This window comes from Centroberyx affinis, unplaced genomic scaffold, assembly GCF_046629955.1.
Source record: "Centroberyx affinis isolate AG114_WGS23_722 - 3 ecotype Tasmania unplaced genomic scaffold, CSIRO-AGI_Caff_v1 ptg002137l_1, whole genome shotgun sequence".
NCBI classification, from domain to species: domain Eukaryota; kingdom Metazoa; phylum Chordata; class Actinopteri; order Beryciformes; family Berycidae; genus Centroberyx; species Centroberyx affinis.
In genome coordinates this window covers 2,048-74,136 of record NW_027280458.1, presented here as the reverse complement: position 1 = coordinate 74,136, position 72,089 = coordinate 2,048, and the positions used below count along the sequence as shown (strand labels likewise).

The window sequence follows — 72,089 nt, the reverse complement described above, 5'->3', positions numbered from 1 at the left end:
TAATAGACCAAGCATTCTTTAAAGCTGTGGTTCTCAGCTGGTGCTACCACGGGCATGTGGGGAGGAAAAAAACAAAAAACTTCATTTTGAAGTGTAATGGATATCCGGTACAGTGCTTTTAGTTTAAACTACTTTTCCCACTGCAGCGTATATGCAACACTAGCTTCATAGATGGAGAGGAAACTACAGATAAAATGTGTTTTACTCTGATTACTCAAAACTCCAGTTTGCAAAGGGCTGGTCAGTTATGAGGTTTCCCATCCACCTGACGTTCCCGATTATTACCGCTGCCAGCCTGCAGAATGACCATGGCTTCTTGCGGTGGCAACTTCCCCAAACTTTGCCCATCTGCTCAGGGAAGAACTGGATCTTATAAGTTAGCGAGCTGAACTGAGCTGATTATAGTTTTTTTTCCCACTCTGTAGGGGGACTGTGGGCGGCAGATGTGGTTTTCATTTCATTATATCAGTGGTAATGTTGACATAAAATTAAGCGTTCTTTAATAACCATGTAGAACAGATAGCAAAGTTTTTATTTTCCCGAGTGTTGTAGTTGTGTTCTTCGCATCAGCTTGTGCTCACGCGTAAAAAGCTTTCCAGAAATGTGAGCCCAATGATCGAGTTTCTCCAGCAGAAATCTATCTTGTGTTAACCAGATATTGGCATGATCAATGGCATTTCCAAATTCTGATCTGAACATGTGAGGAACAACCAGATTACGTGGTGCCCCACTGGTTTGGTGCATGTTGGAGGAATGCAATTAGTGCAAGAAGGGGGTATGTACTGTATATATGGTCTATGGTGGCGCTACAAGAAAGGTCATAAGGTCACCAGTGTTGACAGGTTTCATTCTCTGGGTAGCAGGAATGTGCTTTCCAAATTACACGGCTATGCACCCAGAAGATATCAATTTTAAATTTCGAAAAATTTGGTGTGAGGATGGGATGGTGCTATAAGAAATGGGGCCATCAAAATCAACAGGGATCATTCTCTGGGTAGCATGAATGTGCTCACCACGTCATAACAATTGGCTCAGTAGATTTCAAGATATGCTGCGTTGGAGTTGAACGGATGGACGGACAGACAGAAATCACCATCCTTAGGTCCTTCCCAGTAGGAACACATTGGAACATTGAGGACCAAGTACATGATAGACAATAGATAGCTTTTGGATGAAAAATGTTTTACATAACAAGACCATTTTTTCCTCTTACCTGGATGAGTTCCAACATCTGGGACTTGATTCTTTGACCGACGGCTCCTCCCTTTGCATTGAAAAGTGACAACATCTTTGGAGTGTGTTTGTCCAACTGTGACATAAATGTCGGCTCAAGTGATATGCCATTGATTCTCCGAAACTCTTCATTGATCTGTAAGCAGAAGTATGTCATCTTGGTTACATATTAAAAGGGATTTTATTCCTCTTTAAAAAACATACTGAGGGTTTTAAGCACAAATGGGTTTTAGCCTATATATCAAATGAAAATTCTTGATGAGCTCTGTCAAGTGGTAAAGGGACATATTCACCATATTTGTATTTTTAAGTAAAGTATAAAAAAGGCATGAATGAAAACCTTCAATAAAGTTTGGTGCCTTTTGTGGACATGAAAAACTCATACAACATAGGCTAAGATTTTCACAAACAGCATTGAGGGGGATGATCACATGACAGTGTGGGAAAAATTCAAACAGGAGACTACTATCACTGCAGAGAAGATGTTAAAGCTATACTATGCAGGATTTGTTGGTTGGTGTATGTAAACACACAGCATTCAAAGTTGGCCCCTCCTCCCCGACTCAATGAGCGAGCGCGAGAGAGAGAGATAGCAGCGGTGGTCGTGCGAGCTAGAGAGTGAATGAAGAAAGGGAGCAGTGAAACAGAAATAAAACGTTATTTTCTGATTGTTTCACAGCGGTTACGTTCTAAAGCACAAATAAACACACCCACACCTCTGCACAACCCTGCGAGAAGGTGCCGCATTGCTGTTTTTTGTGTGAATGCAGAGCTTCGTCCTGTCCGTTGTGGCCTCTCTGCTCTGCAAGTGTGTGTGTCTGTCAAACAGATACACCAACAGCAGAGGTGCACTACACAGCAGCATTCTGCATACAGCAGAGGAGAGACGGAGTAGCAGGGGAAACACTGAAGCACATACAGTAAAAACACAGCGATGTAACCTGTCGCTACGCTACGAGTCCCAACCTAACACCCTGCGCGCTGTTATTGGCTGGGAGCTACACACCCACTGCCCAAAGGTTGCAGCCCAGAAACGTCCCATACATAGCAAAATAATAAAACAAGACTAGGTCACAACCTAGTATATGGCTGGACCGTGTATGAGTGTGCCACATGCCACGGCCGACCAATGGTGTAACTAACTCCGCTGTAGACTGCTAATACAGATTAATAGTCCATACATCCATACTGATCGTTCCAGCGCATCCCGTCTCTCTCTCCACCGCTGTCGTCTCCACCGCGCCCACGGCCCGCATCGATCCTGCCAATCCAAGCGCCAGGCACTCTGTTACCCGTCGGTGCCGAAAACGCTGTTCGCCGGACACCGGGGGCGCATCGTCGTCGGGACCCCGGCCGAAATTTTGGCCGGATCATCGGGAACAAATCGGCGCCCAGCTAGTGGCACTGGCCGGAACCGTGGCCCCGGGAAACTTCGGGAAGGTCGGCAATAAGCCCTCGGCGTGATGAAACCTCCATGCTTGTTTGTGTGTCTCTCTCCCCCGACAGAACAGAGGATTTCAGGTGGACTGAGCTCGCGCATATGCATCGACATAAACGGTGATATGATATAATTGTATAGATTCTACTTTAGCTTCAGCTTGCATGCATGATATTGGTCAGCCTGCTTACTGTGTGGGAGAATCGGGCTCCTGATCTCAGCGGAGAAACTGGACGGCGGAGAAAACGAAACTTAAATTTCTGGCTCTGTGACGCTATGATGTGCCACGTGCCACGGCCGACCAATAGTGTAACTTTATCACTCAGTCACTCAGTCACTCAGTCAGTCACTCAGTGACAGACATTTGCGTTTGTAGGGCTGGCCCCGCTGTTGCGGTCCAGCCAAAAATACAGGCAGAGGGCAGGGTCTCTGCAGATAAATACACCGCCACACACTTCTAGTGGGTCATAAGTGATGATTGAGAGGGATTACTTTTGTTCGAGTCAATACATTGTTTTTTTAGGAAAATCCTGCATAGTATACCTTTAATGAGCATAATCGGGGGCGGCATGGCTCAGGGGGTAAAGCGGGTCGTCTAGTAACCAAAAGGTTCCTGGCTCGATCCCCGGCTCCTCCAGAGAACGTGTCGAAGCATTCTTCAACAAGACACTGAACCTCTAACCGCTCCTGATGAGCAGGTTAAAACCTTTGAATGGCAGCCTCTTTCATCAGTGTATGAATGTGTGTATGAATGGGAGGCATATGTTGTAAAGCACTTTAGATGTTGGTAGACTAGAAAAGCGCTACAGAAATGCAGTCCCTTCACCATTTACCATAATCGAGCAATGTGAAATTCCAACACCTGAACATGATACAGCGTAAAAAAGCAGAATCTGATGAGGAAAGGTTTGTGAAGTAAAATTTGAAAAACATATTATTGACTAAATGCATATTGCACTAACTGATTACTAAATTCTTCAGCCATACCTGTACATGACCAAGGATTTGATTTTAGCTCCTTAGCTTTGCCGATTTTAGCTTACCTGTGATGGTTCAAAGAGGGCAGGCCATCTCTCTAGGAGATCTGCAACACTTGGGGCTTGACCTACAATCTCCTGTCTTCTGAAACTAAAGGTTCTTGACATCATCTCATTTATAACTCTGCCATTATTCTTTTTCTTGGTCTCAGAGATCAACTCCAGCCTGACACTCTCAAGGGACTCTTCTGTTTCCCCTACAGGATGAGGGGGAAGGTAGTTCACCTCGGCTTTCCTTGCTTTTTTTTACATTCTTAGCTGGTTTCTTGTCTTCAGAAGATTTGTGCTTTAGAGAGTTAACCAAGAGTTCTGGAATCCCATGCATTCGAAGTTTGCTTCGGTAATTTCCTATTTTATACTTCAGGCTCTGTTGCCATCCATAGAGACCATTGAAAGAGCCTGGTTCCTTCAAACATGGGTGCTGTTTTATGAGAGCCTCTGCAACTGCACACCGCTGTGCATCATTTGGGTAGGGAGTGTAAGGAAAGATGAGCTCAGCTAAACACTCCAGAATGTTGGACTTAACACCAGGGTAAAACTTGTCTTTGCACAAAAGGGAACCATCTCTGAGGTAATTTTCATGGCCTTTTTGAAGTGCTACTTCAGTGTTATATGAAAACTTTGGAACAGGAAACTCAGTAGGCCACGGCTTGTGCATTCCAGGGGTACGGGGACTGAGTCCTACTACAGTGTCATCACATTCTGCAGAGGTGGAGTCATTGGATGTTGATGGTTGAGACACAATGTCATCTTCTGGCACTGATTCAGAGACAGAGCAATCTGCTGTCGAGAGCTCGGGAAAGTCAACATTAATAAAAATTATAGCAGGTGGTGGTATGTACACTATCTTCAGTGTGTCCTTATCTTTCAGGTCATCAGTTGAACTTAATGTAATGAAGTCACTGAAATCCGGGTCTTCGTGCTGGATGCTTATGTCCCCCGAGATCCCAAATGCTTGCTTTACTGCTGCTTCCAACTCGTGCACTGTACGTGGTATTCCAGGAAGACAAAGTTTCTTTATTTCATGATCCAGGATGACTCGAAACTTCACAGCTGCATCCATATTGATGATGTAGCCTTAAAAAGATGAATGAACTTGAATTATTACACCAAACATTACCTACTATTCCAGACAGATATGGTGCTTCAGCATCACCATACGCCTTCCTCCAACCTTGTAGTCTGATAATGGACATACGTCAGTGAGATCCTTCCCACAAAAACTACAAGCTCTGTATTCTCCAGCTCAAATCCTCGAAAGTGCTCATCATACCACGAAATTAATACTTTAGCAATAAAATGGACCTTGTCTCTGAGAATTACTATCTGAAGAACTTCAACAAAGTCTGGGAGTCCTGCAGTAGACCCATAGGCCAAAATCACGCCTTTTGAGTATGTAGTTCCATAAAGTGACACAGTGGTGGAAAGATGTACACTAGTCTGACCTGGAGACACTCTTCTTATTGCTTCTTGTACATTTGTATGCAAAACAGCTACAGGCACTAGGGATACTCTGGCAGTACTTAAAGTGGGAGCTGTTGTAGTTGCGTGCAAATGGTGTGCAATTGTCAACTGATGCTTAGTTGCAAGGGAAAATGTTATATTTCTGAAATTTCCTGTATGCCTCACAATTTGTTTGAAATAAAGATGTTTTGCCTCGAATCGCATCGTCCAAAATTCAATGAGAGGTCCAAACACTTTCATGAGGGCTGGATAGTGCTCTAGGAAGTGGTGTTTGGGAATCAACTTCACCTGAGGAAACACTGCCAGTAATCTGAGTCGGTGCTCAGAAATCTTTGTGTCAAGATATGACATACAATGCTTCAGTTTGGGTTGGAGCTACCACAAGTTCAACTATGTCTTTAAGACACATAATTACATTCCATGCTGGATCATTCAATGGTATCTTGTGTCCTATCATTAGTGGGAGCAGCCTGATGAGGGTCCAATTTTCATGGGCATTTCCTCCAATACTTCTTCGAGTGGAGAATGTAATGGGAATGGCCTGTGGACAGTCTGTCTTATCTGCCCACTTGTAGGGAAATTATTTGATTGTGTTGTTAAGCTCTTCAAGTTTGACATATCTTTTGGCTATGAAATCACTAATGCACAGTGCTAATTCCATGGGAATAATCCCCTCAAAAACGTTGTGCAAAATATCAGGCGGATAGCCTTCAACCGAGTGAAAATGGCTCAATTTCTCTGTCAACGGGCAAGGCCTTTTCACACCAAAGCAATGGGTTAATGCAGGGTTTTCCTGTACAGTCTGAACATGAACAGAATAATCCTCCTTTGTCCGGATGGGAAAAGCACCTGATCTCACTTCCTTTTCTTGAAATTCAGAGTGCTCTCCTAGACAGAACCTACAAATGTATGGTCCTGAGAAATTTTCAACAAGGCCAGCAATTGAATGTGCTCCAAGATTGTCAGCCACTACACAATAAACAGTCCCTTTGACAGTTTTCCCAAGGACAGGAATCAAAATACCATCTTGTTCCAGTGTAGCAATGTCATCTAACAGTGGCTTGAGAACCTCTGCGTAGCCAAATCTTTTAATATCATCAGCTTTGCACAAAAGTGCAAGATGCACTGAAGTGAGAGTGGACCGAAAACAGGACGGGATATCTACCAATATCCAGTATAGAGAGGTTATCTTATGTTTCTTTTGGGATGTTCCTAAGGGATTACATACCTCAAAATCATCTACATATAGGAATATAGAGATTCTACTCTCTTCAGAATAAAAATCACTCTCTCTATAAATGGCACCATCATGGAATGATCTGTACTGTGTAGGAATACTTGTGCATCCATCATCTGTGAGGAACTTTTCCCTGATATCATCGTTGCTCAAAATTTGTTTCAAGGATTCAAGAATCGGAACATATTGAAAACTCTTCTTTTCATTTGGATTGAGAATATATTCAACTGGCCCCACAACATTAAACCTTTGTATGAAATACTGTCTTCTCTTGAAAGCTGATGACAGAGGACCAGCCTCATCAAAAGCCGTGCTTATAGGGCTGGAGTTGTTTAATTCCTCAACTAAGGATGTGACAATGGTGTTATCAATGGCACAATTATTCTTCTTTAAGTGTGATTCAACAATGTCTCTGATAATTGGTATGGATGCTGATGACACAAACTGCAGCTCATCTACTAATTCATCAATACACCTGTTTGTAACATTATGCACACTTTCCAATTTAAGCAGGAAAGAAGCTATATGGTCTACAATTAAGTGCCTGTCGTCCTTTTCCAAAGAATGTGCATCTGAGCTGGTTCCTTCTCCACTATCATCATCAACATTCTCATCCTGAGCGGCTTCAGAGTTATCAAGTTCAAAAGTTGGTTCCACATTTTACTTTTCCAAAAGAACAGTTCCTTTAAAATCACTTGCAGTATGAGGTGTGTGCTTTCTGTTTTTGTGTGCTTTAAATGTTCCATAAATATTGGTTTGAAAATTGCATCCTTCAAACACACAGTCAACAGTCTCATTACTTTTAAGGTGACGGCCAACATGTTCAAAATATTCTCTCCCTGTTGGAAACCCTTGTGTCCTACACACCAGGCATGTAAAAGACAGGATAGCCTCAGGTCTTCGTGTCTGACTTTCCACATGGCATTGAGATAAATGCGTGTGCAGACTACTCCAGGTTTTGAAAGAGCATGGACATTCCAAGTATATACAGGTTAATGAATGACTATGGCCAAAGGTTCCATGATGTAGTCTGTAATGTTTCAAAATGTCACTTCTGGTAGGTAAAACCTCACTGCATCTTTTGCATGGCGAACTCATTTTTACCTATACCAACATAAATTAGAGAGAAAATGGAAGGCAAATTAATAGACATTTCATATTGATTACATCTTACGCCAATCTCCATCAAACACACTACCCGTTCAACAAATATGATAATCCTACTCTATCAGTTGCTTATCAGTTATCAACTGATTGATTAGGGCTGGGCAATATATCAATATTATATCAATATCGTGATATGAGACTAGACTAGTCTTAGAATTTGGATATCGTAATATCGTGATATGGCATAAGTGTTGTCTTTTCCTGGTTTTAAAGGCTGCATTACAGTAAAGTGATGTAATTTTCTGAACTTACCAGACTTTTCTAGCAGTTCTATTATTTGCCTTTACCTGCTTAGTCATTATATTCACATTACTGATGATTATTTATCAAAAATCTCATTGTGTAAATATTTTGTGAAAGCACCAATAGTCATCCCTACAATATTGTCGCAATATCGATAGAGGTATTTGGTCAAAAATATTGTGATATTTGATTTTGTCCATATCGCCCAGCCCTACTTACAACTGAACATTTAGCCCACTTCGTAGAAAATACCGAGATATATATTGTGTATCACCATTCAGCCTGAATATACCGAGATATGATTTTTGGTCCATATCGCCCAGCCCTATGATTGATTATCAACTCTCATATAACCCACAGTTATGAGAGTTGTATTTAATGCGTTTTAAAGGCAGACTTTGCAGCTTCAAATGGGAAGGCACACCACTTTGTTTACTAATGTTACGGATGAGACTGATAAAAGCATAAAACCCCTCAGGTTCATGCCAAGACTAATAACCCATAGAATTAATTTAACACTTTTAAATGCCTTGAATCTAATGTTTTGATGTCAAAAGCTCACAAAAAATAAAAACAATGGAGCGATAAGCTCTTATAATTTGGGTTATGATGGGGTAAAAGACTTGTCCTGAACTCCTGAGGCATTTCTAAGTTCTATTCTTTTGAGAATTTAGTGGCATTCATCATTCTTTACCAGATCATAACAAGGTGGGGGCCCTCCCCTTTGAAACTGCACAGTCTGCCTTTAAGATGAAGTTTAAAATGTATTTTTTCACTAATCAATTTTTTTCTTATTCAAATAAGCACTGTAGGTTACGCAACTACCTGATTTTATTAACAGTTTGCTTTAGGTTAGGTAGCAATAAATCTACTATAATGATCACATCTGCCTTCTAGTAGTGGTTGGTACACATAAAAACTATTAGTCTTTAGAATTAAAATGTAACCTTATGGAGCCCAGACTATTTTTTGCTATTTTACCCATGTTTTACTTATTTGGGAATATATATATAGCTGTAATTGCTCTATTGGCAAATTAGGTACTAGTGCCCACTTGGATACCAAGAGCTTAATCAATCTCAAGTTCCTCTTACCTGTATCTGTAGTTTGATGAATCCAGACTGAAAAAAAGCATGAAAAAAGCATGTTAGAATATGGTTAAAAAGTTTCTGCAGGCATCAGTGGTAAATGTAATGACTTACTTAAGTAATAACTTTAATAGTTTCAATCCCACAACACTCGACATCAGACAGTCAGCTACAGCTAATTTACAGTAAATTGACATTAGCTAGTTTTATCATTAACTAGCGTTAGCGTTAGCGTCTTTTGTCTAGGGGTTTTATCTAACCGTCTATGGTTCTAATTTCGTGTACGGCCACACACCAAGTTTCCTGCTTGGAGGCAAAACAAGGGAAGCGAGATGGCAGACATAATGAAGAGCGCAAGTGCATAAAACTCACTCTGACTGAAACGTGATAACTTAGCTAATAAGGCATAGTTTAGCTAGCATGTCTGTAGCCTGTCTGTATTGAATCTCACTTAAATCGGCTTGGCTTAGCCTAAATTAAATGTTACGGGCTTCGCTTCGGGTTTCTGTTTTCAGTGTAACGTTAGGTTGCGTTAAGTACGGTGACAGAACCGTGGTCGATTTCCGGCCGTTGCTTACAGGATCACGTTGGTTAGCACCGGGCTGCTAACTTAGCTTGCCATGTGTGCAGGGCAGCTAGCTACAGATTTGCTTAGATAACGTTAGCTGCTGAACGGGACCTCTCAAGTCATCGGTTTAGCACGACTTTACATCACCAATAATTCGGCTAAAATTGCTCAACTTACCGCTTTATCCAGGATACTTAATATACTGCAGCGGCGAACAGAATAGGCTGTAGTGCCAACCCGCAGATATCTGCCCAGGTAAAGTGACCTGTCCCGCCCAGACCAGCCACGTTGCAGCACAAAGCATCAGGGGAAAAGTGATAATTTCAACTTTTTTTTATTACGTTACATGAACACAGCAACCACATCGACATATCTACTCTAATAAATTGTGTATGTCAATTCACTTTTATAATATTTCATGTACACAACAATCACATAGACATAACTACTCAAATAAATTGTGATAGTTTTATTTAAAATATATTGTTGTATATATACTGACACATTTTAAGTAAATGGAAAGTATATTGATACTTTTTAGGATAAAACAAATAAAATAAACTAGATCACAACTATTTAAAGTATATTAAACCTACATGATGGATGTAGCACTTATTACAGTGTACCCCCTCAATGTGCCCCACCCCCCACAACTGGTCGTTATAGCGACGCCGCGACGCCGCATGAAACGTGACACACACAGCAACAATGGAGGATATCGAAGGGATGGTGTTCTTGATTTTCGGTATCACAGCAAGGAAACAGATTTTATTTCAGAAGAGGCTTAAGGCAGCGAGACAACAGACTGCTCTCTGGTTGCTCGAGGTGACGCAAGAGGGTAAGCTAACCTGGTAGCTAACGTTAGCAGTAGCCCGTGTCGCAATGACGATTCTCTCTGACCAATCAGTAGTCTGCAGTTATTTCACGTCACCTTTTGGTATTGCCTCAGCTCGCTTGGAACCTCGACGGAGGTGCCATGAAAAAAAGTACCAGGTACTAGGTAGTATGGGACCTGGTACCTGGTATTGCCCAGTGGAAAACCAAAAAAGGCGAGTCGAGTCGAGCCGGTACCATGCGGTGGAAAAGCGGCATAAGTATCGAAGGAAATCTCTTTCAGTGCAAATGAAAGAGATCCCCCCCCGCATCAGACATGTTTTTTGTTTTTGTCTGTGAATCTGGTGCCGCTCGTTATGAACCATTCTCAGTAACTTCAATACTCTGTGTGTGTCAGGTTCAAGCAATCCAAAGAGACAAAGTCAAAGCTTAAAGACCTCAGAGCAAGGTTTAGTTTTTTACAACAGAATGTTGAATAATGGAGGACTTTGCAGTACAGTAGAGGAACTATTTTCATTCCCCACGAGGCTCAGAACTATTTTCAGGTATTCCCACTCAGTATTCAGTTCTACCTCTTTATCTGTTGTTCCACTGCACTGCCAGACTCCCAGTGGCGATTTTACCGGGGTGCAAGGGGTGCAATTGCACCCCCTAGTGGTCAGATGAAAACATTGACATTTCTACATCTAAACTATTTTAAAAAATCAAATAAAAAAATGTTTGTTTTTTCTGCCGTACTTATCTATATTTCATTGTATTCAACATTATTTAATGCAAATTTCTAGATCATGTATCTGGATAAAGTAAAGCTGCACAATGACCTCTCAACTCTTCAACACATGACCCACGCTACGTACAACAACGGTCACCTTCCGTTTGTCTTGCGTTAGCTCGGCTAGTTCAAGAATGTCGAAAAGGGGAAACAAAACAATTGATCAGTTTTTCTCTAAGAAAAACAAGACGGACACAAATGAAAATGACTGCGTCAACACCGAGAGCCAAGACCATGGCATTGCCACAGAAGCAGCAGCAGCCGCCGGCAATAATAATGAAGAGAAGACAAATAGTACGCCTACCACAGCATCGGCGACTAGCGCAGCTGGAGAAGGCGCTTCAACATCTGACATCTGGGCCGTATCAGCCTGTCGTTGATTTCCCGACCAAGTCCATGAACGACAAGTTGCCAGCACGTAAGTTCCGTAAGGAATGGTACACGGAGTTCGCCTTTCTGGAATACAGTGTTCGAGACGATCGGGCTTTCTGTTTCCCTTGCCGGGCATTTGGTCTGGAGCATTACGAGCCTGCGTTTAGGACCAAGGGGTTTCAGGCATGGCACAAAGCAACTGCAACATTTCGAGACCATAGTAAACGATCTACCCACTTGATGCTACCACGAAATGGAAGGGATTTATGCAGTCTCTAGAGAAGGGCAGCGTAGCAGGACAACTAGACAGCCAGAGGCAGAGTATTTTGTTCTGTGCTCGTCAGGGGATCCCTTTGCGTGTACACGATGAGAGCAAGGACTCTACTAACCAGGGAAATCTGAGAGAACTCATGAAACTTCGTGCTAAAGATAATGAGCAAATCTTTGCCAAAAGAGAGAAATTCTACACATATGTGAATAATGAATCGCAAAATGAGATTCTTGATATAATGGTTCGACAGGTTTTGGAGGCAATAGTACAAGAAGTGAAGGATGCATGTATCTTTTCAGTTATTGCAGACGAAAGCATGGATCTATCCAGGCACGAGCAAGTTGCTCTAATTGTTTGTTATGAATCTCACGCCTTCACAGTCAACGAGCGATTCATAGGCTTTTATCGAACTAACCAAACCGATGGTGGATCACTGGCGGCCTTGATTAAGGATACCTTAGAGACTTTGGGCCTGGATCTGTCATCTCTCAGAGGCCAATGCTATGACGGGGCAGCAAGCATGAGAGGTCCATACAAGGGGGTCGCTTCACGGACTCTAAACGAGACAGCTGCCAAAGAGTTTGCAGGTGGAGTGAGAACCCTCAAGTCTCTCAGTGACACACGTTGGACTTGTCGGGTGGAAGCTATCAAGGCTGTGCTTGAAAACTTTGAGGAGATCATAGCTGCGCTGTCAGAAATAGCCAGGTACCGAAGTTGGTGTCGAGGTACATCATCTGTTGATGATGAGTATGCAAGATTTCAGCTTCATTTATTGTCTAGCTTGTGATTACAGATACGCTGTCCAAAATGCTACAAAGGAAAAACTTCAACTTTGACACAGCGCAGCACATGGTCAAAGCCACAGTGAAGACTATACAAGAGATGAGAGGAGATGCTTTTGCACAAAAAATATTTGCATGTCAGCCAGATATGTGACAAGAACGGGTTTGCCAGTCCCACTGTGCCACACAAAGGCATACCTGCAAGACTGGGTGGCGGTGCCAAGACAACGTTTGAGAGGGCAGAGGACTATTACAGGTGTGTGATACTGTACAGAACACTTGACACGCTCACACAACAGCTCCATGATCGATTCTCTGAGAATGACATGTGTTGGGCCACGCCATAAGGTGAAACAAAAGAAAACTAATTAAGACAATAGGGCCAGCATCTGCGGCCTAACAAGAAAACCAAAAGCCTAAACTCTAGCCCACCCGCTGGGCTTGATCTCAGACAAAGTAAAAAGCAGCGCCAAAAATTCCAACTGGCCCTGAAGTTCACACCTAGGTGTGAACTGGCTGGAATTCAAACTCCGGTCTCTCATTGGACGAGACTCGGGCGAGCCCCGGGATCCCCCATGACGTCAAGGATGATATAAATTCCAGGAGCTACCTTTCCACATCGCCCCTTCTTGCGACTCTGTTGCTATACAAGGTGGTACACGTTCAAACTGTTCTTTTGTTTAAGCCGAGGCACAGTCTTCAACTCGCTGGACGAGCCCAGACTGTTTAGTGTTTGCCATAACACTATTTGGATCCAGAAGGTTTAGATTAGTTGTTTGTGTATCCAGCAATCTAACTCTTTGCGCGCATCTGTATGAGTAACCAGTGCGCGCAGCCGACCTGCAGAAGTGGACTGGAAGAGACTACAGCGGAGGACACTCCTTCCCTCCAAGAAGACAACGCAAGAGCACATTTCTTCCATCAAGTCAACTCCTGGCTAAAATCCTTCACTGCCTACGAAGAAAGCCAGCTGACCGTTGCTCTGTGCGAGGAGAAATAACGGTCTCGCCGCGCCGACCCGCCTGGAGAACCCCACCGGCTCGACCTGACGAAAACACACACCAAATCACTCAAGAGTGATTTTCCCAAGTAAGAGGCTTTGGTTCTGGGCAGAGACTAGTATAGGTGTGTTATTTAAGCTTTACTGATCAGAAGCTACTGTTGTGCGTATTGGGAAGCACATTGGACCGCCGTGTCCATATTATCCTGCTGTGAAACCTATCATTAAGCTTGCTGCTTGATTTGATTGTAATGTTTTGAAGCTGAATGTGTGCCATTGCATGTCACTGGGCTTGCAATTGTGTTTATCGCCACATAGAGAGCCAATATATTGCATTTTACTAGCTCAAAGACCAGTAACCCGGTGTACTACTTCCCAGTTGTATCCCGAGTTTCTGTGTGGTAAAAGGCTATTATTGGTGCTTTAGACGGCGAGTGCTCCCCTCTATTCTCTCTCTCTCTCTTACTAACCCACATACCCACATCTCATTGCACATCCACCGCTACCTGAGGAGTAGATGGTGTTGGTTTTAGCTGCCTAACTCCAACCCCATCTTGATTCCAAAACTCCTCTTTGTTCAAACTGTGCGGTCATGGCCGCCATCTTGAACTCTCGCGAGACGTCCCACCCACGTGGTCACGTCCGCCATCTTGCTCTCTCTCCCTCTCTCTCTTCTTCCTTTTACACATACACACATACACATACAACTCCCTACATGCCATACACTGTTTATGTCTTCTATGCTTGCTAGTTTAGATCCATAGTTGTAGTTGTGTAATAGTAGTTGATTGACTGAAGTATTATTGATTATTAATTAATATTGCTAAAGTAAATAAACACTGCTATACCTTTAAAGAGAAGTTGTCTGTGATTTCTTATGCATATATGTTGTGGTAACTGCTGGTTGTGAGGGCCTGTGTACGAATTCACCCTTCACTGTTCACTCATAAATGTACAGTGGTACTCGAACACTGTCATTTGGGGGTGAACAGCCATTTTGAGACTGAATTAAAGGTACGGTTATTGGTCTCTGATTCCAGGGTGGTGCCCCGTAATATTGACTCCCGTCAATAATTTTATGAATAATTAATAATTCCATAATTATTAATTATTAATTGCTAATAACCAAACCTGCCCCTATCAAAGCCCAACACATGCATGTTCTTCAGTGCCTTGCTGATGTAGTAAATTCTCCTGATGTGCCACCAGACACAAGTTTAAAAACTGTTTGCCAGACATACAATATGGATGCAGAGACCATAAACAATGAGATCAGACTTTTTAACACAATGGTCAAAGAGGAGGAGCACAAAGATGACAGCCTGACACTCTTTGAAAGGAGGCTCAAATATTTTGGGGAAAAAGGACTGCAGAATGCATTTGTGAGTCTGAAAGAGCTATATAGACTATTTCTTACCATACCAGTCACATCTGCATCAGCTGAACGGAGCTTCTCGACACTGAGGCAACTTAAAACTTACCTGAGGACCACAATGACTGACACAAGAGTCTCCAATTTGGGAATACTACAAATAGAAAAGGCCCAGGAAACCAACTTTGACAGAGTCATCCAGAAATATGCAGCAACGGAAAACAGGAGACTTCAATTTACCATCTAGAGGTAAGCACTTATTTTATTTTATACATTAATGCTGCTGTGATCCATTTGCTTTTGATTCTTTGGTCATTTGTGTATAATGGTTATTTGTGTCGGTTATGTGCTGAGGTTGGTGCTTGAAATGTAATATCAGTGTGATATGCTGCTCATCACGTGCAATGCGTTGCTGGCATTTGCGATGCGAAGGTTGATATTGGCTTGGCCTGTCAGCTGTGGGATATTATTATGGGCTTAGGCCTATATGACTGTTGTGATGATATGCTGTGTTGGCGCTGATTTTGTGGTTTTGTTTGGTGATGCAGAGTTGTTGTGAGAATGTGTTGTCATATCCTGCTATAACATTTCCAAAGCTCAATATACAGGCATTGACGTCATGTAGCCTAGTTATGACCAGGTTATGAATAATTGGTCTCTCTTAACCTTGCACCCCATGGTGGTAAAGCCTAGAATCGCCTATGTCTGTGGCTGTAACCTGCTGCGGGCCACACTGCCTGAAGGCACATCATGGTAGAATGCTTTTTTATATGCATGGTGTGTGTGCAGTCTGATGTGTGCTGTGTGTCCTTCCTTTCCCCTTCATAGGCGTCACAAATAGGGTGGACAGGTGGGACAAAGTTCAAAATAGTCCTTTTGTAGTCCTTTTTTTAACATGAAAGCCAGTTGATTCATCAGTCAGTCAGACAGTTTCACACTGCGACTGGCTGCAGCGACGACTCAGTGTGTTTACATGTGTGCTGTTCTCAGGCACACTCTTTGTAAGCTGAGTTTGCCTTGCTAGAGTTTCAAGTCAAGTCAAGTTTATTTATATAGCCCTTTATCACAAGCATGTCTCAGAGGACTTTACAGAGAATGTGTCTAGCTAGATCTAACTAAACACAATCAATGGTGAACAAAATTATGTAGGACAAACAGCGAAAAACACAAGGTAGGCAAGAGCAGATGTAGCAAGACAAACAATCTACCTATTCTACAGCCTAACCTACCCGGCACCCCAGCCTTAGACCCTAATGCACACAAGGAAAAACTCCCAAGAAAAACCTTAGTAGGAAAACTTGGAAGAAACCTTGGGCGGGCTGAGGCAAATAGGGATCCCCCCCCGGGACGGCTTAGTGTGCAATTGGTGCCGGGCAAAGCATTGACAGAGTCATGGTTTCAACAGAGTTTCAGCACTTTTCACTGTCATTTCGCTTTCACTGTGTCAAAGTGTGTGCTATTCCCAGTAATCACAACTTAACAGGGAAATCTCCCAAAAACTTGGTGTGTTATCCTGTATAACAGCTGCTTCACCAACTGTTGAATGTGACGTTTCCCATCAGTCTGTGCAGCTTTGCTAATCAAAACAGAAGTTATATTTACCATTATCACTTTGCTCCAACACTAATTGGTCATGCTACAGATTACTGAGGAGAACTGTGGAGTAGCAGTAGCTTCTTGGTCCATGGTCAAGCTCAAGTTCATTTCTGTGCTGTTTTTGACTGAACTGATCATTTCATCACTGATCCATTTGATTGATTTAGTGTCAATGTCAGCTTGTCAGCTATAGGGATACTATGGTTAGCAAGCTAAGCTGACCATCCACCATGTCCAGAGGCAGCCTTAAGCATCTGGGGGCCTGTCTCAAGAGCTAATGCACGAAAAAAAAACAGAAAAGAGAAAAGAGAAAAAAAGCGAGGATTCAAGTTGGTTTGCATCAATAATGGTATATTTTCGGACTTCAACTTAAATGCATTATGTGCACTTTCAGCATCATGGACAGCTCAACATAGAAACGCAGTTGTCATTTTCACGCCCATCGCCCACGTTGTTTAAATAGCAAATGTACTTGCGCCCATGGGCGTGTTGGTCTTTAAATGAGGTGTGGTCAGGCGCATTGCTGGCGCATTGCTATCTTGAGGCTGCAGAAAGCGATTGCGCCATTGACCAACAAAAACCTGGTCTAAAGTCTGGCGCAATATTTTCCTGCTATTTAAAGGGCGCATTATTCAGATAGTAAGATGCGTCTCTCTCTCTCTCTCTCTCTCTCAAACACTCACACACAACGTTACCATGCAAAATAGTAACGGCCTTTTCAGAATTCTAAAAAATGAGTATTGTACCAAAGTACATTTTTTTCAATCTTCTCCCTGCAACATACCCACAAATTACACCAGTATGACGGGCTACAGGGCGTTGGTAGACAGATGTGAAGTCTCCCCCTCTCCTTCTCCTTTCTTCCACTGACCAAGTCAGCGCAATCAAAACTTCATGTAAAGTAATTTCACATATGATTGCATACCTTTAGAACAACAGTGTGATGAGACAGAGCTCCTGGACATGAAACCTGAGATATTCTGTCTGTGGATAAACTGAAAGAGACAGAGACAGGACAGAGCTCATTATATATCTACAAATATTTCACATTTAGCAAATGCTATCCATACTGTTTATTTCCTATGATTTAACACTATATAACACTGTAAGGTCGGCTGTAGGAAACGTGAGCTGGGCGCTGCGTAATGGCGCATTCCAAGGATTCCATGCAGTAAATTTTACAATGATTGAAAGAGCCTGTCATGTTTTTTTAAATAGCCTACCTTATAGTTCGTTGTTGTTTTATCTATTATATATCTAGTATATATTGTATTTTAGAAATTCTGAATTTCTAAAATCTATTATATATCTAGTATATATTGTATTTTAGAAATTCTGAATTTCTAAAATCTATTATATATCTAGTATATATTGTATTTTAGAAATTTCTAAAATACAATATATACAGGGAAACGGAGGCGTAGTCATGACTTCAATATATTAAATATACACAGATAAGGGTTGTTTACAATGAATTGGGCTTTGCGCTCTTTCAGCACCGTGGACAGCTCAGTCAAGCCTGTTATTCATGCACTGTTGGCCTGGTAGGATTATTTAACCCTAAATAATTGCTTATAGAGAGAATAGATTATTTTAATTATGTGTATTTGCTTTAGTTTGATAATTTACTAGTTCGTATTAGTTGACACTGTTAGTAATGTTCATAGTGAAAGAAATGACCCGCCTACCGTTTTGCTGTGAATATTGAACTGCTGGTTCTAACTACAATTAAAGCTGGCTGTTAGCTTTGAAACGGTGACCGGTGCGTTATCTTTGACTGAAGTAACCACAGCTTGCCACAATATATATAAAAAGTGGGTGAATTATTCAATGCTTGCATGTCAGTCGGGGGCCCTTTGGGAGGGCGGGGCCCGTTTCAGCTGAAACGGGTGAAACATAGCTTAGGCCGCCACTGACCATATCAGCTAACCATCACTGTCTTGTTGTTAACACATCTGATTAGCACACTAGCTAACGTAGCTAGTAGCAGCTAGCGTTAGTAGTGGCATGTTGTAGTCTATTGTTAACATTAACATTAGTTGCTATTGGAGGTGACCTGATGGTTAAGGCACACTGTGTTATTGTGACATCTTGGGATGGCCTGGGACCTTCATCACATGTCATCCATCTCTTTCCTTCCTGTGGCTTTTCACTGTCAATTATCAAATAAATCATCAAATACCAAAAATTAATCTTATAAAAACATCAGCGTCTTTGCTAAATGAGCCTGGACAGTTAGTTCAGGTTAACTGAGCTGACTCTTCTCAAGCTACAACTCCGAGTGTTTTGGAGTAGAGACTAGGGCTAAAGACAAGACAGTTATTTATTTAGCCACTTTATTTGCAGCCAATTCTCCTATGGACCTCCAAGATGGCACCAGACATGTTTGCTAGAAGATTTATTACACAAATGCAAAGTCTGCATACAACTTTATAAAAGTAATAATCATTTTTATCAGTTTCAAATTCAAACACTCACACAGCTCTCATCTTTGTTAGCATTTCATCCGAGTACAACGGCAATAAACATCTCATCACTGCAGAAATGTTGTTCAGCTCACACAAACCGAGCGTGGGAAGATTCTCCTCTTTGTGACTATACCCTTGTCACCAGAGCTTTCATTTAGCTGTGCAGGAGAACAGCACAGCCATACACAGCTGAAGAATAACTGCAACTGGCTGTGGCTTCAGGAGACCTAGGGTATACTGCAAGAGCTAGAAGATCTTCTGTTCTTTTTTTGCTCTTTTCAGAACTCTAAAGATCGATCCCTAACGACTTCAGTTTTTTTGGAGAATGCTGCTGGATTGTTTTATGGACCCTTACGGTGCTAACCATAATGTCTGTGTCCCAGGGATATGCAGTGAAGTTTCTAATTATAATCAAGTATATTTTCTGTACTCTTTGTATGTAATCAAGTGGCAACAGGACAAACGGGTGATTAGGCAGACCGTTCTGTGATGAAAGACACAATAATAAACACACTTTATTTGCACAAACACACACACACACACAGAGAGACTGATTCTGTGGTTTTATTTGAGATTTTACTCTGAAACAAGGTTTGAAGCACAGCACTGATCAGGGAAATCGTCTTGGCGCTCTCACAGTGTTTTACATCATTCAGTCTAAATAAAGCCACACAGCATCACAGATATCATTACAGGGAACATCACAGAATAAGTATCAGGCTCAAACAGGTTTTGTCATTTTTCAGTTTCTAAGGAGGATCCTCTTGTGGGAATTCATTACAGAACATAGAAGCAATGGAATAATACAGTAAAGCAGACAGACATCTATAAAGTATATTATTGATACTTGATACTGCTCAGGAGAAAAATCTGTGTCAGATGCAAATTATTTTGTCAGATGCATCATCATGTGTCACATCAACTCATATTTTTCAGTTTCTGAGGAGGATCCTCTTGTGGGAATTCATTACAGAACGTAGAAGCAATGGGATAATACAGTAAAGCAGACAGACAGACAGACAAATCAGGTTTTCCCAGATCAATGTGATGCTCTGACATCATATTCTATCAGCCCAGACTGTTAGAATCATAAATCATAAATTCTAAAAATGGAAAGCAGAATCATGTTGGAAATACAAGTGTAAAGCTGAATGCATTTCTGACTCACTCATTTGGTGTGTTCTTCAATTGCACCGTTATGACAGAATCAGGAGTTTTTGTCATTGTGGCCTTGATGGTAACATCATGACTTTCATAAGTCAGACCAGTGCCACCTGCTGTGCTTCTGATGAAGGACCTTAGCTCTTCATTGTAATACATCTCACTATAAAGCTTCTTCTCAGAGTTTTTGCTCATGTCAAAGATTCCCACTGCATACCAGTTTGAGTAAAAGGTATAGTTAAAGGGCACATGGAACATGACAGCCATCTTCTCAGTGAGCTGGCTGGTACGATTATTGATAAGATCATAAGTGATGACGCCAACACATCCCGCCATTGAGAAAGGAATCTTGGTGAACTGCACACTCCCCGATGCAGAAGGGCCAAGAGTGATCGGCAAAGGACTGACACAACGTCCGCTATCAAGGTACATCCTATTCATAGAAACAGCAGGAGAATCTTAATGAATTGAGGATATTTGGGAACAATTTATGTTAATGTGAGAGAGAAAACATTTTGAAAAAAAATATACACCTACCTGGGGTTAGAAAGGATGTAGTTAGTACATTCATTTTTGATGTCAATGGTGCACTGCCGAGCCATGATGACTGCAGCGTGTCGACCTGTTCAGACAGACGGAGCACAGAGAATCCCTTGATATGTGTTCATAAGATTTTCTCTTCTTTTCACAGACAGGCAGATGCATCAAGAGTTACATTCAGATTTGTCTTATCAGCCTAAACCACAGTGTGTCTGCAGCAGAGCAGAGCGTCCCATCCCCACTAGCTGAGACCTTGTAGATTTGCTCTGTTTGCACCAATTACATTCTGGTGTTGTGTAAATACTCTTCCCTGAACCCATGAAGTGACAAATAGAAATTTCAGAGTGAAATCCAAAGTGTCCCCTAAACAGCAGCAGAGAAAGCTGGACTCACAAGATTTCTGGGTATTGAAGTTCTAATTTTTCAAAGAGTTTCCTCTCACTACTATTTGGAGCCACTAACTAGTTTATCTTAAGAACAACTTCACAAACATACTCTAGGGAAAACATTGTTATTTCATGCAAATAAAATATTGTCACAGTAACAGGTCCGTAAATAAAATGTATCTAATTGACTCAGTTTACAGAAGACTGGCTCAGTTACACTACAAGACAAATAGTTCACTTCTGTCTACTGCCCTCCCACAACCAGTACATTCAGGTTTAGTTCATTTTCACAGGCATACAAATAATAAAACACTAATATCTGCCTTTTTAACTTGCTTTACATAATCTCAGAGACAGGAACTACAATACGAAGCATTGAAATAATATAAAAATCATTTGTGAAATAGCTACAGACAGGACAGTGAGGATGCCACAGCCTGCTCAGGCTCCTGAGAAACACTGTGCTGCAAAGAGACGTTCAGGATGAGAAGTCGTCTCCTCAGTATTTTAACTTATCTACCTTTTCTTACCTGTAATGGAGAATGGACACTTCTGGAGGACGACTGCAATCTGAAACTATGCTCATTAGTTATATTAGTTATATACTCTGGGTCATTTCCTGCATTCAAAACAATGTAAGGCCCTCCCTTCAGATGATCAGATAATCAGACACTGTCAGACACTGGTACTGTTTACAACCTAAAATCACTTTCACTTTGCCAGGTATTCATTTCTCTACATCTAGACACACACACACACATTTCTTGATTTCTTGGAGTTTACAATATACACAGGCCTACTCTATCTCTTGTCTTTTATTACCTGTTTGTCACTTGATTTGATTCTAGAAACAGACAAACAAACACTCCTCTTAAAAATGAAACCTTGTCACATCCATTTCACCTGCATCGAGGGATGAAAAAAATGTCATATAACGAGTTTTATTGAGAAGAGAGACGGCAGAGCAGCAGAGACAGTGAAGTGAGGCTGTGTGGTTTTGACTTTGACCCCGGGCTCTACAGAGCATCTGTGCTGCGCTGCATTCAGGGCCGGAGTGAGACTCATTTTCAGCCCGGGAGTTTCTTTTGATCTTATTTTAGTTATTTTTTAATAATTATTATAATAGTTTTTTTAAATAATTAAGTTTAATCATCGTCAACATGTAAAAATATATGTAGAAAAAATAAAGTACAGGTAATGGATAAAATAGCATTTGTCTCCGTCAGCTTTGTTAGAGAAAAGAACAAAAGAAAAGAACCTTAACAATAAAAACACACGACACTATTCTCTGCAACCCTGTTATGTCACAGTATCTAAGTATCGAAGGAAATCTCTTTCAGTGCAAATTTGAAAGTACTGTAGCTTCAAAACAACATGTCCAGCCCTCCAAATATTTGTAGAATCATACTGGACAGGTCTGACATGAACTTGTCACGTCAGATCAGACCACACAATCTAAAGAGTGGGCCGCTCTCACACCCCCGCCCGCATCAGCCGAATTTTTGGTGTGGCAGGTTGTCAGGGAAACAGGGGTGTCAGTAACAGTGTGTGTGTGTGTGTGTGAGTGAGTGAGTGAGTGTGAAGCACAGAGAGCAGAAGTCATGTTAACGGCCCGTGCTGCAGCAAGATCAGCCTACATGATCTTTCATCGATCTCAAACCCGTCACCGGCCCAGTGGCGCCCCCAGAAATTTTCCATAGGGGGGCCAGATGGGGCCACTGAAAATCTTGGGGTGGCACACCAAAACCAAAAGCCATAACTGAATTTCAGGAGTTCTATTATGCTGTTGTAGTGTATAGGCTATTTGAAAACTATGTCAGTATGAGAGTTAAGGAGTCGCATACTAAAATATTTCTTTCTTTCTTATTTTACAGTTATTGTTACTAATTATCTGATGTGCATAGGCTAATACTATGCACATCAGCGCATAGTATTAGTATTAGTATAATAATTAGTACTACATACGGTTTGTCGCCAGCAGACCATCACAGTGAGGAGACCACAACATTGAGCATTTAGTGCATCATAATAAAGGGCTATATTTGAAAAAACGATATAATCTATATCAATTCAGATGAAATCAGTCAGGGATTGCCATTGCCATTTTTAGCACTTTAATTTGGTAACGTTCAACAATAAATATTTAAATTATCCAACACCAGGTAACAATAAATTCTAATAAACTATAACGTAACAAACTATAAACAATTAAAAGGTGGAGTAAAGTGATGGGCATGTAGAGAGAGGCACTGAGCCTCTTGATGCCGCTCAAGAGGCTCAGTGTGTTGGTGATTGTTCCTCTGTGGGTCTTCTGCATCCTCTGCTGCTGAACATTACATGGTGCAGATTATAAAGACTGATGCAGGGATGAGCTGCAGTTCTCTCTTATGGCAGAAGAGGGCAGTCTTCAGTCACAGTGAGGAAAAGCACAAGGTAAACAAACACTGAGGCTCTGCTGCACCTCAACCTGTATAACAGCTGCTTCACCACCTGCTGAAAGTCAAGTTTCCCCATCAGTCCATGTTTGCTAACCGAAACAGGAGTTTTATTTACCATTATCACTCTGCTCCAACACAAATTACTCATGCTACAAATTACTGGGGAGAACTGTGGAAAATCAGTAGCTTCTTGGTCCATGGTCAAGCTCAAAGCAGACATAATGAGTTTGCTCAAACCCAAACCCGTTCGAATCTGGCTTGGGACCTTCATCGTGTGTCATCCATCTCTTTCCTTCCTGTAGCTTTTCACTGTCAGTTATCAAATAAAGCATCAAATGCCAAAGAAACTAACAAATTACACCAGAGTTTCACCTGGCATGGGGGTGAGTAGATAATGACTGAATTTTCATTTTTGGGTGAACTATTCCCTTAAAGGTTCCATATGTAACTTTTACAAACTTTTTACATGTATAAATCGTTTTTTATTGCCAATGTGTGAACGGGTTGTAACGTAACTTAAAAAATGAGACCTCAGCCGACTTTCTCCGTTGCCTGTAACAGGGTGTAAAGCTACGTTCTATGTGAAGGACTCGGGACGTTTTTTCCGGGAGACTCCAACTGATCCTGTGGCTAATCTCTTCAGCTTCACTACTTCACTATAGCTCGCTTGCTCGTAACGTAATACTTTCTAAGTGGCTATGTTAGTTGGCTAGCTTGCCAAATCACTTCACCAGCTAACATGATCCATGATACTGATAAGTTATGTAGCTATTATGACAAATAGTGTTGATTTTAGCCAACAATAAATGATGTAACGTTACAAAGCAAAGGTGTATAACGATTGCCTTCTGCTAGCCAAGAGCGATGCAAGGCAGCGGCGCACACGGGACAAGTTTGCCTTCAGGGCTTTCTGGTAGAAAGCCTTAGGGTAACCCTAACCCCTACCCAAACCACCATGGATTTCTGTCAGAAAGGCTTTCTGGCAGAAAGCCCTGAAGGCAAACTTTTCCCGTGTGCGGCAGCGGCGGCCAAATAACGTTATCTAACTGTAAACAAAGCTATGCTAAGGTTAGCCAGCTAGCTGTAACTTAGCTACGCTGCATGGATCTGGCGTTTGTACAGTGAACTACAATGCTGATTTACAGTAGCGGTGAAATAAACAATGGTAAGCTGTAATGACACAGCAAGGTGAACTACAGTCATTCAGGAAATGATGAATACATATAACGTTACATATTCCGTGTAGTTCACTAACAGTTAGCGTTATTGCAGATAACAGATAGCGACATTGCTGAGCCTCACGGTGAAACTATTGCTGTTTTCACATGAAAACTGGCTAGCAAGCTAACGCCGACCTATAATGTTTACAGCCAATGTCACGTTATCATGCAACTAGAATGGATCAGTTCAACGTCACTAGCTTATATTAACTTGCAAGCTGATAACGATATTACGCTTTATAAATACAGTTTCAAAAAAAGATAACGTTAATCAAACTATAATAACAGTGTAACTTTACGTACCTCATCTATCAACATGATGCCGGTGTGGTGCCAAAAAGTGATTGTCTGCCAAAAAGTGATTGCTGTCCGCCTGTTAAAGCTGTATCACCCATTTTATATACGTCTACAGCTGCTTTTATCTGGATCAAACAGTCATAACGTTCAAATACACGTAACTTTATGTCCATCCGTGGTAATAGCAGTGGTATAAATAACCTTTCAGTAATAAGGTAGGAGCCGCAATCACTTTTTGGCAAGTGGAAAACTGCATGTTACTGGTTGTATTGGCCCTTCAAAGGTATTTCAACAGATAAAAAAGACTGGGTTGGCTATAATCTTTAAATTATAACCCTCATGAATGAAATCAAGTCATTTTGAGGCAGAAACAACCGTTCAGTCACAAGGTAGATGCGGCAATCACTTTTTGGCAGACAATCACTTCCATCACGTTCATATGGTCACTGTTTTGGCCGATACACAGGATGCTCGCTCGCGCCTACGAGCAACAGGATGCTGACTGCAGTTCCCTTAACGGCCACAGGTGTCACTAATAACAAGCATTTTCTGAATCTTACAAACAGTACCTTTAAAAGCCTCACACGTATCTGGTTTGTTTAAAATTAGATCATTTTCACTGCTAATTTGTGGAGGGAGAGAGGAGGTAGGCCTGGTTTTTAGTGAGTTCATAGTTTTCCAAAAAAACTGGCTGCATCTCCGTTGGAGCTCGCAAGAGAGGACAAGTAATGATCAGATTTAGCTTTTCTGATCATGCTGATGCACCTATTCCGCAGTTGCCTGAAGTGCAACCAGTCTGTTGGATTGTCAGTATATCTGGCTTTCGACCAGGCCAAATCTCTGATATGAAGGGCTTCGGTAAGCTCTATATAAAACCAAGGATTGGAACGATTTTTTATTCTAAAATTCTTGTAGGGGGCATGTTTCTCAGTAAGAGAATTAAAAATATAAGAAAACTGATCAAAAGCCAGCTCGGAATCAGGAAGTGAGCAGATTTTGTCTAAGTCTGCATGAAATAAGTCATGTAAAAAAACCCTGTTCAACAAATTTTTTAAATTACGTTTCCTGATAACAAGCGCTTTAGATTTATGTCCTTTGACCATTCTAACACATGTTATTGGGCAGTGATCACTAATGTCTTGTGCAAAAACGCCACTGTATGGCTACTTGAGGGGTCTATTTGTTAGTATCAGGTCAATTAATGTGGATTTAGACTGATTTTTTGCATTTAGTCTCGCGGGAAAAGAACTCAGCTGAGATAAATTGAGTTCTAGGCACAGTTCTTTTAGCCTAGAGGAGTTCCCGGATAACCAATACAAGTTTAGATCACCCAAAACAATTAACTCAGAAGAGGCATATGATGACATCAGTTTACCTATTTCCTCCAGGGCCATATTTGTTGCAGAAGGAGGACGGTAAATGCCAATAACTGTGAAGTGAACATATTTAAATAATATTTAAAACAATATATTCAAATTTCTTAGGTACCGAGGAGGCTGCAAGTTCACATGCAGCTAAGTGTTCTTTAACATAAATCAATACTCCAATACCCTTTCGATTTCCTATCCATTCTTGACTTTCCCCGTAAGCCAAGATTCTGTCAGGACAAATATGTCAGGGGAGGCGTCATCAATCAATACATGAACAAAATCCAGTTTAGGTAACAGACTCCTAATATTTAAGTGCAACAGTTTTACACCATGACGTGACTGAAGGTCTTGTGGTGAACTTAAGTCAGCTGTATTTATAACGGTAGGGGTAGACCTAGTCTCAGTAGCAAGGGCGTCACTTTGTGTTGAAAAGTGGTGGGGACATAAGGGCTCAGATGACAAAAAAAAAAATGTAAACGGTCTTCAACATATGAGATTTTAGGCAATGTAATGGGGGGATCGGTATAAGGTCAGAGTAGATAATTATGGCGAGGAAAAAAATTGCATAACGGTGCATCAAAAGGGCATAAACTACAATACGAAAATACTCAGCATAAAACGCACAACAACATCGACCACACAAGTACAGTCATCCATATGCATCACATCCCCAGCTGCAACACAAACATGAGAATTTGTTAAAGTTACTGATCGGCATATGGACGTTTTTGGGTCATTTTAGAATCAGTAGGCTAGGGGGAGATTGAGTGAGATTGTTGGATATGACAGAGATAGGATGGACGGGTGGAGGACCAGACTCTGCCAGAGAGATAGAGGGCTGTGACATGGCAGAGTATAGATAACTGATTTTTTATCCATGACATCATTGGTACCCACATGAACAATTAGTGTATGAGCTGAGGGGTGGAGGTCTGTAAGCACTGGTGACAGCACTCTATTGGTTAATAGTTACAAGATATAACCTCAATGATCCATTTTATGAGGGCATTATTGTTCTTTAGATTAGGGGGTTTTCGGTGGTAAAATATTGCACCAATATTTAATCTGTGCAAAGATAAGATCCAAATCCTCAGGTGAGGGCTGAGAAAATGAAGCTGCGGTTCCTTTTGCAGACATAAAAGCATATACAGTAAACTCAGCTATGTCTTCCAGGGCCCTCAAGTCGAGGGGATGGGTCTGATCTACCAGCAACACCGCTGTCCATCGCTATGGAGTTCACACCCACAGACCACCAAACCGTGACGAGGATTTTCTGCCAAAATAAAACATTCTGGTATTGGAAATATAAATAGGGCTGTAAAATTATGCCAATGCCTCTAACTACGTCTGACGCCAACACTAACTACTTTTTGTAAGAACTTTGGATCAGTTTTGAAATGAAAAATGAAAAAATGACAAAAAAACAACAACATCCGCACCTAGTTTGTTATCAAAATCTTTTTTTTTTTTTTTTTTTTTTACTGTTGGGCTTTGATAGGGACAGGTTTGGTTATTAGCAATCAATAATTAATAATTGTGGAATTATTAATATTCATAAAATTATTGACAGGAGTCAATATTAACGGGGCACCACCCTGGGATCAGGGAACAGTAACCGGACCTTTAGTCTCAAAATGGCTGTTCACCCCCAAATGACAGTGTTTAAGTACCTCTGTACATTTATGAGTGAACAGTGAAGGGTGAATTCGTACACAGGCCCTCACAACCAGCCGTTATTACAACACATATGCACAAGAAATCAACTTCTCTTTAAAAGTATAACAGAGTTTATTTAACTTTAACCCAGCTTCATTTTCTCAGCCCTCACCTGAGGATTTGGATCTCATCTTTGCACAGATTAATTATTGGTGCAATATTTTACCACCGGAAACCCCCTAATCTAAGGAACCATAATGCCCTCATAAAATGGATCATTGAGGTTATATCTTGTAACTATTAACCAATAGTTAAGGCCAATGTCCACCAGATGTGAGGATGCAAGGAAGTCAGCCAACTGTCCATGTTGTTAGCCATTTCTCTGGAAAAAAATACATTTCCTGCACAAGAAAAACAATATGCATGAATTGTTGCTGCACCACAATGTTTGTCTGTTCTTTTTATGCTTCTGGTCTATTTTTGACGGACAGGCTTGTGTCTGTGAGGCATGGAAATACACTATTTTGACTTTTATGTGTATATATTCACAATAAGAAAAATCAAATCAAATATATTACATGATCTGTTTATTTACTGCGCTAAAATTTCTGTTTCACGATTGAAACCAATGAATGAATGATGATAGGCTGTATTTTGGCCTAGTTTTTTTCCTCTGGGTTTGATTGCTCTGTAGTCCGGTTTGTTATCTGTCTTGCCAGCTCTGTAGCTGTAAATGAATATATAGCCTAAAGTAACCTTGTTATTGTGCCAGGAGTTCAGTTTCCTGATTGAAGTCACTGAAAGAAACAAAAAAACGTGAGGGGGGAGACCAATTAAATTTAGAATAAACATGCAGCCTGGCATGGCTCACCCATAACTGAGGAAAATAACAAAACACTGAAGCTCTCTATCTAAGAGTCAAAGTATGTATGTAGGGTTGGTCTTGTCAAATTATCTAGTCCAAATTCCAGCTTTGTCTGGCACGTTGTCTTTACTGCCAATAGAAAGAGCAGGGAGCAGATCAGGGTGACACACCTAAACACACTTTACTTGCTTCACGGACGCTACAGATGTATACTACCACCAAGCACACACACACACACACACACACACACACACACACACACACACACACACATACACACAGACTGATTCTGTGGATTTATTGAGTGTTTGAAGCACAGCACTGATAGGAAAACCGTCTTGGCGCTCTCACAGTGTTTTACATCATTCAGTCTAAATAAAGCCACACAGCATCACAGATATCATTACAGGGAACATCACAGAATAAGTATCAGACTCAAACAGGTTTTGTCAGATGCATCATCTTGTGTCACATCAACTCATATTTTCAGTTTCTGAGGAGGATCTTCTTGTGTTCTCATACTACAGTTTTTACAAAAAGTGGGAATTCATTACAGAACATAGAAGCAATGGAATAATACAGTAAAGCAGACAGACATCTATAAGGTATATTCTTGATCCTTGGTACTCAGGAGAATAATCTGTGAAAATATGTATCAATATACAATATGAACATAACTGCAGGGGGACAAAATAGCATTTATTAATGTTTTGGTTTTCCCAGATCAGTGTGATGCTCTGACATTATATTCTATCAGCCCAGAATCATTAATTCTAAAGAATGAAAGCAGAATCATGTTGGAAATAAAAACTGAAAGCTGAATGCATTTCTGACTCACTCATTTGGTGTGTTCTTCAATTGCACCGTTATGACAGAATCAGAAGTATCTGTCATTGTGGCCTCGATGGTAACATCATGACTTCTATAAGTCAGACCATGGTCACCTGCTGTGCTTCTGATGAAGGACCTTTGCTCATTGTAATACATCTCAGTATAAAGCTTCTTCTCAGAGTTTTTGCTCATGTCAAAGATTCCCACTGCATACCAGTTTGAGTAAAGGTTATAGCTATAGGGCACATGGAACATGACAGCCATCTTCTCAGTGAGCTGGCTGGTACGATTATTGATAAGATCATAAGTGATGACGCCAACACATCCCGCCAGTGAGAAAGGAATCTTGGTGAACAGCACACTCCCCGATGCAGAAGGGCCAAGAGTGAGCGGCAAAGGACTGACACAACGTCCGCTATAAAGGTACATCCTATTCATAGAAACAGCAGGAGAATCTTAATGAATTGAGGATATTTGGGAACAATTTATGTTAATGTGAGAGAGAAAACATTTTGAAAAAAAATATACAGCTACCTGGGGTTAGAAAGGATGTAGTTAGAACATCCATTTTCGATCTCTATGGTGCACTGCCGAGGCATGATGACTGCAGCGTGTCGACCTGTTCAGACAGACGGAGCACAGAGAATCCCTTGATGTGTTCATAAGATTTTCTCTTCTTTTCACAGACAGGCAGATGCATCAAGAGTTACATTCAGATTTGTCTTATCAGCCTAAACCACAGTGTGTCTGCAGCAGAGCAGAGCGTCCCATCCCCACTAACTGACACCTTGTAGATTTGCTCTGTTCACACTAATGAAATACTCTTCCCTGAACCCATGAAGTGACAAATAGAAATTTCAGAGTGAAATCCAAAGTGTCCCCTAAACAGCAGCAGAGAAAGCTGGACTCACAAGATTTCTGGGTATTGAAGTTCTAATTTTTCAAAGAGTTTCCTCTCACTACTATTTGGAGCCACTAACTAGTTTTATCTTAAGAACAACTTCACAAACATACTCTAGGGAAAACGTTATTTCATGCAAATAAAATATTGTCACAGTAACAGGTCCGTAAATAAAATGTATCTAACTGACTCAGTTTACAGAAGACTGGTTGAGTTACACTACAAGACAAATAGTTCACCTCTACTGTCCTCCCACAACCTTATTTATACACAGAACATTAATGTTTTAGGTTTAGTTCATTTCCACAGGCATACGAATGATAAAACCCTATTATCTGCCTTTTTAACTTACTTTACATAATCTCAGCGACAGCCAGAGTGAGCCAGAGGTGAGAAAAGGTCCAGCACAAACAGTTTGAAGCATTGGGCTAATCAAAAAATAATTTGTAAAATAGTTGCAGACAGGACAGTGAGGATGCCACAGCCTGCTCAGGTTCCTGAGAAACACTGTGCTGCAAAGAGACGTTCAGGATGAGAAGCTGAACTTATCTGCCTTTTCTTACCTGGAATGGACACTTCTGGAGGACGACTGCAATCTGAAACTAGGCTCATTATTTATGTTTGATGCAGGATGCTGGGTCATAAGGCCCTCCCTCCAGATGATCAGATAATCAGTCAGACAGACGCTGGTACAGTTTAAAACCTAAAATCACTTTCACTTTGCCAGGTATTTCTTTCTCTACATCTGCACACACATGTCTTGATTTCTTGGAGTTTACAATATACCTGTTTATCACTTGATTTGATTCTAGAAACAGACAAACACTCCTCTTAAAAGCCTTTCCTTAATCCTGTGGCTGTTTCTTTAATTACCTTATCTGTGTTGTGTTATCTTTTAAATCTCTCTTGATTACATACCTGTTTATAATATTGCTTTAGATTTTTAGCCTTTCCTTTGTAAATCCTCTGTTACTGTGCTCCTTTAAATTGTGTGGTTTCTCTTTTACTCTCATTTCATTTTATTGTAATTTGTTTTAATCTTGTAAGGCGCTTTGTAACTTGTGTTAAAAAAGTGATCTATAAATAAAGTGTATTATTATTATTATCATTATTATTATTAAATATGAAACCTTGTCACATCCCTTTCACCTGCGTCAAGGGATGAAAAAAATGTCATATAACGAGTTTTACTGAGAAGAGAGATGGCAGAGCAGCAGAGACAGTGAAGTGAGACTGTGTGGTTTTACAGCTCAGCTCAGCCTGCCGACTTCTGTGCTGCACTGCATTCAGGGCCGGAGAGGGACTCATTTTTAGGAGTTTCTTTTGATCTTATTTTAGTTATTTTTCATAATTATTATAATAGTTATTTAAAATAATTAATTAGTTAAGTTTAATAATCATGAACAGGTAAAAATGTATGTAGAAAAAAAAAGTACAGGTAATGGATAAAATAGCATTTGTCTCAGCTTTGTTAGAGAAAAGAACAAAAGAAAAGAACCTTAACAATAAAAACACACGGCACTATTCTCTGCAACCCTGTTATGTCACAGTATCTAAGTATAGAAGGAAATCTCTTTCAGTGCAGATAATAATAATAATAATAATAATACTTTATTTGTATAGCACTTTTCTAAAAACAATGTTTACAAAGTGCTTTACATACAGTAAAATCCAACAGCAGCAATAAAAGAAAATAGGCATAAAAGGTAATATATAAGGTAGACAGGTACAAAAAAAAAAAAAAAACACAAACAAACAGAGATAGAATTAAAAACAGATCGAACTTTACATAAAAGTGTGTGCTGAAAAGAAATTATAAAAAATAGGAATAAAAGGTAATACAGGAGATAAACAGGTGCAACTAAAACAAAGAAACAGAGATACAATTAAAAACAGATGGAACTTTAAATAAAAGTGTGTGCCAAAACACAAAAAGGCAGTAAAATGGACATACAGGTACAAGTAGGCAGCACTACCGTTCAAAAGTCCGGAGCCAGCGAGAACCCTCCATGCCCCCGAAAGAGACCGATACCCCGATCCACCAGGGCAGCACCAAACCGATCAGAAACACAGCTGAGACACCGACAATGCCACAAACCAATACCTCCACTCCAAATGACTGCTCCACTCCCCAAACCCCCCGGCCCATCAAGGAACCCCCCATGCGCAGCAGCGACAGCCCCGCAGACCCCAGGCACTCCAGCCGCCACGCCCCCAGGACACCCGGCGAAGCCCCGCCCCACGCCCCCCGCAGGACCCGCCACCGGCCCAAACGGCCCACAGGACATCCCCCATGGACCCCGCGATCAAGCCGCCCCCACAAAAGCCCAGCAAGACCCAGACCGGCCGACCGCACCGGCCAACCCACCAGAGACGGCACCCGTCTCCACAACCCGCCAGCCGATCATCGCCCCGAGAGACAAAAGCCACCCCAAGCGCGACACCGCCAAGAAACCGAAGACCCCCACGCAAAGGCGCACACCCCAGCATGAAATCCCCAGCCTCCCGGCAACCCCACGCATGGAAGCAGCCCCCATCCCCCAAAACAACAGCGCACGGCGAAACCCCAGCCGAGAATCCCGAAAGCCCGACAGCCAGAACGCCCAAGGCCAGCAAAGACGCCACCGCCACAGACGGAGGACTCCTGATCAACAGAAGAATAGAACAGACCCGGCTGCACTCCCCGACCAGTTCAATGCTACCCCAGCGAACCGAAGCACCAGCCTCCCCCAGGAAACACAAAGACCCCTCGAACGGCAGTGCATAGGGAGTGAATCACATAAAAGCCTGTTTGTATAAGTGTGTTTTTAGAAGGGATTTAAAAGATTAAACTGATTTAGCTAGCCTAATTTCCTCAGGCATTCCAAAGTCTAGGCGCCCTAATAGAGAAAGCGCAGTCACCTTTAGTCTTGAGCCTAGACTGTGGAACAACCAAAAGGGCCTTGCCTGAGGAGTGAAGGCAGCGTTCTGGCTCATAAAGTGTTAAAAGGTCAGCAATGTAGCAAGGGGCTAGACCTTTCTGTGCTTTAAATGTAATCAGTAAAATCTTAAAATCAATTCTAAATCTTACTGGTAGCCAGTGCAGATGTGCTAAGACTGGGGTAATATGGTCTCTACGTTTAGTGCCAGTTAAAATTCTAGCTGCAGCATTTTGAACAAGCTGGAGACGTGGGATAGATTTTTGACTGAGGCAGGTATAAAGAGAGTTGCAATAGTCTAGACGAGATGAGATAAAAGCATGAATTACCTTCTCTAAGTCAGCATGAGATAAAAATGACTTGATTTTTGATACGTTTCTTAGTTGAAGGAAGCAAGACTGCACAACTCTCTTTACCTGATCCTCGAAACTCAAAAATCACTCCTAAGTTTCTGGCCACAGGCTTTATGTTAGATGATAAGTCACCTAGATCATGTAAAATACGATTTCTTGCGTTGGGCTGCCCAAATAAGACTATTTCAGTTTTGCTTTCATTTAACTCAAGAAAATTTTGTGACATCCAACACTTAATGTCCGTAAGACAGTTTCTCAGAGTATTAAGGCAGTTGTTTTAAGGGTAGATATAACTGTGTGTCGTCAGCATAGCTGTGAAAGGAAACATTATGCTTACGAATTATATGGCCAAGTGGAAGCATGTAGGGGGAGAAGAGGATGGGGCCAAGAATTGAGCCCTGTGGAACCCCACAGGTGATGTCTGCTGTGGTCGACGATGACTTTCCTATTCTGACAGAGAAGGTCCTATTAGATAAATTGGATTTAAGCCAACCCAGTGCTTTGTCTGAGATACCTACCCATTGTTCAAGGTGCTCAATTAAGATAGCATGATCTACAGTGTCAAAAGCTGCACTGCAGGTCTAGAAGGATTAAGACTGAGCATTCTCCTGCATCTGCTGTGAGAAGGAGGTCATTTGAGAAAGTTTCTCATTATTTTGAGATACTAAGTCATTATTTTGTGAAAGTTTATCACTATTTTCATAAAGTTTCTCATTACTTTGAGATACTAAGTCATTATTTTGAGAAAGTTTCTCATTATAATGACTTACAGGACCATTTTTTTTTTCATCACTGGCGGAAATGGGCTTCCATTGGTTAGGACCCTAAAGCAGTTTTTTGAAGATTATAAAATTGCATGTTATAGTGACCCTCAATATCATTCAAAACAACCAAAACAAATGTGTGTAAAATGTTAATATTTCTTACATGTTTTATGCAGCTAAAACAGCCTGGGGTCAAACTGACCCCATAGAACACTGATGCGTACAAAATGTGTACAGGACATTGAAAACATATCATCATGTTCATTTTATGTTTACCCAGTTGTCCCCATTAAATTAGGAAAAGTCATTAAATATGAAGCAAAAATAATGATGTCAATCATTTATTTAGACACATTAAAAATTTAATGGGGTCAAATTGACCCCAAAGATAATAGGAGGGATAGATATATGCAGGCAGTCTGATGTGTGCTGTCTGATGTGTGCTGTATATGTTTCCCCTTCATAGGTGTCACAAACAGGGTGGACAGGTGGGACAAAGTTCAAATTAGTCCTTTTGTCAAACTCAATAATTTCCAGGTCCAACCAGAATCAATAAAGAATTGAGGGGAGATGGACTGAGAAGGATTATGATCTCACAGTGCTTCGATTAATGTCTAACATGAAAGCCAGTTCATCAGTCAGTCAGACAGTTTCACACTGCGACTGGCTGCAGAGACGACTCAGTGTGTTTACATGTTCTCAGGAAGATGACACACTTGTTGTTTCTTTGTAAGCTGAGTTTGCCTTGCTAGTGTTTCAACAACGTTTCAGCACTTTTCACTGTCATTTGTGCTTTCACTGTGTCAAAGTGTGTGCTATTCCCAGGAATCAAAACTTAACAGGAAAATTGACCAAAAACTTGATGGACTATGAGTTTAACTGTACCAATCCATCTATCCACTGTACATTTATTATTTTCATTCATGCGGTCAGAAACCATGAATAGCTGGTTTTGAGTTTAATGAAAGCTTTAACACAGACTTGTGATTGTGATTGTTCCTCTGTGGGTCTTCTGCATCCTCTGCTGCTGAACATTACATGGTGCAGATTATAAAGACTGATGCAGGGATGAGCTGCAGTTCTCTCTTATGGCAGAAGAGGGCAGTCTTCAGTCACAGTGAGGAAAAGCACAAGGTAAAGAGGCTCTGCTGCACCTCAACCTGTATAACAGCTGCTTCACCACCTGCTGAATGTCAAGTTTGCAATCAGTCCATGTTTGCTAACTGAAACAGGGGTTTTATTTACCATTATCACTCTGCTCCAACACAAATTACTCATGCTACAAATTACTGGGGAGAACTGTGGAAAATCAGTAGCGTCTTGGTCCATGGTCAAGCTCAAAGCAGACATAATGAGCTGAGCCAGAATCTTCCTGTTTGCTCAAACCCAAACCCGTTCGAATCTGGCCTGGGACCTTCGTCATGTGTCATCCATCTCTTTCCTTCCTGTGGCTTCAGTGTCTTTGCTAAGGGAGCCTGCTGGCTATAGCTAACACTTTGTTCAGGTTAGCACTTCTCAACAAACTTCACCAGAGTTTCAACTGGCATGGGGGTGAGTAGATAATAACTGGATTTTCATTTTTGGGTGAAGTATTCCTTAACTAGAAATTTCTCTTCAGGAATAGGCCTATATACCTGTCATTTTTTGTTGTACTGCATACTGCAATCTGGCCCTTACGGTGCTAGCCATAATGTCTGTGTCCCGGGGATATGCAGTGAAGTTTCTAATTATAATCAAGTATATTTTCTGTACTCTTTGTATGTAATCAAATGGCAGCAGGACAAACTGGTGGTTCGGCAGACCGTTCTGTGATGACTAGTCCAATAATAAACACAGTTTACTTGCTTCAGGGATGCTACAAATGGTACTACTACCAAGCACACACACACACACACACACACACACACACACAACACACACACACACACACACAAATACAAAGAGACTTATTGTTGATTTATATTTATTTATTAATCATCTTGGCGCTCTCACAGTGTTTTACATCATTCAGTCTAAATAAAGCCACACAGCATCACAGATATCAGACTCAAACAGGTTTAGTCAGATACATCATCATGTGTCACATCAACTCATATTGTTCAGTTTCTGAGCAGGATCCTCTTGTGGGAATTCACTACAGAACATAGAAGCAATGGAATAATACAGTAAAGCAGACAGACATCTATAAGGTATATTCTTGATCCTTGGTGCTCTGGAGAAAAATCAGTGAGAATAATTAATATTCTATACGAGTATAAATGCGGGGAGGGGGGGATCTGACAGCCCACAGCTTGAGAACATGTTTGAGAGCAACATTTGGTTAAGTGGAAAATGTAATCATTTACTCTTTACTTATTAGTCCTTTAAAAAGTAATCACATTACTTTACTAATTACTCATGAGCACTAATTAGTTACATCACTCATAACATTACTCATTAGTTCTGACAGGGGGTTCAGGTTTAAGTAACGCAGTAACAGAGCTGGGATTATTTACTGTAATGTAATTACTGAATTTGAAATTGTAATCCCTTACACTACTGTTACTGAAAAAAGTAATCAAATAACGGGTTATTTACTAAGTAATTCTTTCCTGAGTGTGCTGCCCCACACTGCTCATTTGACCTGTTGTTCACTTGCACCTTCATGACAGGGTGGCGAGCATCAGTGGCGAGTGTCATTGTGGCCCTGATGGTCACATCATGGTGTTTATAAGTGAGACCGGGTCCCACTGTGAGACCGGGACGTTCTGCTTTGCCTCTTCTGAAGGACCTTTGCTCTTCATCGTAATACATCTCACGATAAAGACTCTTACCACATTTTTTGCTCATGTCAAAGATTCCCACTGCATACCAGTTTGAGTAAAGGTTAAAATCAAAGGGCACAGAGAACATGACAGCTATGTTCTCAGTGAGCTCGCTGGTAACATTATGGAGGAGATCATAAGTGAAGACGCCAACAGCTCCCGCCAGTGAGAAAGGAATCTTGGTGAACAGCACACTCCCCGATGCAGAAGGGCCAAGAGTGAGCGGCAAAGGACTGACACAGCGTCCGCTAACAAGGTGCATCCTAGACATAGAAACAGTAGGAGAATCTTAATGAATTGAGGATATTTGGGGACAATTCATGTTAATGTGAGAGAGAAAACATTTGAAAAAATATACAGCTACCTGGGGCTAGAAAGGATGTAGTTCGAACATCCATTTGTGATCTCTACGGTGCACTCCCGACATGTATCCCCTTGAGCCATGATGACTGTGCAGTGTGTCGACCTGTTCAGACAGACGGAGCACAGAGAAGTCTCTTGATTTGTTCAGAAAACTTTCACTTCTTTTCACAGATATATCCAGTGGTGTCAGTGGTCAGAATTCACTGGTGGAACCTCTGTAGTTGGTCCGTGGGCATGTTTCCCCAGTGGATATTTTTTTGCAAAATGCTTCATTTTAATCCATTTTTCTTAACTTTTTTTTTTCAAACATTGAACTTGATTTTAAGGTTAAACAAACCCCCCTCATGGTCTAAAATATCCTGGCTGGCCTTACATATTTTCTAATTTTAACCCGCCCACAACCCGCCCAAAGTTCATCGACAATATTTTTTCCCCCCCAACCCCAGGTGCAGCGGGGCCCAAAGACTTTGAGTCAACCTACGCATCACCGCCTCTCGCTGCCATGGAGACACCAACATGCAGATTTGCCTAGTGCTGCTTTAAAATGAAAACTGTTTCAGTGACAGGATCCACAGTTCATGTTAAGAACAACTTAAAGCCTATTTTAGGGAAAACAATACTTTGATGTTATTTCATACAAATAAAATATTTGCACAGTAACAGGTCCGTAAATAAAATGTATCTAATTGACTCATGGACGGAAATTATGGGGGGCAGGGGGGTCTGGACCCCCCCTTCCTGGGAAAAACAGATAGTTGTCCCCCTCAATATATCATTGTAAACATAACTATATAATTTTAAATAATATAATAATATGCATTGAAAGCACTAGACGCAAAACAATGCGTTTTTAAGTTTCGAAAGATTGCGCCCCCCCCCTCATATGCCTCACAGTGGTTTGGTCCACTGTCTACCATCCCTGAACCCCCACACACACACATCAGCCCTCAGTACGAATCTGTGGAGCGATCTCTGTGTGTGTCAGTGGTGGCTGACCTCCAGTCAGTAGCTACTTTGCAAAGGTTAACTTAAAACAAAGGATGTGTCAGACATTTTTCTTTACTTCTACCACTCAATAGAATAAAACACATTTACAATTGTAACCAGACTACATTTTGTTCGCTCCATTACCTCACGGTTGAATCTTGTGCGTCAACGTATTGGTATGGGGCAGCCGTGTCTCCTAATGCATGTATGTCTATGGAGGCAGGAGGTCTATCCACAATTAAAATCATCATAACCCGCTGAATTTTCGACCGATTTTCAAGTGGTTTGGTTTGTTACAAATGCCAGATGTGTGTTTATGATACAGGATACTTGGTTAAATTAAAATGCGGGTTTTCATACCAAAATACTTTATCTTTTGTAGATGGTAACAGTAATATTTCTATAATATACTGAACAAAAATATAAACGCAACACTTGTTTTTGCTCCCACTATGTTAAAATATTAAGTAAGTTTCTGGCAGGCTTCATAGCGTTCTGGACTTTTACACATTGACAGCAAAACATTAGAGATCTGCTTCTTCGGGAAAACGAAATCTAATTAGCCATATATTAGCTTTAGTTCAGTTAATGGGTGTTGCTCTCTCCAACTACTGTAAATAACCTGCATGCTGTGTGTGTGTGTGTCTATTTGTCAGCCAGCCAGATCAGTTAAAATGGCGGAGAAAAGAAAAACAGACATCCGATAATTTTCCAGTGCACCGAAATGCCAAGTAAGTAGAAAGACCCCAGTAATATCAAAAGCAATTTGATAAAATCTTCATAAGAAAGGAATGAAGTGCTTATGGAAATGTTTCATAATGGACCTCTATATACATTTAATACAACAGTACTTTTGGCGGCACCTTTGGTGTCCCCTTCAGGAATTGCTCTTGAGAAATGTTTCTGTTTGTTGTCCCCCCCAACAGTGAAATGAAATATCCGCCCTTGAATTGACTCAGTTTACAGAAGACTGGTTCAGTTACGCTGAACCAGTCTTCTGTACTTCTGTAGTCTTCAGTTACGCAAGACAAATAGTTCACCTCTACTGTCCTCCCACAACCTTATATATACACAGAACATTAACGTTTTAGGTTTAGTTAATTTCCACAGGCATACGAATGATAAAACCCTATTATCTGCCTTTTTAACTTACTTTACATAATTTCAGAGACTGCCAGAGTGAGCCAGAGTAAAAAATCATTTGTGAAATAGTTGCAGACAGGACAGTGAGGATGCCACAGCCTGCTCAGGCTCCTGAGAAACACTGTGCTGCAAAGAGACGTTCAGGATGAGAAGTCACCTCCTCAGTATTTGAACTTATCTGCCTTTTCTTACCTGGAATGGAGAATGGACATTTCTGGAGGACGACTGCAAACTGAAAGTACGCTCATTTTTTATATTTGATGCAGGACTCTGGGTCATTTAATTTGCATTCAAAAGAATGTAAGGCCCTCCCTCCAGATGATCACATAATCAGACAATCAGACAGGTTGTAACCTGTACCAGCAATCGCTTTCACTTTTCCAGGTATTTCTTTCCCTACACACACACAAACACATTTGTTCTTGGAGTTTACAATATACATATTCCTACACTATCTCTTGTCTTTTATTACCTGTGTATCACTTGATTTGATTGTAGAAACAGACAAACACTCCTCTTAAATATAAAACCTTGTCACAACCCTTTCACCTGCATCGAGGGATAACAAAATGTCATATAACGGGTTTTACTGAGGAGAGAGATGGCAGAGCAGCAGAGTGAAGTGAGGCTGTGTGGTTTTACAGCTCAGCCTGTCGACTTTGACCCCGGGATCTACAGAGCATCTGTGCTGCTGCTCAGTGTTGCCCGATCTCACAAGAGAAACAAGCAACCAGGTCTATGGAAACAAGAAGAAGCGACTTTTGGGCTTTTGCCCCCCCCCCCTCCCCTCCATATACACACACACGGATCCTGCAACGGGACAAACTATCGAAAACATCTGCTTGGGAGCAAGCCTAAGGGAGCAAGCCCAAACAAGCCCCAAAAAAACCCATCCCGCGACTACAAATATTTGTAAGCGACTACAAGCTTGTAAGCTGCATTCAGGGCCGGAGAGGGACTCATTTTCAGCCCAGGAGTTTCTTTTGATCTTATTTTAGTTATTTTTAATAATTATTATAATAGTTATTTTAAATAATTAATTAGTTACGTTTAATCATCGTCAACATGTAAAAATGTATGTAGAAAAAAAAAGTACAGGTAATGGATAAAATAGCATTTGTCTCCATCTGCTTTGTTAGAGAAAAGAACAAAAGAAAAGAACCTTAATAAAAACACACGGCACTATGCTCTGCAACCCTGTTATGTCACAGTATCTAAGTATCGAAGGAAATCTCTTTCAGTGCAAATGAAAGAGATCCCCCCCCCAATCAGACATGTTTTGTGTGTAGCAGGTTGTCAGGGAAACAGGGGTGTGTCAGTGGCAGTGTGTGTGTATGTGTGTGAGTGAGTGTGAAGCACAGAAGAGAACAGAAGTCATGCACATGGCCCGTGCTGCACCAAGATCAGCCTACATGATCTTTCCCGACCCAAACCCGTCACCGGCCCAACAACAACAGCAGCAGCCCACCAGGAATCATCCCGGTTCTCCGGTATTTGCTGCATTCAGTATAAAGTCTGTGCTGTGTGAACCTGGTGCCACTCGTTATGAACCATTCTCAGTAACTTCAATACTCTATGTGTGTCAGGTTCAAGCAATCCACTGCAGCTAGTCAACTGTCCGCCTGCTGCCACACTGAGACAAAGTCAAAGCAGAAAGACCTCAGAGCAAGGTTTAGTTTTTTACAACAGAATGTTGAATAATGGAGGACAGTAGAGGAACTATTTTCATTCCCCACAAGGCTCAGAACTATTTTCAGGTATTCCCACTCAGTACTCAGTTCTACCTCTTTATCTGCAAATGGACCAGCCGTGGAGGCATCCACTCCGCCACTCACTACAGACACCATCTCCGAGCCGCAAGGTGGACTGGCCCCGGAGGCATCCCCGCCGCTACTCGCCACAGATATGGGCTACTGGCACAGCAAGGGTGCTAGACCAAAAGTCTCTACTCCTGGTGAGCTGTGGTCGGACGTTGTCCGCCGTAGGGGCAGCGGAGGAAACAACAACAAAAACAAGAGGAAACCCCAATACTCTCCCCAATACACTCCCCGGCCAGGACTACAACTGGAGAACAGGTACAAAATACTCAGTGAGCCGGATCCAGTGACTGCTAATGCTAATGACGGCACTTCCATGATGCAGCCCAGTACTAGCCGCAGAGCTAATGCTAATGCTAATGCTAATGTCAGCACTGGTCCCAGTGCTAACAGTAATGCTACCCCCAGGCACTCAACACCGCCGGCTACCTCCAGGCGGAAAATGCGGCCTGCTAATCAACATGCTAGGCCGAGGGCCAGAAGAAATACTGCTAATTCCTCAGCTGATAAGTCAGACACTATTCTGATTGGGGACTCTATAACCAAGCATGTAAGAATGGCAAAGACTGAAAATCTAACTATGGATGACACATCTGTCAGAGAGCTAACAGGGCTGTTGCCAGTTATCCTCTCTACACATCCAAGTAACATGAGGATTATTATTCACACTGGATCTTTTGACATTCTGCGAGGGAAAACTGGCTCTGAGATCCTGAAAAAAGACTTTTGCCCGCTATTGGAGAAGCTGAGTGACTGTCAATCACAACATGTATTCATTTCAGGCCCCATTCCAACCCTGAGGAAAGGAATCGAATCTTTCAGCAGACTCCTTGCCCTGAATACATGGCTGACATCGGCGTGCCTCACCCATGGGATAAAGTTTATTGACAATTTCAATATCTTTTGGAACTGTAAAGACCGCTTTATGCCTGATGGGATTCATCCAAGCATCACTGGTTCCAGATTACTTGGCGCCAATCTACGTCATGCTCTTGGGATGCCACACCAAAACAAGAATGCTCAGATAAGCACGAAGGACAAGGACTGCACACACAGGCAGACAGCCTGTATCTCTCCCCCTTCACCTGACCCTCTGCTCCACATCACCCAAGGCACTCAGAGGAGGTCTCTGTCCCCATCAGGGATCCAACGCCCCCCCTCCCCCCGTCCACCACACTCACCAATCAAGGAGTTAGTTAAAGCTGCCACGCTGAAGCTCAGTCAAATTGATGAACTATTAAACAGCAATAACCACAGACATCATCGATCAGGTGTCTATCAGAGATGAGACAGACCCCATGCCGCTTCCTTAAACATACCGGTGAGCTTAAATAGCCGGTGGCATGGTCAAACCAATCGCAGCAATCACAGACCATCTGGTACCTGTCTCAGTAATCTTAAATTTGTCAATGTTCAGCCACAACCAGTTTCCTTTCCTGTCATAGAATCCCTACAGCTGAAATTAGCTCTTTTTAATGTCAGATCACTGGCTAACAAATCCTTTTTGGTTAATGATCTGATAATTGAAAGGAATTTGCATCTAATGTTTTTAGTTGAGACGTGGCTAAACAGCACTACTGGTGTAATAGCACTGATAGAGGCTTGTCCTCCAAACTATAATTTTTTATCAGTCAGTCAGACAGAACAGGAAAGGAGGAGGGATTGCAGCCATTTTTTCTACACAGTTTGTGTGTAATGACATTGACCTGGGTGAATTTACATCATTTGAATATCTTGCTCTTGAGCTCAAAACAGAATTATCAGTGCTCATCATTACATTGTATCGGCCACCAAGATATTCATCGCTGTTTCTGCAGGAATTCTCAGAGCTGATCTCACTTGGTATCACTCGATATGATAGATTAATCCTGAATGGAGACCTGAATATTCATATCAACAAAAAAAATGACTCCAAAGCGATGGAGCTTATGAATTTACTGGACAGCTTTGAACTTACCCAACATGTAAATGAACCCACTCATCAGCATGGTAACATTCTAGACTTGGTAATAACAACAGGGTTAAACATTGACAGTGTTTCAGTATTAGAATTACCTATTTCTGACCATCACTGTGTGTTTTTTGATGCCAGCCTAATCTTAACAAAGACTAAAAGGGAATTTTTGGTTCAAAAGAGATTCCTAGATAGCAAGGCTGAAGCAAAGTTCTCTAATATTATGAAATAATTTGAGTCATACAGCACTGACTGCTCTTTAAATGACATGGTTGAAACAACAATACCTTGTCATCTGCTTTAAATACTGTTGCTCCACTAAAGGTTAAAAAGAGGTCGACTGACAGAATCTCCCCATGGTTAAACAATAACAGTGTTAATGAGATTAAGAGAATCTGTCGAGCAGCCGAAAGAAAATGGAGGAAAACCAGGCTCACAGGTCACTGTAATATATACAAAGAAGCCATGACTGTCTATAACAAAGCAATACGTCTAGCAAGAAAAGATTACTTTTCCAAGATTATTACAGAGAATGCTGGAATCTCTAGAATATTATTCTCCACTATTGACCAGCTACTCAACACTGCCCCCACCCGTCCGCAGTTCTCTGCATCAAATTGTGAAGAACTTGCATTGTTCTTCAATAACAAAATAACTTCAATTAGAACCAGCATTGCTGCTGATGTAAACACAGATGACCTCAGCAAACCCTGTAAAAAAGATGTAACCATGGGAAAATTCACTTGTATTACATTAACTGAGCTTTGCAAGACTGTCACAGAGTGTAATCCTCCACCTCATGTATTGACCCTGTACCTACAGCATTTTTTAAGCGGGTGTTCGACAGTGTTTCAAATCATGTCCTGAAGATTATTAATACATCCCTTCAAACAGGCATCTTCCCAGATGCCTTCAAAACAGCTGTTGTAAAACCCTTACTAAAGAAACCCAACCTAGATGGTAATGCACTGACCAACTACAGGCCGATATCCAACCTTCCATTCATTAGTAAGATACTTGAAAAGGTAGTTTCAGTGTAAATAAACTCCTTTCTTAAAGAAAATAATATCCTGGAGGAATTTCAATCAGGCTTTAGAACATACCACAGCACTGAAACTGCTCTTACTAAAATAATCAGCGACCTCAGACTAAACTAATGAAAATAAGGTCTCAATTCTTGTCCTCTTAGACCTAAGTGCAGCATTTGATACGATTGACCATGATATCTTAATCAATCGTCTTGAAAAGTTGGTTGGTCTTTCTGACTGTGTGTTAAACTGGTTCAAAACTTACATCAAAGGGAGAAAGTTTTACGTCAGTCTTGGAGATCATGTGTCTGAGAAACATGACTTCTGCTTTGGGGTTGCACAAGGGAGCTGCCTTGGTCCATTATTATTCTCACTATACATGCTGCCACTTGGTGACATCATTAGAGAGCACAATGTATGTTTCCATAGTTATGCGGATGACACGCAACTGTACATCTCTGCTGAACCAAATGATGCTGCAGCTATAAACTCCATTACTACCTGTCTTTTGGCAATAAATAAATGGATGAGCAAATTTTTTTTAAAGTTAAACGAGGACAAAACTGAAATCCTACTAGTCGGCCCTAAAACAAAAAGGGAAATGCTGTTTAATAATCTGGGAACACTGACTCCCTGGATTCAATCTGAGGTTACAAGTCTTGGTGTTATCCTAGATTCAGATCTAAGCTTCAAGTCCCACATTAACAAGGTGACAAAAACATCATTTTTCCACCTTAGAAACATAGCTAAAGTACGACCATTTATAAATCAAAAAGATGCTGAAAAATTGATTCATGCCTTTATTTCAAGCCGACTCGATTACTGTAACGCACTTTTTACTGGTCTCTCGAAAAAAAACACTGAGAGACTTCAGCTTATTCAAAACTCTGCAGCTCGGCTATTAACCAGAACCAAGAGGAGAGAGCACATTAGTCCAGTTTTAGCTGTTCTACACTGGCTCCCTGTAACATTTAGAATTGATTTTAAGGTCCTCCTCCTTATATACAAAGCCCTTAATGGGCTAGGACCAAGCTACATTTCTAACTCCCTTGTTCACTACTTGCCTTCAAGAACACTGCGATCATCTGCTGCTGGTTTATTGGAGGTTCCCAGCAACAGCCGAAAGAAAATCGGGGATGCAGCCTTTGTCAATTACGCCCCAAAGCTATGGAACACACTGCCTATAGATATCAGGGAAGCCAGCTCGCTAAATATTTTTAAAAGAAAGCTAAAAACTTATCTCTTCCCTTTAGCCTTTAACTAGCTACGACTTTCCTGATACAGGCCTTAAACTTTTTATTTTTATTTTTTAAAATTTTTTTACACTTTACTTCGCACTTATGCACTGCTGCACTTCTTTTAAAATGTTGTGTTTTACTTGATTTTAATTATTCTATGTACTCTGTTTCTTAACTTTATTTTTATTATTATTCAGTGGGTTTTATTTTCCATCTTATGTTATGCTCATTCTGTCTATTTTCATGTATGTAATTTCTTTGTTGTAAAGCACTTTGAGCTGCATTTCTTGTATGAAAGGTGCTATACAAATAAAGTTTATTATTATTATTATCTGTTGTTCCACTGCACTGCCAGACTCTCATCTGTGGCTGTAACCTGCTGCGGGCCACACTGCCTGAAGGTACATCATGGTAGAATGCTTTTTATATGCAGGGTGTGTGTGCAGTCCGCCCCTTCATAGGCGTCACAAATAGGGTGGACAGGTGGGACAAAGTTCAAAATAGTCCTTTTGTAGTCCTTTTTTTAACATGAAAGCCAGTTGATTCATCAGTCAGTCAGACAGTTTCACACTGCGACTGGCTGCAGTGACGACTCAGTGTGTTCACATGTGTGCTGTTCTCAGGAAGATGGCACACTCTTTGTTTCTTTGTAAGCTGAGTTTGCCTTGCTAGAGTGTCAAGTCAAGTCAAGTTTATTTATATAGCCCTTTATCACAAGCACGTCTCAGAGGACTTTACAGAGAATGTGTCTAGCAAGGTCTAACTAAACACAATCAATGGTGAACAAAATTATGTAGGACAAACATAGCGAAAAACACAAGGTAGGCAAGAGCAGATGTAGCAAGACAAACAATCTACCTATTCTACAGCCTAACCTACCCGGCACCCCAGCCTTAGACCCTAATGCACACAAGGAAAAACTCCCAAGAAAAACCTTAGTAGGAAAACTTGGAAGAAACCTCCCAAAAAAAACCTCCCAAAAACTTGGTGTGTTATCCTGTATAACAGCTGCTTCACTACCTGTTGAATGTGACGTTTCCCATCAGTCTGTGCAGCTTTGCTAATCAAAACAGGAGTTTTATTTACCATTATCACTTTGCTCCAACACTAATTGCTCATGCTACAGATTACTGAGGAGAACTGTGGAGTAGCAGTAGCTTCTTGGTCCATGGTCAAGCTCAAGTTCGTTTCTGTGCTGTTTTTGATCATTTCATCACTGATCCATTTGATTGATTTAGTGTCAATGTCAGCTTGTCAGCTATAGAGATACTATGGTTAGCTAGCTAAGCTGACCATCCACCATGTCAGCCAACCATCACTGTCTTGTCTGATTAGCACACTAGCTAACATAGCTAGTGGCAGCTAGCGTTAGTAGTGGCATGTTGTCGTCGAATGTTAACATGAACATTAATTGCTATTGGAGGTGACCTGATGGTTAAGGCACACACTGTGTTATTGTGACATCTTGGGATGGCCTGGGACCTTCATCACATGTCATCCATCTCTTTCCTTCCTGTGGCTTTTCACTGTCAGTTATCAAATAAATCATCAAATGTGTCACAACCTGGCCCGTAAGGCCATGACAAAGCGGGAGACACACCGTTTTTAAAGGTTAAACAAAGTAAATTATTTATCAAACTTAAATCAATAAAGCTCATACAACTTGCATGAGTGCAAGTAGTGCATGAGTGTTGAGAGGTGCATATAAACCAAGTAAAAGAAAAACCAAAAGGGAGCTAAAGCACCCACAACCAACCGGCAACCTGCAGGGAAGAGAAAGAGAGAAGGAGATGTTAAACAGATATAGACTGGAGACACCGGGCCCAGGTGTTCCCAGTTGACACTGATGATCCCCTGCCCCTCCCACCAGGTATCTGAAAAAACAGGTAGTGAAGACAAATGGCAGGAAAGGGCAGGGGTCGTCACAAATGCCAAAAAGTAATCTTACAAAACATCAGTGTCTTTGTTAAATGAGCCTCCTGCCTAGTTAGCTAGCTAACAGTTTGTTCAGGTTAACTGAGCTGACTCTTCTCAAGCTACAACTCAGAGTGTTTTGGAGTAGAGACTAGGGCTAAAGACAAGACAGTTATTTAATTAGCCAATTTATTTGCAGCCAATTCTCCAATGGACCTACAAGATGGCTCCAGACATGTTTGCTAGAAGATTTATTACACAAATGCAAAGTCTGTATACAACTTTATAAACGTAATAATCATTTTTATCAGTTTCAAATTCAAACACTCACACAGCTCTCATCTTTGTTAGCATTTCATCCGAGTACAACGGCAATAAACATCTCATCACTGCAGAAATGTTTGATCATTGGCTTCAGGAGACCTAGGGTATACTGCAAGAGCTAGAAGATCGATCAATCCCTAACGACTTCAGTTGTTTTGGAGAACGCTGCTATGAAGTCCTGCTGGAAAGCTCCTGGATTGTTTTATGGACTAACAAACTTCACCAGAGTTTCACCTGGCATGGGAGTGAGTAGATAATGTCTGAATTTTCATTTTTGGGTGAAGTATTCCTTTAACTCAATTTTTCTCTTCAGGTATACATGTCATTTTTTCTTGTACTGTATGCTGCAATCTAACTCTTACGGTGCTAACCATAATGAATGGGATATGCGGTGAAGTTTCTAATTATAATCAAATATATTTTCTGTACTCTTTATTCTGTGATGATTGGCCCAATGATAAACAAACTTCACTTGCACACACACACACACACAACACACACACACACACAAATACAAAGAGACTGATTCTGTGGATTTGTCAATAAGGCTGACGAATTGTCAATAAGGCTGATTATAATTATCCAACCAACTCATTATGAATTCATATGCCTTAAAGTTTATGGACCTAGTAGACCTTAAAACTCTACAAATAATGTTTAGAGCAAAAGACAGAACACTTCCTGACTGTATCCAAGGGTTGTTTTCAATGAGGGAGAGCAGGTATCCATTCCGGGGAAATTATATGTTTGAAAAAAAGAGAGTAAGGACAAATGTAAAAAATAGATGTGTGACAGTGAAAGGGGTCAAATTATGGAATAATTGTAATAATGAACTAAAAGAATGTAGTAATATATGTAAGTTAAAGAAGATGTTCAAAAACAACCAACACTAAGAAATTAATGACAATTATGAACTGTCTTTGTTTTGTTTATCTGTTTCTGTATTATGATGTTGTGTTTTTTTTAGTAAATTTACTTATCTATATATTTATTTTTATAATTTCTTTTTTTGTTTGTTTTTGTTTCACAGCTATTTTGGGTAGAGGGTACACATACAGTTTTATGATGTTGTGTTTCTCTAGCAAATTTATTTATTTATATATTTATTTTTATAATTTCTTTTTTTGTTTGTTTTGTTTCACAGCTATTTTGGGTAGAGCAAGGATAATGTTTTGTTAAGTATTAAGGGTAGGCACAATAAGCTTAGGCTTCAGCCTACACCTTTTTTTTTCCGGTCAGACAATATAATGTTAATATAATAATATAATGTTTATTTTGTTTTATTCTTGATGTAGTATTATTTAAATCACTTTCATAACTGTATTAGTTGATATTGTGTAAAATTGACCAGAAAAAAAAACAAAAAAAAATTATTGAGTGTTTGAGATTTTACTCTGAAACAAGGTTTGAAGCACAGCACTGACAGGAAAATCATCTTGGCGCTCTCACAGTGTTTTACCTCATTCAGTCTAAATAAAGCCACACAGCATCACAGATATCATTACAGGGAACATCACTGAATAAGTATCAGGCTCAAACAGGTTTTGTCAGATCATCATGTGTCACATCAACTCATATTTTTCAGTTTCTGAGGAGGATCCTCTTGTGGGAATTCACTACAGAACATAGAAGCAATGGAATACTACAGTAAAGCAGACAGACATCTATAAGGTATATTCTTGATCCTTCCAGCAGAAAAATGTGTGAAAATAATAAACATTTCTATATGAGTATAAATGCAGGGGGGAAAAAATCTGACAGCCCACAGCTTATGAACATGTTTGAGAGCAACGTTTGTTTTTTCCCAGATCACTGTGATGCTCTGACATTATATTCTATCATTAGAATCAAAATCATATTTTCTAAAATAAAAAGAAAGCAAGTGTGTTGCAAGCGGTCAATTGGCTTCCAAAGTTTGATCAACTGTTGTGGGTGGGAACTATTTCACAAAAATTGCCATAACTCAGGAACACATTGTGCTCTCTCAACCAAATGTGGTACACATGTGCAGGTATCACCTCTGAGACAATATGGAAAAAATTGTGTAATTTCGCCGATAGGGGGCACTATAGCAACATTTAAAATTTTAATTGGCCATAACTCGGTGACTAGATCATAGAAACAAAATTCCTTGATTGCTGGATTTCTTGGGTCAAGCCGCATCTATCCATATAGGCCACTCCCATTTCAGCCCACAAGGTCTTCCACCATTTTTAATTTTGTCCAAAACATATTTTTTGCTTCTCCTCTTACAAATTTGATCTAATCTTCAGCAAATTTGACTCTGGACTGGCCTGCTCAACAGTTGTCAAAAGATTTTTGAAATTCCATACCGTTTTCGTACAATTGGCTTTCAAAATTTGCAGGCGAGGCCTAATATACAAAAAATGCCACAAGTCAGGAAGTCGTTGGCCTAACTTAAACAAATCTGGTACATATGTGCATGGGTCAACTCTGAGGTGGCATGCAGAATTTGGTGAAATTGTACCTATAGTTGACGCTATAGTAATATTTTAACTTTAAATGACCACAACACACAGGCTTAGTCTCATTCAGTTGAATTTCAACATTGGTGTCCCTTTGTTTTATTTCCCCACTGTTACATGCAATACCAACACCAGTGGCCTAGTGGTGAAGGCACAGGTCTACAGAGCACAAGATTGTGAGTTCAAATCCCATCATCAGCACTGTCCTCGCACACTGACAAGGTTCTGGGTTGGAATCTCTGCCCTACCCCTTTCTGTCTAGAACCTGCATTTGCTCCCTTTTGCAGATGCAAATGAATTAGTAGTAAATTTCCACTGCCTCCTTTGTTCAAGCAGATTTCATGATAACAGCGCCAAAATATATTCTTGGACATTAAGACCATCGAAGTTCTCTAAAACCAAGCACTCCAAAAGTCATACTGATGATGTCAACTGCCTTCGGAGTTAAGGGTCGTGAGTTCAAACCCCAGGTGGGGCACCAACACTATAAATGTTATTCACTTCCATTGTACTTCCAATAGGTGACTTGTCGCTTTGTGACTGTGTTAGTGCTAATGAGTGTGAAAAGGTGTTATATCCCCATAAAATGAACATCACTGTGTCCAAGGACAGGTACCTTGCCACGTCTTGAGATGGGTCACATGAGGGCACTATTCTCTGCAAGCTAAGGCTTCTCTTCTTTGTACAGTTTAGCACATTGTGCTTGGACCCCGTTCATTACCGCATGCGGCTATATTTATCACTTGTTTTCATTCTAGAAATAAACAAACACTCCTCTTAAATATGAAATCTTGTCACAATCCTTTCACCTGCATCAAGGGATGAAAATAATGACATATATAATGAGTTTTACTGAGAAGAGAGACGGGCATAAATCCCTTATAAACCCATGATACTAACCTTACTTTTTTAAACCTGTGTTATTTTAATGGATAATTAATGTTCATGTAATGGAGAAATGAAGGACATTTCAGGGGTGAAATTAAGGGGTTAGGTTTCGTAGTGATATGTAGGGTGATATGTGCAGTCTGATGTGTGTCCTTCCCTTTCCCCTTATAGATGTCACAAATAGGATGGACAGGTGGGACAAGTGCTACCCAAAGTTCAAAATAGTACTTTTGTAATGTAATTTGTTCTTTCACTGGGTCAAAGTGTGTGCTATTCCCAGGAATAAAAAAATTAACAGGGAAATTGTCCAATCTCCCAAAATCTCCCTTTGTGTATTCCTTCACCACTAGCCACCAGTCAACTGGTTATACATTTACACTCTCAGAAAACATTCACAAACCTGTGGCCTAAATTTGAATTAACAGAAAGGATTTAAAAATGTGCAAGTGAACCAATGAATGAATGGAACTGAAGCTGCACACTTGAAATATGATATTTACTCAAATGTGTTGTTTTTCTTCAATATATTTTATGAGTACAAATACAACTCTGATTCTGAGTGTAAATCCCAACATTCAAGATCTCAGTTTTTTTGCTCCAATAAATCCTTCATAGATATGACTCAGACAAGAATTGCAGAGCTCTTTATATTTTAGTTGGACAGATAACAAGGTGGAGAGTGAAACCTGTGATCAAAGTAGTTATTTTTCTATAGTCTTCTATCTATCCAGTGTACATTTATTATTTGGATTCAGGTGGTAAGAAACCATGAATAGCTGGTTTATGAGTTTAATGAAAGCTTTTTCACAGACGGTTTGTGATTGTTCCTCTGTGGGTCTTCTGCATCCTCTGCTGCTGAACATTACATGGTGCAGATTATAAAGACTGATGCAGGGATGAGCTGCAGTTCTCTCTTATGGCAGAAGAGGGCAGTCTTCACTCACAGTGAGGAAAAGCACAAGGTAAACAAACACTGAGGCTCTGCTGCACCTCAACCTGTATAACAGCTGCTTCACCACCTGCTGAATGTCAAGTTTCCAATCAGTCCATGTTTGCTAACCGAAACAGGAGTTTTATTTACCATTATCACTCTGCTCCAACACAAATTACTCATGCTACAAATTACTGGGGAGAACTGTGGAAAATCAGTAGCTTCTTGGTCCATGGTCAAGCTCAAAGCAGACATAATGTTCTTGTTTGCTCAAACCCAGACCCGTTCGAATCTGGCCTGGTACCTTCGTGGCGTGTCATCCATCTCTTTCCTTCCTGTGGCTTTTCACTGTCAGTTATCAAATAAAGCATCAAATGCCAAAGAAACTAACAAACTACACCAGAGTTTCAACTGGCATGGTGCTTGGTGCTCAGGAGAAAAATCAGTAAAAATACATATCAATATACAATATGAATATAACTGCAGGGGGGAAAAAGAGTATTTATTAATGTTTTGGTTTTCTCAGATCAGTGTGATGCTCTGACATTATATTCTATCAGCCCAGACTATTAGAATCATAAATCATAAATTCTAAAAAAGGAAAGCAGAATCATGTTGGAAATACAAACTAAAAGCTGAATGCATTTCTGACTTAGTCATCTGATGTGTTCTTCAATTGCACCTTCATGACAGAATCAGAAGTATCTGTCATTGTGGCCTCGATAGTAACATCATGACTTCTATAAGTCAGACCATGGTCACCTGCTTTGCTTCTGATGAAGGATCTTTGCTCATCGTAATACATCTCACGATAAAGCTTCTTCTCACAGTTTTTGCTCATGTCAAAGATTCCCACTGCATACCAGTTTGAGTAAAAGATATCGCTAAAGGGCACATGGAACATGACAGCCATCTTCTCAGTGAGCTGGCTGGTACGATTATTGATAAGATCATAAGTGATGAGGCCAACAGCTCCCGCTGGTGCGAAAGGAAACTTGGTGAACTGCACACTCCCCGATGCAGAAGGGCCAAGAGTGAGCGGCAAAGGACTGACACAACGTCCGCTACTAAGGTACGTCCTAGACATAGAAACAGCAGGAGAATCTTAATGAATTGAGGATATTTGGGAACAATTCATGTTAATATGAGAGAGAAAACATTTTGAAAAAAAATATACAGCTACCTGGGGTTAGAAAGGATGTAGTTAGAACATCCATTTTCGATCTCTATGGTGCACTGCCGAGGCATGATGACTGCAGTGTCGACCTGTTCAGACAGACGGAGCACAGAGAAGTCTCTTGATTTGTTCAGAAAACTTTCACTTCTTTTCACAGATATATCCAGTGATGTCAGTGGCCAGAATTCACTGGTGGAACGTCTGTAGTTGGTCCGTGGGCATGTTTCCCTAGTGGATATTGTTTTGCAAAATGCTTCATTTTAATGCATTTGTTTAACGGTTGTTGTTGTTTTTTTGCAAACATTTGATCTTGATTTTAAGGTTAAACAAACCCCCCTCATGGTCTAAAATATCCTGGCTGGCCTTACATATTTTCAAATTTTAACCAACCGAAAGTTCATCGACAATATTTTTTCCCCCCCAACCACAGGTGCAGCGGGGCCCAAAGACTTTGAGTCAACCACCGCATCACCGCCTCTCGCTGCCATGGAGACACCAACATGCAGATTTGCCTAGTGCTGCTTTAAAATGAAAACTGTTTCAGTGACAGGATCCACAGTTCATGTTAAGAACAACTTAAAACCTATTTTAGGGAAAACAATACTTGTTATTTCATACAAATAAAATATTTACACAGTAACATGTCCATAAATAAAATGTATCTAATTGACTCAGTTTACAAAAGACTGGTTCAGTTACACTACAAGAGAAATAGTTCACCTCTACTGTCCTCCCACAGCCTCTTATGTGCAGTACATTGATGTTTTAGGTTTAGTTCATTTTTACTTTCATTTTCTTTTTCAGGCATACGAATGATAAAACACTATTTTCTGCCTTTTTAACTTACTTTACACAATCTCAGAGACATTGGAGTGAGCCAGAGGTGAATAAAGTTCCAGCACTCTGAAACAGTCAATAAGAAGTATTGGACTAATTTAAAAATCATTTGTGAAATAGTTACAGACAGGACAGTGAGGATGCCACAGCCTGCTCAGGTTCCTGAGACTGTGCTGCAAAGAGACATTCGCCTCCTCAATATTTGAAATTATCTACCTTTTCTTACCTGGAATGGACACTTCTGGAGGACGACGGCAAACTTCAACTGTGAGACTTGTAAGTACACCACTTATTTGGTTGATGAAGGACTATCTGGGTCATTTCCCACATTCAAAAGAGAACAGCTGGGGGCTGAACCTCATCCTATAAGGCCCTCCCTCCAGATAATCATTTTCATTTATTTATATGGCTCAAGACCATGATCACATGGTATGGAGCACAAACAAAACATACAATAATAACAAAACGATAGCACACGGCATGGCTGAGGTACAACAAATGTTATTTGAACAGAGGAAGATGCTGGTGCAGTATTTCATTCAAGTATTCAATTCTACAATACTCATTTCTACTTCTTTATATCCTGTTCCACTGCACCGCCAGACTCTCATCTGTGGCTGTAACCTGCTGCACTGCCTGACTGCACATTGTGGTAGAATTCATGCAAAATCCTTTTATGATGAGTCATCATTAATGGAGGAGAATGTGTCAAAACCACCTTAAATGCCCCTTAATTTTTTACCCCTTACTTTCTAATGTAATGAAAAATTCAGGGAGGCAGGAACTATCCATTAATAACTCACTAGTCCATACCTAGGGATGCGCGCGCCACAACTCCACGCAGACTTGCCAAAAATGCGCATAAACAGCGTAAATTTGGGAAAATTGAAAAATCAGCTTCATCAGTCCCTGCCTATGCCAATGCTCAATACCCATGTGCAGTTTCAGATTGATTGGCCAACCCACTGAGGAGCAAAATGGACTCAGAAAGACAGAAGAACAGAGTTTTCCTCAGTTTATAGTAGGATTAATAACCTGTAAACCTGCACAAAAGGCATAAAAAATCCCTTAATTACTAAGGTCTCCACAAATCAACCCATGAATAAAACCTTAAAAAATACTAACCTAAAAGATACTAACCTAAATAAATACTAACTTAACTAAAGCTGTTATTTTTAATGGATAATTAATGTTTATGTAATGAAGAAATTAAGGACATTTCAGGGGTAAAATTTATTTGCTTGGTTTCGTGTGTTAGTGTTATGCAGGGTGATATGCGCAGTCTGATGTGTGCCCTTCCCTTTCCCTGTGTCCCAAAAGGGTGGATAAGATAAGATAAGATAAGATTTACTGTTTGAAAACATTTACTCGCTCACTTCATCAATTCGCCATTACTCGGGCCGATTTTGACAACAAGCTTTAGGAAGGAGGTGAAAACACTGCTGCTGGGCCCCGTTCCAGAAAGCAGGATTGGCAAATTCCAGATCTGTTAACTCAGAATTCACAGAAATCTGGGATTTTCTGTTCCAAAAACCGAGATCACAGTAATGCCTACCATACACTAGAAGACTTTGAAAAGACTTTTAAAAGACTAAAGTCTGACACCCTCTCACATCCAGCTGACATCTAAAGACAATGTGTCATAAGTCACTTTTTTTAGTTTTTAGTCACAGACTATAAGATTTTGCAAAGACTGCCTACCATACACTAGAAGACTTTGAAAAGGGCTACCCCTACTATTCAGAGTTTTCCAATAAACATGGACTGACTTGTGAACACCTCTACAAAGTAATCCCCCTCCTACATACACACACACGTGTATAAAGAGAAAGGGAGAGCCAGCAGGCACTGCAGCCAGATTTATATGATTGAAGCTAGCGATCTTCAGCTGAAACGTACAGTTAGCTCGTAGGCTAATAGCAAACATTACAGTAGCTAACGTAAGCTTTGCAAGTAGCCCCGTTCGGGACAGTGGTTAGCTAGCTAGCTATAGCATATAGCATACTCACCGGGGATTTCAAAGGTTACAGCCATTTCTGTCCACTTTTTTTCCTTTGGAGAGAGCGCAACTATTGGTTGTTGACAACGTTCATGTCATTGAACTTCACTATTTGCATGAGCCAAGAGTAAAGACCAATAATATTAAACATGTTTGATTTTATCGGAACGATCAAGACGAGAAGAAGACTGACTTAAGACAGTGAGTTTTCTGACCTTACACCAAACGATCGAGATGACGGGAGCGCGCCACAACTCTAGCAAAACTCTCATGATTTTATTCCGACATTGGAAATTTGTCTAGGCTACTTGAGTTAACTGACTGTAGCATTTATCACAGAGTTCAGTTCATTGTCCTTTCATGGAAGATCCCGTCGATATAGAGGCACAAATAATTCGTAGGGCTTTACATCGGGAGAGGGTGATTGGACCGCGTCCAGATATTTTATCTTACCCACCTGAATATCTTTGCGAGTGTTACCGTTTTTCCAGAGAGTCCATAATAGCCTTCTTCAGCCTCACATTTCTAATATCACTCACAATGGATTTGCCCTAACTTCTGTACAGACTTTATGAATTGCCCTCCATTTCTTCGCCACTGGAACCTTTCTATATAGGCCTAACATTGGAGACGCAGAACAGCAACCGTGTGTAGGGCAGACAGAAAAGTGTGCCTTGCACTTAAACATTTTTGGCACATTTTTGTCGTGTTCCCTGGGCAAAAATCTGTGAACCTAATTAAAGATGAATTCCACAGAATCGCAGGTTGGTCAGTTTTAACTACAAATTTATCAAACGAATTTAGACATTGAGAAATTAACACCATGAATAATAATCTTTTTCAATATGGCTGCATAGACTGCACCCATATTGCAATTGCAGCTCCTTCAGTCAATGAAGGAGATTATGTTAACAGGAAATCTTTCCACAGCAAAAACGTACGTGCAGGTAATGGAAGAATATTTTATTCCAATTCAAGGCTTCATTTCACAATATTTTGCAACTCATTACTCTTTTCCACTGTCAAAGTAATGTGATGCAGACAGTCTCATCACCAATGTGGAGGCCAAATGGCCAGGGTCTGTGCATGACTCCAGGATTTACCGCGAGTCCACCATGTGCAACAAATTTGAACAGGGTATGTAACTTTTCTGAGGGCAATGTATAAGATCCTACTTTGACTTAATTAGATTGTATATAAAATGAACTGCCCCCTCCCTCTCCGATGTGATTATAGGACATTTCAGTGGTCTTCTCCTTGGGGACAGAGGCTACCCCTGCCTGCCCAACCTGATGACCCCTTACCCTCACCCTGAGCCTGGACCACAAACACGCTTCAACCCGTTGATGTAGGCTACTCAAAACTATCAGGTGAAATCTGTGGAAAATTAAGTCACTTACAACTGCGGGAGGCTCTGATGAGGGAGGCTCCACCAGAACAATTACTCCATCGCTCACTGTGGGAAAATGAAGGTGGTTGGATTCAAAAGATATAAGAGATAAGAGATAAATATTAATTATGAATGTGATAAACCTATGTAGGCGTGTGTGTCCTGGGGGGTAGTCAGCTCTGATGAGCTTCCTTCAGGGATGTCATCAATTATTGGCCTGCCACTGTTCACAGAAAGGGCCAGCTCCTCTGCTGGTGTGAAAGGTGGTGTAGGGGACCCCCACCTGTTTTACGGGCCTCAGCCTTCTTCCAATTACCTACAGAGTGAAAGTCAAATAAGCATGGGCCTACATTTAGTCTGCTATTAAGAAAATGTAGTTAGAAGCAAATAAATTCTTACCAGTTTGAATTAAGTTCTTATATTTTATTTTAATTTGTTGCCAAGTGTGTTTCATGCCTGGATTACACCTAAATTAAATATAAAAATCAGTCATTAGTGTACAATTGAGGCAACATCCGACCTATTACAAATTTACAGAGGTCTGTTAAATAGTTCAGTCTCAACCTACGCGGAATTGATCAAGCCCAATCACTGAAATTGGAATCAGCTTTTGTGGAACCAAAAATTCCCGCTATGCCGTGTCTGGCTCACTCAAGTCAGAATTCAGGATTTAGTTTAGGATTTAGTTTAGAATACCCCTCTGCTGTGTTGTTGTTTGTTCATATCATTACATCTCACGGAAATCTCCATGTAGCACACGTTAGCTAGGATTGGTTACAGGGTCTTATTGCAGGTTTAATAACAGAAAAGGGGTAATAAAATAAAGGTGTACATAATATACAACTATAGAGACAGACAGTGCAAATAAATAGAAATAGTAAGTGCAGATTGGGATAAGTTCAAGGATATATTGCAGAGGAACTTAATATCTGTGTGCAACATCAGTCAGCTGATCATATGATTGATCAGTCAGACAGTTTCACACTGTGACTGGCTGCAGAGACGACTCAGTGTGTTTACATTTTTTCTTTGTAAGCTGAGTTTGCCTTGCTAGAGTTTCAACAAAGTTTCAGCACTTCCTCTCGCTCAGACAGAGCGAGAGGAAGCATGATCAGTGGTCAAGTAGGCGCTGTGGTTTTAGCTATAAAAAACCCCGACGTTTGCAGAGTTTGGTGCACTTCCACTCTGTCACTCTGATCACGTGAAACTGATCCAAGACTTTGCTCTTATACAACAATTTTCTGATTCTTTCTTAGAGTAGGCTACTTATTGCTTGCTTGCTTCTCTGATTTAGATTTTGATAAATTTAAATATTTACATCTTGAATTAATATTCATATCTTGGCATTATTACAGTAATTCATGATTGTGATTTCTGGTATTTAGTCAGTGACTTTTAGGTTCCTCTGTTTTTGATGTGATACAGATTTGGCTTGTTATGGTTCAATGATTTTCTTCTTGTTATCATCTTCTCCATCAAACAACTGATTATTTGTCTTGTGACTAGCTACTGATTGATAAAGATTTCAGTTGATTATCACTGTAGTGATCATTCAACAAAAAAAATATTTTTTCACAATTTACTGACTTTTTATACATCAATGATTATAATGAATTTTTGACTTTTATAAAAAAAAAAAGCAAGATCTCAGGTGTTTTGCTCAAATAATACCTTCATAGATATGATTTAGACAATAACTGCATAACTCAATATTTTAGTCAGGACAGATAACATGGTGGTGAGTGAAACCTGTGATCAAAGTAGTTATTTTTCTATAGTCTTCTACTATCTAACAAGTATCTGTACCAATCCATCTATCCACTGTACATTTATTATTTTCATTCAGGTGGTCAGAAACCATGAATAGCTGGTTTATGAGTTTAATGAAAGCTTTTTCACAGACGGTTTGTGATTGTTCCTCTGTGGGTCTTCTGCATCCTCTGCTGCTGAACATTACATGGTGCAGATTATAAAGACTGATGCAGGGATGAGCTGCAGTTCTCTCTTATGGCAGCAGAGGGCAGTCTTCACTCACAGTGAGGAAAAGCACAAGGTAAACAAACACTGAGGCTCTGCTGCACCTCAACCTGTGTAACAGCTGCTTCACCACCTGCTGAATGTGACGTTATCAGTCTGTCCACGTTTGCTAATCGAAACAGGAGTTTTATTTACCATTATTACTGCTGCTCCCACACTAATTACTCATGCTGGGAGAACTGTGGAAAATCAGTAGCTTCTTGGTCCATGGTCAAGCTCAAAGCAGACATAATGAGTTGAGCCAGAAATTTCTTGTTTGCTCAAATCCAAACCCATTCAAACTGATCACATCTCAGGCTTCCAGCTCCTCTCTAAATCCTCGACTACTAGTTGAAACAATTATATCCCGGGTAATAGACTAACATTAACATTAATTGCTATTGGGGTGACCTGATGAAGGCACATACTGTGTTATAGTGATATCTTCAGTCTGAATCTGGCCTGGGACCTTCGTCATCTTTGATCTTTCTCTTTCCTTCCTGTGACTTTTCACTGTCAGTTATCAAATAAAGCTTCAAATGCCAAGTAATCTTACAAACTGGTGGCAGCAGGACAAACTGGTGGTTAGACAGACCGTTCTGTGATGACTGGCCCAATAATAAACACACTTTACTTGCTTCAGGGATGCTACAAATGGTACTACTACCAAGAGCGCAGACACACACACACACACAAATACAAAGACACTGATTCTGTGGATTTATTGAGAGTTTGAGATTTTACACTGAAACAAGATTTGAAGCACAGCACTGATAGGAAAATCGTCTTGGCGCTCTCACAGTGTTTTACATCATTCAGTCTAAATAAAGCCACACAGCATCACAGATATCATTACAGGGAACATCACAGAATAAGTATCAGACTCAAACAGGTTTTGTCAGATGCATCATCATGTGTCACATCACCTCATATTGGTCAGTTTCTGAGGAGGATCCTCTTGTGGGAATTCATTACAGAACATAGAAACAATGGAATAATACAGTAAAGCAGACAGACATCTATAAGGTATATACTTGATTCTTGGTGCTCTGGAGACAAATCTGTGAAAATACGTATTAATATAATATATGATTGTAAATGCAGGGGGAAAAAAGAGCATGTATTAATATTTCCCAGATCACTGTGGTACTGACATTATATTCTATCAGCCCAGACTATTAGAATCATAAATCATAGATTATAAAAAAGGAGAGCATAAGCATTTTGGAAATACAAACTCAAGGAAGAAGGATGTTTTCTTTTGTTTTTTTCGCTGTTGTTTGCGCATTTCTCATCTTGGAGAAATGCGTGTATACAGAATAAAACATGCCAGAGAGTGGGGGGAAAGCCTGTCCCCACCTGCGATTAAATTTCATGAGCAGAGGCGGGGAAAACAAAAGCATCCCCTGCAGCAAATCGCACCCTGGTCGTTCACTTGCACCTTCATGACAGGTTCGTAAGTATCTGACATTGTGGCCATGATGGTCACACCATGGCTTTCATAAGTCAGACAGGGGCCTTTTGCTTCATTCTTTTTCACAAACGACTTGCTCTTCAAAGACATTGCTTAGTTTCCATAGTTATCAGTTGTTACTAATTCCAAATAGCAAGGAGAAAATAAAATTGCACACAAAAGTATGGGTCTCACTTAATAACTCATTAATTACTATAAACCATGCACCAAAGGCATGAAAAATCCCTTAAGTACTAGTGTCTCCATGAATCAATCCATGAATAAATCCCTTATAAACCCATGATACTAACCTTACTATTTTAAACCTGTGTTATTGATACCCAAAGTTTAAGATAGTCCCTTTGTCACTCAATAATGTCCAGGTCCAATCAGAAGAATCAAAGGGAACTGAGAATAATTCTGATCTCACAGTGCTTGGATTAATGTTTAACATGAAAGCCAGCTGATCATGACTCCTCAGTCAGTCAGACAGTTTCACACTGCGACCCTCTGCAGAGACGAGTCAGTGTGTTTACATGTTCTCAGGAAGATGGCACACTTTTTGTTTCTTTGTAAACTGAGTTTGCCTTGCTAATGTTTCAATACTTCAGTACTTTTAAATGTTATTTGTGCTTTCACTGTGTCAAAGTGTGTGCTAATTCCGGGAATAAAAACTTGTCCAATCTCCCAAAAACTCTGTGTATTCCTTCACCACCAGCCACCAGCCAACTGGTTATACATTTACACTCTCAGAAAACATTCACACACCTGTGGCCTAAATTTGAATTAACAGAAAGGATTTAAAAATGTGCAAGTGAACATTTGAATGAATGGAATTGAAGCTGCACACTTGTCATGTGATATTTACTCAAATGTGGTTTTTTTTTCTCGAATATATTTTTTTGAGTACAAATACAACTCTGTGATTCTGAGTGTAAATCCCAACATGCAATATCTCAGATGTTTTGCTCCAATAAAACCTTCATAGATATGACTCAGACAAGAATTGCAGAACTCTTTATATTTTAGTTAGACAGATAACAAGGTGGAGAGTGAAACCTGTGATCAAAGTAGTAATTTTTCTATAGTCTTCTACTATCTAACAAGTATCTGCACCAATCCATCTATCCAGTGTACATTTATTATTTTCATTCATGCGGTCAGAAACCATGAATAGCTGGTTTATGAGTTTAATGAAAGCTTTTTCACAGACGGTTTGTGATTGTTCCTCTGTGGGTCTTCTGCATCCTCTGCTGCTGAACATTACATGGTGCAGATTATAAAGACTGATGCAGGGATGGAGCTGCAGTTCTCTCTTATGGCTGAAGAGGGCAGTCTTCACTCACAGTGAGGAAAAGCACAAGGTAAACAAACACTGAGGCTCTGCTGCACCTCAACCTGTATAACAGCTGCTTCACCACCTGCTGAATGTGACGTTATCAGTCTGTCCACGTTTGCTAATCAAAACAGGAGTTTTATTTACCATTATTACTGCTGCTCCAACACTAATTACTCATGCTGGGAGAACTGTGGAAAATCAGTAGCTTCTTGGTCCATGGTTAAGCTCAAAGCAGACATAATGAGTTGAGCCAGAAACTTCTTCTTTGCTCAAACCCAACTCAAATCTCAGGCTTCTAGCTCCTCTCTAAATCCTCAAGTAACATTTGAAACAATTATATCCCGGGTAATAGACTAACTGTGGGTGGAGGTTCTTACCTCTGACCGTCTGGAGAACTCTGTATTTTCAGAAATTGACATATTGACCCTCATAAATGCCTTCATTACCTCTCGTCTGGATTACTGCAGTGGAGTCCTGTTCGGGGTACCCAGAAAAGCCCTGGACAGGCTCCAGTATGTGCAGAACTCAGAAACTGATAATTTCATCACTGATCCATCTGATTGATTTAGTGTTTAGATAATGTCAGCTTGTTAGCTAGCTAACCATAGTATCTGGTCAGCTAACCATCACAGTCTGGTTGTTGACACATCTGATTAGCACACTAGCTAAAGTATCTTGTAGCAGTTGGTGTTAGTAGTGGCATGTTGTAGTCAAATGTTAACATTAACATTAATTGCTATTGGGGTTGACCTGATGGTTAAGGCACATACTGTGTTATAGTGATATCTTCAGTCTGAATCTGGCCTGGGATCTTCGTCGTGTTTCATCTTTCTCTTTCCTTCCTGTGGCTTTTCACTGTCAGTTATCAAATAAAGCTTCAAATGCCAAGTAATCTTACAGGGGCAAACAACACACACACGCATACAAAGAGACTGATTCTGTGGATTTATTGAGTGTTTGAGATTTTTACTCTGAAACCAGGTTTGAAGCACAGCACTGATAGGAAAATCGTCTTGGCGCTCTCACAGTGTTTTACATCATTCAGTCTAAATAAAGCCACAAAGCATCACAGATATCATCACAGGGAACATCACTGAATAAGTATCAGGCTCGTTTTGTCAGATGCATCATCATGTGTCACATCAACTCAAAGTTTTCAGTTTCTGAGGAGGATCCTCTTGTGGGAATAACACAGCAAAGCAGACAGACATCTATAAGGTATATTCTTGATCCTTGGTACTCTGGAGAGAAATCTGTGAAAATACTTATATGCGAGTATAAATGCAGGAAAAAACATCTGACAGCCCACAGCTTGTAAGCATGTTTGAGAGCAACGTTTGGGTTTTCCCAGATCAATGTGATGCTCTGACATTATATTCGATCAGCCCAGACTGTTAGAATCATAAATCATACATTCTTAAAAAAGCAAAGCAGGATCATGTTGGAAATATATTCAGCATTTCTGACTTACTCATATCATTTGTTGCTCAATTGCACCTTCATGACAGGTTTGCTAGTATCTGTCATTGTGGCCGTGATGTTAATATCATGGCTTCTGTAAGTCAGATAGGGGCCTTTTGCTTCGCCTCTGATGAAGGACCTTTGCTCATTCTTATACATCTCATGAAAAAGTTTCTCATCACAGTCTTTGCTCATGTCAAAGATTCCCACTGCATAACAGTTGGAGTAAAGGTTAAAGTCAAAGGGCACAGAGAACATGACAGCCAACTTCTCAGCGACCTCGTTTGTCTGATTATTGAGGAGGTCGTAAGTGATGACGCCGACGGCTCCGGTCAGTCGGAAGGGACTCTTGGAGAACACCGCGCTCTCTGACTTGGACGGGCCGACGGTAAGCGGCAAGGGTTTGGTGCAGCTGCCGCTTCTGTAGAACCCCCTAGGCATAGAAACAGCAGGAGAATTTTTAATGAATTGAGGATATTTGGGGGGACAATTCATGTTAATGTGAGAAATGAGAAGATGTTTACAGCTACCTGGGGCTACAAAGGACGTAGTTAGAACATCCATTTTCAATGTCGATGGTGCACTGCCGATGGGTTGCCATGATGACTGTGCTGCGTGTCGACCTGTTCAGACAGACAGGAGCACACAGAATCCCTTGATTTGTGTTCATAAAACTTTCACTTCTTTTCACAGATAGGCAGAAGATGCATCAAGAGTTACATTCAGATGTGTCTTATCAGTCTAAACCACAGTGTGTCTGCAGCAGAGCAGAGCGTCCCATCCCCCACTAACTGAGACCTCAGGTTTACCCTGTTTACACCAATGAAATTCTTGTTTTGTGTTTATAATCTTACCTGAAACCAGGAAGTGACAAATAGAAAGTTCAGAATGAAAACCGTCTACACAGCAGCAGAGAAAGCTGGACTCAACAACATTAGATCTTTTCCTCTCGTCTCTTTGGATTTCCTGTGGTAGAAAGTATCGCAGACTGGCCGGGGCTGTGGCCGTTTACTGACATCGCCTCACAGCATTTCACTTTCAGTTTCATTTACAAGAAAGAGAAGACGAGAAGAAACAAAAACAATAGTGCAGGGTAAGAGGCAAGAAACCCTCAGGGGCTTATTCAAGGCCTCTACCTAAGTAATAAACATTATTACAACACAGTGAAAAATATTAAAAAGACAATACAGAAAATCCAAAAAAGCAAATAAAAAACCCCAAATAATACTAATAATAATAGTAATAGCAATAACAGTAATATTACTAATATTACTACTACCACCACCAATAATGAGTATAAATAATATAAATTTGTCTACATTGTTTTCATTTGTTTGTTGTTTATGTTTTTGCACTGCAAGGTTATTGCATTGGCGTAAATAATTTGATACATACTGGTGACTTTGTTGTGCTATACAATAGAAGGTAATAATAAAATGTTACATTTAATGTTACAATGTAAACCCATTGTCCTCATATGAGGACATCATTCTTTTTCACAAACGACTTGCTCTTCAAAGACATTGCTTAGTTTCCATAGTTATCAGTTGTTACTAATTCCAAATAGCAAGGAGAAAATAAAATTGCACACAAAAGTATGGGTCTCACTTAATAACTCATTCATTACTATAAACCATGCACCAAAGGCATGAAAAATCCTTTAAGTACTAGTGTCTCTATGAATCAACCCATGAATAAATCCCTTATAAACCCATGATACTAACCTTACTTTTTTAAACCTGTGTTATTGATACCCAAAGTTTAAAATAGTCCCTTTGTCACTCAATAATGTCCAGGTCCAATCAGAAGAATCAAAGGGAACTGAGAATAATTCTGATCTCATAGTGCTTGGATTAATGTTTAACATGAAAGCCAGCTGATCATGACTCCTCAGTCAGTCAGACAGTTTCACACTGCGACCCTCTGCAGAGACGACTCAGTGTGTTTACATGCTGTCAGGAAGATAGCACAATTTTGTTTCTTTGTAAGCTGAGTTTGCCTTGCTAATGTTTCAATACTTCAGTACTTTTAAATGTTATTTGTGCTTTCACTGTGTCAAAGTGTGTGCTAATTCCGGGAATAAAAACTTGTCCAATCTCCCAAAAACTCTGTGTATTCCTTCACCACCAGCCACCAGCCTCCTGGTTATACATTTACACTCTCAGAAAACATTCACACACCTGTGGCCTAAATTTGAATTAACAGAAAGGATTTAAAAATGTGTAAGTGAACATTTGAATGAATGGAATTGAAGCTGCACACTTGTCATGTGATATTTACTCAAATGTGTTTTTTTTTTTCTTGAATATATTTTTTTGAGTACAAATACAACTCTGTGATTCTGAGTGTAAATCCCAACATGCAAGATCTCAGATGTTTTGCTCCAATAAAACCTTCATAGATATGACTCAGACAAGAATTGAAGAACTCTATATTTTAGTTGGACAGATAACAAAGGTGGAGAGTGAAACCTGTGATCAAAGTAGTTATTTTTCTATAGTCTTCTACTATCTAACAAGTATCTGCACCAATCCATCTATCCACTGTACATTTATTATTTTCATTCATGAGGTCAGAAACCATGAATAGCTGGTTTATGAGTTTAATGAAAGCTTTTTCACAGACGGTTTGTGATTGTTCCTCTGTGGGTCTTCTGCATCCTCTGCTGCTGAACATTACATGGTGCAGATTATAAAGACTGATGCAGGGATGAGCTGCAGTTCTCTCTTATGGCAGAAGAGGGCAGTCTTCACTCACAGTGAGGAAAAGCACAAGCACAAACAAACACTGAGGCTCTGCTGCACCTCAACCTGTATAACAGCTGCTTCACCACCTGCTGAATGTGACGTTATCAGTCTGTCCACGTTTGCTAATCGAAACAGGAGTTTTATTTACCATTATTACTGCTGCTCCAACACAAATTACTCATGCTGGGAGAACTGTGGAAAATCAGTAGCTTCTTGGTCCATGGTTAAGCTCAAAGCAGACATAATGAGTTGAGCCAGAAACTTCTTCTTTGCTCAAACCCAACTCACATCTCAGGCTTCTAGCTCCTCTCTAAATCCTCAACTAACATTTGAAACAATTATATCCCGGGTAATAGACTAACTGTGGGTGGAGGTTCTTACCTCTGACCGTCTGGAGAACTCTGTATTTTCAGAAATTGACATATTGACCCTCATAAATGCCTTCATTACCTCTCGTCTGGATTACTGCAGTGGAGTCCTGTTCGGGGTACCCAGAAAAGCCCTGGACAGGCTCCAGTATGTGCAGAACTCAGAAACTGATAATTTCATCACTGATCCATCTGATTGATTTAGTGTTTAGCTAATGTCAGCTTGTTAGCTAGCTAACCATAGTATCTGGTCAGCTAACCATAACAGTCTGGTTGTTGACACATCTGATTAGCACACTAGCTAAAGTATCTTGTAGCAGTTGGTGTTAGTAGTGGCATGTTGTAGTCAAATGTTAACATTAACATTAATTGCTATTGGGGTGACCTGATGGTTAAGGCACACACTGTGTTATAGTGATATCTTCAGTCTGAATCTGGCCTGGGACCTTTGTTGTGTTTCATCTTTCTCTTTCCTTCCTGTGGCTTTTCACTGTCAGTTATCAAATGAAGCTTCAAATGCCAAGTAATCTTACAAACAGGGGCAAACAACACACACACACATACAAAGAGACTGATTCTGTGGATTTATTGAATGTTTGAGATTTTTATTCTGAAACCAGATTTGAAGCACAGCACTGATAGGAAAATCGTCTTGGCGCTCTCACAGTGTTTTACATCATTCAGTCTAAATAAAGCCACACAGCATCACAGATATCATTACAGGGAACATCACTGAATAAGTATCAGGCTCGTTTTGTCAGATGCATCATCATGTGTCACATCAACTCATAGTTTTCAGTTTCTGAGGAGGATCCTCTTGTGGGAATAATACAGCAAAGCAGACAGACATCTATAAGGTATATTCTTGATCCCTGGCACTCTGGAGAAAAATCTGTGAAAATACTTATATGCGAGTATAAATGCAGGAAAAAGCATCTGACAGCCCACAGCTTGTAAGCATGTTTGAGAGCAACGTTTGGGTTTTCCCAGATCAATGTGATGCTCTGACATTATATTCGATCAGCCTAGACTGTTAGAATCATAAATCATACATTCTTAAAAAAGCAAAGCAGGATCATGTTGGAAATATATTCAGCATTTCTGACTTACTCATATCATTTGTTGCTCAATTGCACCTTCATGACAGGTTTGCTAGTATCTGTCATTGTGGCCGTGATGTTAATATCATGGCTTCTGTAAGTCAGATAGGGGCCTTTTGCTTCGCCTCTGATGAAGGACCTTTGCTCATTCTTATACATCTCATGAAAAAGTTTCTCATCACAGTCTTTGCTCATGTCAAAGATTCCCACTGCATAACAGTTGGAGTAAAGGTTAAAGTCAAAGGGCACAGAGAACATGACAGCCAACTTCTCAGCGACCTCGTTTGTCTGATTATTGAGGAGGTCGTAAGTGATGACGCCGACGGCTCCGGTCAGTCGGAAGGGACTCTTGGAGAACACCGCGCTCTCTGACTTGGACGGGCCGACGGTAAGCGGCAAGGGTTTGGTGCAGCTGCCGCTTCTGTAGAACCCCCTAGGCATAGAAACAGCAGGAGAATTTTTAATGAATTGAGGATATTTGGGGGGACAATTCATGTTAATGTGAGAAATGAGAAAATGTTTACAGCTACCTGGGGCTACAAAGGACGTAGTTAGAACATCCATTTTCAATGTCGATGGTGCACTGCCGATGGGTTGCCATGATGATGACTGTGCTGCGTGTCGACCTGTTCAGACAGACAGGAGCACAAAGAATCCCTTGATTTGTGTTCATAAAACTTTCACTTCTTTTCACAGATAGGCAGAAGATGCATCGAGAGTAACATTCGGATGTGTCTTATCAGTCTAAACCACAGTGTGTCTGCAGCAGAGCAGAGCGTCCCATCCCCCACTAACTGAGACCTTGTAGGTTTGCCCAATTTGCACCAATGAAATTCTGGTGTCGCGTAAATATTCTTCCCTGAACCCATGAAGTGACAAATAGAAACTTAAGAGTGAAACCCAAACTGTCTCCTATACAGCTCAAAGGATTTCTGGGTATTGAAGCCATTTCCTGTCAGTGTAGTGGCAGGAAGTGGCACTTCCTGTTTGTTTAAGCTGGCCCGGCTTCCCAGTTGGGTGGAGTTTTCATTTTTTAAGCGCACTGTGATTGGCCTGAAGATCCTACCGCCCAGCCGGCAAACTTTGGTGTAAAAAGTAACTGAAGCAGTTGTTTAAACGCCCAAAACTGGTACATCCACAGGTCTCACAAAGGAGACGAGAGGGAGTCATTCCTATGTTCCCAGGGTCCTATGTTCCCCAGATTTATATGGCACATAATGGGAACATGACAAAGGGTCCTATGTTCCCTATGGTTGTGTGTAGATGTTTACCCAGAGCTCTGAGCACAACTGTTTCACAGAACAGAGGGACTTTTTATCAGAGCTATTAGGGTTAGGATTAGGGTTAGGGTTGGAGACCTTCAAAATCAAATAAAATGATAACCACTGGTTTTGTTGTGTTTATATAGCTGTTTTTAAGCCTTGTTCCAATAAAAAACTGGATGATATATATTCAATATTTTAACTTGAAACGGGTCAAATTTAACCCGAACACAATAGGAGGGTTAATGTGTGTTAACAGAATATTGAACTGGGGAACTTAGGACCCTGGGAACATAGATATGCTCCCTTAGAGAGCTAACTTTGGGTTTAGGAGTGAAATCCAAACTGTCTCCTAAACAGCAGCAGAGAAAGCTGGACTCACCAACGTTAGATCTTTTCCTCTCTCGTCCCTTTGGTATAAAACATTACAGACCGTCCGGGTGGGGAAACAGTTTAATGACCTCACTTCACAGGATTTCTGAGTGTTGAAGTTCAAAGTTTTCAAGAAGTTACCTCTTGCTAGTGATGCGCGGGTCAGCACTGGAGCAACCCGACCCCACCTGCAGCTTTTATTAACCCGCCCGAAGTCCCGCTGTTCACTAACGGACGGCCAACCTGCTATTTCAAACCCACTGTTTTTAAATGCTTTGAAAACAAAAAAATGTTTCACCCTGCTCGTGATCTTAGCCTGTAGGCTTGGCTTACTACTAGGCTAAAAAAAAAAGGCTTTCCCACAGGCTAGGCTACCGGATTGGTTATTTGCTTATTTGCTTTTCATTAGGCCTATATTGTTGAAACATAGAATAGACTATAGGCCAGATGTGGGTGTTTTATAGAATAACCAGATAAGATACTAATTTGATAGACTATGGAATAAAGAGACAAACCCGACAATGAAAATGTGAAATTAGAAACGATGATTGAAATCACGGGGGGGGGGGGACCTGTTTAACTTTGTCTAAACAGCATTTGGAGGCCCAGCATTGCACTTTGCGCTCCGAAGTTCATCAACAAGATTTTTTTCCCCCAACAGTGCAGCGGGGCCCAAAAACTTTGAGTCAACCCACGCATCACCAACTCTTGCTGCCAGTTGGTGCCACCAACATGCAGATTTACCTCATGCTGCTTTAAAAGGAAAACTGTTTCAGTGACAGGATCCACAGTTTATCTTAAGAACAACTTAAAACATATTCTCGTGAAAACCTTTTTGAGCAACACTTTGATGTTATTTCATACAAATGAAATATTTGCAAAGTAACAGGTCCGTAAATAAAATGTATCTAACTGACTCAGGTTACAGATTTCCCCAAAGACTGGTTCAGTTACACTACAAGAGAAACAGTTCACTTCTGTCTACTGTCCTCCAGCAACCTCAAATATATACAGTATATATATACATATATGTTTTAGGTTTAGTTCATTTTCACAGGCATATGAATGATAAAACACTGTGCTGCAAAGAGATGTTCAGGATGAGAAGTCGTCTCCTGAGTATTTGAAGTTATCTACCTTTTCTTACCTGGAATGGACACTTCTGGAGGACGACTGCAAACTCCAACTATCAGACTTGAAACTATGCTCCTTATTTAGTTGATGCAGGACATTGAGTCATTTCCTGCATTCAGAAGAAAATATTTGGGGCCTGAACCTCGTCCTGAAAGGCCCTCCCTCCAGATAATCAGATCAAATGCTGGTACAGCTTACAACCTAAAATCACTGTTTCAGTTTCTGTTTCCTGTACACACACACACACACACACACACACACACACACACACACAGTACGTATTTCCATTCTACAGTACTCAGTTCTACTTCTTTATATGTTGTTCCACTGCACTGCCTGAATGCAAAGTGGTAGGATGCTTTTTTGCATAAACTCTATGAACCAGTAATCCCTTAAAATAACCTTACATTTACAGTAGTACACCCCATAATTCATGCAAAATCCCCTTAAAATTAGTTATTATTAATGGAGAAGAACGCATCAAAACCACCTTAAATGCCCCTCAATTATGCCCTCCTTACTTTCTAATATAATGAAAAATTCAGGGAGACAGGAACTTTCCATTAATAACTCATTAATAACTTGTAAACCTGCATAAAAGACATACAAAATCCCGTAATTTCTAGTGTCTCCACAAATCAACCCATGAATAAATCGCTTAGAAACTCATGATACTAACCTTACTTTTTTAAACCTGTGTTATTTTTAATAGATAATTAATGTTTATGTAATGGAGAAATTAAGGACATTTCAGGGGTAAAATTAAGGGGTTTGGTTTCGTAGTGATATGCAGGGTGATGTGTGCCCTTCCCTTTCCCTGTGTCCCAAAAGGATGGATAAGATAAGATAACATAAGATAACATAGGATAACATAAGATAACATAAGATAACATAAGATAAGATAGATTCCCTGGA

At 40.5% G+C, this 72,089-nt stretch overlaps 2 protein-coding genes and 2 long non-coding RNA genes across 10 annotated transcripts; all 4 read right to left on the bottom strand.

Moving 5' to 3' along the window:
- Positions 1 to 19,490: 19,490 nt before the first annotated feature.
- Positions 19,491 to 21,585, bottom strand: LOC139654697 (DELTA-sagatoxin-Srs1a-like). Its single transcript, XM_071531841.1, has 3 exons — positions 21,560 to 21,585; positions 20,641 to 20,725; positions 19,491 to 20,536 (listed from the first exon to the last, which is right to left on the bottom strand). The coding sequence occupies exons 2-3, from the start codon at positions 20,703 to 20,705 to the stop codon at positions 20,107 to 20,109; spliced, it is 495 nt and encodes a 164-aa protein (XP_071387942.1). The 5' UTR covers positions 20,706 to 20,725; positions 21,560 to 21,585; the 3' UTR covers positions 19,491 to 20,106.
- Positions 21,586 to 29,507: 7,922 nt separating this feature from the next.
- Positions 29,508 to 31,226, bottom strand: LOC139654698 (uncharacterized). The gene is made up of 3 exons (XR_011696040.1): positions 31,171 to 31,226; positions 30,241 to 30,325; positions 29,508 to 30,136 (listed from the first exon to the last, which is right to left on the bottom strand). It is a non-coding gene; the product is annotated as an uncharacterized lncRNA (long non-coding RNA).
- Positions 31,227 to 36,602: 5,376 nt separating this feature from the next.
- On the bottom strand, positions 36,603 to 54,863 carry LOC139654693 (uncharacterized). 3 transcript variants are annotated; one of them, XR_011696037.1, is made up of 3 exons: positions 54,760 to 54,855; positions 37,811 to 37,912; positions 36,603 to 37,709 (listed from the first exon to the last, which is right to left on the bottom strand). It is a non-coding gene; the product is annotated as an uncharacterized lncRNA (long non-coding RNA). The 3 variants fall into 3 exon arrangements; XR_011696038.1 differs by lacking the exon at positions 54,760 to 54,855 and adding an exon at positions 40,132 to 40,199; XR_011696036.1 differs by lacking the exons at positions 36,603 to 37,709; positions 37,811 to 37,912 and adding exons at positions 52,235 to 53,598; positions 53,703 to 53,785 and having other exon boundaries at positions 54,760 to 54,863.
- An 8,813-nt stretch (positions 54,864 to 63,676) lies between these two features.
- Positions 63,677 to 71,345, bottom strand: LOC139654694 (DELTA-thalatoxin-Avl1a-like). 5 transcript variants are annotated; one of them, XM_071531838.1, is made up of 4 exons: positions 71,178 to 71,345; positions 65,046 to 65,226; positions 64,722 to 64,814; positions 63,677 to 64,624 (listed from the first exon to the last, which is right to left on the bottom strand). In XM_071531838.1, the coding sequence occupies exons 3-4, from the start codon at positions 64,790 to 64,792 to the stop codon at positions 64,207 to 64,209; spliced, it is 489 nt and encodes a 162-aa protein (XP_071387939.1). In that variant the 5' UTR covers positions 64,793 to 64,814; positions 65,046 to 65,226; positions 71,178 to 71,345; the 3' UTR covers positions 63,677 to 64,206. The 5 variants fall into 5 exon arrangements, with proteins under 5 accessions (XP_071387939.1, XP_071387938.1, XP_071387940.1 ...); XM_071531837.1 differs by having other exon boundaries at positions 71,188 to 71,345; XM_071531839.1 differs by having other exon boundaries at positions 64,722 to 64,815; positions 65,122 to 65,226; positions 71,188 to 71,345.
- Between the last annotated feature and the right edge of the window lie 744 nt (positions 71,346 to 72,089).

What these genes read in the sequence shown, in the direction of transcription:
- LOC139654697 (XM_071531841.1), bottom strand. Translation starts at nt 20,705, where the DNA reads ATGGCTCGGCAGTGCACCATTGACATCAAAAATGAATGTACTAACTAC. An exon ending in TACATCCTTTCTAACCCCAG is followed by an intron (nt 20,537 to 20,640) that starts GTAGGTGTATAT and finishes TTCTATGAATAG; the next exon opens with GATGTACCTTGATAGCGGAC.
- LOC139654694 (XM_071531838.1), bottom strand. Translation starts at nt 64,792, where the DNA reads ATGGCAACCCATCGGCAGTGCACCATCGACATTGAAAATGGATGTTCT. An exon ending in TACGTCCTTTGTAGCCCCAG is followed by an intron (nt 64,625 to 64,721) that starts GTAGCTGTAAAC and finishes TTCTATGCCTAG; the next exon opens with GGGGTTCTACAGAAGCGGCA.